The sequence below is a fragment of the Heteronotia binoei genome, chromosome 8 (genome assembly GCF_032191835.1).
Source record: "Heteronotia binoei isolate CCM8104 ecotype False Entrance Well chromosome 8, APGP_CSIRO_Hbin_v1, whole genome shotgun sequence".
NCBI lineage: Eukaryota > Metazoa > Chordata > Lepidosauria > Squamata > Gekkonidae > Heteronotia > Heteronotia binoei.
The window spans coordinates 76,177,614-76,249,483 of NC_083230.1; the positions used below are offsets into that span (position 1 = coordinate 76,177,614).

General features: G+C 44.9%; 2 protein-coding genes across 3 annotated transcripts in view; both read left to right on the plus strand.

Moving 5' to 3' along the window:
* Positions 1-403: 403 nt before the first annotated feature.
* On the plus strand, positions 404-13,407 carry DDX47 (DEAD-box helicase 47). Its single transcript, XM_060245298.1, has 12 exons — positions 404-534; positions 1,636-1,729; positions 3,612-3,800; positions 5,034-5,105; positions 6,485-6,603; positions 7,166-7,237; positions 7,362-7,478; positions 7,627-7,773; positions 8,015-8,152; positions 9,915-9,985; positions 10,406-10,535; positions 11,825-13,407. Exons 1-12 carry the CDS (start codon positions 472-474, stop codon positions 11,951-11,953), a joined length of 1,341 nt encoding a protein of 446 aa, XP_060101281.1. The 5' UTR covers positions 404-471; the 3' UTR covers positions 11,954-13,407.
* A 57,083-nt stretch (positions 13,408-70,490) lies between these two features.
* Positions 70,491-71,870, plus strand: part of LOC132576287 (retinoic acid-induced protein 3-like) — a 16,468-nt gene continuing 15,088 nt past the window's right edge. The window contains exons 1-2 of one of the 2 annotated variants that reach the window (XM_060245299.1): positions 70,491-70,737; positions 71,845-71,870. The exon at positions 71,845-71,870 is cut by the window's right edge and continues 141 nt beyond it. The gene's annotated coding sequence lies outside the window, so the exon portion shown is untranslated. Of the gene's footprint in view, positions 70,738-71,655 lie in introns of those variants that run through there. The other variant, XM_060245300.1, reaches the window with a different exon arrangement.

Genomic DNA, 71,870 nt, shown 5'->3' on the forward strand with positions numbered 1-71,870 from the left:
ACTTTTGGAGAACTCCAGGGCCTACCTGGAGATTGGCAATCCTAAATGGCACTTCACTGTTTTCTTTCACGACCTGAGAAAACCCAACCCATTGAAAAATGCTATCACGTTTCACGTGATTTCTGAGACTAGTTTTCAGTCTCACGAAACAACAAGCAAACTTTAGAGCTCACCAAAACTGAAGAATTCTGCTACACTCTAAGGCTTGTTCACTGCTTCTGTTAATTGGCATTAACGAAAGCCAATTATGACTTGATTTTCCCTGACGATCCAACACCGCTAGCTGCTGTTTTGCATCATTTCCTCTCCTGTCCTTTCCCACGCAAACACACACTCGCTCAGCAATCCCTCAATGCTAAGTCCCAGTATCCTCCGCGAGAAGCCAGAGTGACGAATTGGGGAGCGGTTAGTGTCGGCACTTGGACTACTATTCCCAGGGTACACCGAGCGGGGTCAAAGAGGAAATCGAAGATGGCGGCCGATGTGGAGCATGAGGAAGCGGCTAAAGAAACCGTGAAAACCTTCAAAGAATTGGTGAGGGGACAGTCTGTTATGCCTCTCGGTTCCCGGCTCTTTTTCAACCACTCTTTCCCTAGTTCTGTATTTTTGGTAGCGGACCTGTCCCAGGGTTTTCCTCATTCCATTCTGCACACACGTGGGAAGTCCCATCAGAATTCTGTATCTGTTCCTTGGAGCTATCAATGGCCGTCATTATAGTGTATAATGTGTAATATATATTATAGCGTATAGATAGCCTTCCTTCTCCCTGTTGTTAATTTTTGCTGATGGTAAGTTTATGCTACTAAGATGGGATTTATGATGCCAGCCTACTGTTGTTTTACAGTACGAGGTATTAATTATTTAGTACTTCTGTCATACCCGTTTTGCTCTCCTAAGTGGAGATAGATACTCCCCAGCTGTTTGCTTGCTTGTTTTCTCTGCTGGGAAAGTAACTGTGGGGGTCATAGAAACCAACTGTGTAGGAGAAGAGGATGATGTTCCTTGAATCCAAACATTTTGTAGCTAAAATTACAGTGATGCTAGTCTTCCTTGTAAAGAGTACTGATGTGATTTCTGTATCCTGTTGAAACTAACTATATATTATGCCATAGTTGTGGACAAAATAAAAGTAGTAAAGAAAGATATGCAGATCCAGTGACTTCCTGCAAAGAAAGACTTTCAAAATCAATTACATGTTTATCTTGTCTTTTTTCTGAGGAATTCTGCTGTGTAGTACTTTCACATATTAACCGTTGTAGCATGCAGGCTAAACTGAAAGAGAGAATGATTTGCACAAGATCCCCAGTGCAGTTAATGATTGGTTGGAATCTGAACGCAGTTCTTTTTGGTTTGAGTCCACAACCTTACCTCCATGCCACACTGTTCTTCTTAACAGGAAATCAGTAAGAGCTACTTTTGTGGTGTTGTTGATTCATTCATTTGTATGCTGCCTCACTAGAACCTGCTCAAAGTGGTTGAATTCTATGAAGTTAGTGTATTTTTATCCCATAGTTTCATGTTACCAAAGTTTCCAAAGGGCATCTGATTCTCAAATGGTGAAGAAGAGTTTGTTGCTGGTCATACTGGATTGTTAGGCTATGCTGATGACTAACATTTTTTTCATTGGAATAAAAGGGAGTGACAGATGTGCTGTGTGAGGCCTGTGATCAACTGGGATGGAAGACACCAACAAAGATACAAGTGGAGGCAATTCCAGTTGCACTCCAAGGTGAGGCTGATTTTGAGAGCAAGAATTAACGGAGAGGAAACACTCTCAGAATTAAAAGCAAAATCAGGATATTTCAAGTATAGGTATTCTAGCACTTTATGGACATGTTGCTTACTTAAGATCAGAATGTGTGCCTCCTTGCTGACATTACATTGGGAGAAAGAATTTAGTTCTGGTTAGAGCTGTAGGAACCACCCTACCTTTTTCTAATATATTGGAAAGGGTGTGTTGCCCTTAAGAGGAAAGATAAACGGTTTGTAAATGTGAATTGGGAAACCCTGGTTTTTGACGTTAATAAAATATATTCAAATTCAGGGGTACAAGTGTTGACCTCTTGATTGTTATGTTAAATAGAAAATTCCCAACAGTTCCCTCTGCGTGCGGATACTTATTTTCACAAACAGGGGGCACACTCTCCCCAACAGGTTTTTCTACAGCCCCAGAGGAATCCGTAAATCTGCAGAAGAATCCAAAAAGTTTAAAAAAATACATTGGGGGGGGGGGTTTAAATTCCACCCCAAACAAAAAGTGTCTATACATGTGCATACAATGCAACTTACCATTGAGGAATTGGCTGCAGACTCAGATCTCTGGAGAACCCGAGCATAGCAAAACTATCTCACTACAGTTTCCACTAAAGCACATCTGACAAGAAGCAAGGCCTGAGAAGGCACACCAGGGTGCCGAAATTGGACAGCTTGGAGAAACCCGTCAGCAAGCAGCCATTGGAGTTGTCTCTGCCCCACTGAGAAATGAGGGTGGTGGCAATATTGATACCAAGCCATTGTCTTCATTGGACTCCCTGATCAACTTTGATGGGAACACCCTACAGAGAGACAGGGCCTCCTGAAAAAGCTGGGTCTTGCTGGAGGAACAGAAGCAAAAGAGAAAGGGGGATTGGTTCAGTGGGGAGAGAAACAGAAAGAAGGGGGCATTGTCTGAGATGGGAAAAAGAGAAGGAAAAAGAATGGGAGATTGGAGGGGGAGAGAAAGAGAAAGAAGGGGGATTTTCAGGGGAGAGAAAGAGAGGCAGACTGAATAGAGGTGGGGGAAAGAGGTCATTGTCTGAGAATGGCTGGGGTAAGAGAGAGGTGAGACATACAAGAGGTGAGAAGAGAAAGGAAGTAAGAAAGGATTCCTAGAGAAGAGGGTAGGGAGGAAAGCTGATACAGAAGAGGTGAGGGAAGACTGATAAGGGACGAGTGCAGAAAGAGGAGGAAACTTTGACAGAGAAAGGGGGAGAGGGAAGCACAAGTTTCTTGCAGGTCTCCCATTGTTCTTTTAGACTCATGTAGATGAAGTGCCACAAGTGTTCTCTCCTGTAAAATGTTATTCTCTTTTAAACAGTGACTTTCTAGATTCATTGTAAGGTTGTACTCCTGTACATAAACAGTACAACTTATCCATACATAACTGATGCATCCAAAATACTTTTTAAGATTACTCATACCCTAAGTCTACGTTAATTTCGTTGAGCTCCTTGAATTGATCAATGTACAGCAAGGGAAATATATTCTGAAAGCCCTAACTAAAATTGTCTCTCTGGTGGACATTTATTGCTCTTTTCATTATCCCCAGGGACAGAAGGGGGATGACTTTTTATCCATGCTGTGCCTCCAGTATTGGATGGAGGAAGCAGGGTGGGGATAGAGGGACAGAGGAATTATTAGAATAGCTTACTGTAAGATCCATACTTTGTACTCATTATTGTCAGATACCACATCATTATGTGACAGATGTGTGTTTAAAGTTACTATCAGTAGTGGAGGGGTTTTTCCCCCCATTTCTTTTTTTGATATTATTTACAACAGTTAGATTCTCCCAGACTGCTTGGAATGTGATCCATCATATGTCAAATGTGACAGTATTTTCTTTCTTGTAGGTCGAGATGTCATTGGTTTGGCAGAGACAGGATCTGGAAAAACGGGGGCTTTTGCTTTGCCCATCCTTCAAGCACTGCTAGAGACCCCTCAACGTTTCTTTGCTTTGGTACTTACACCCACCCGGGAACTTGCCTTTCAGATCTCGGAACAGTTTGAGGCCCTTGGATCTTCCATTGGTGTCCAGAGCAGTAAGTGGCCTTTGTGAAATTTTTTATGTTAAGCAGAAAACATAATGATGTTTACAAGGAGCAGAGAAGAGATGGGACAATTGTGTGAGGGGTGTATGATAGCCTTTATCTTTTGCAAAGTAGGGGTCCTTGCATGCCTCCATTCCCATGATTGTAAAAAGTAACACTGAAAGTTTATTGGCAGCTTTCTGTAAAAACCTAGAAACAGATTTCAGTTGGTAGAACTTTTTCTAGTTTCACAGCAAGGTTACTAGGCTACCCTGGTGTAGTAGTGTAGATTGTGTGAACTACGCAAATAAAATTCAATTTGTCAAATTTATTTCATTTAACCAGACGTTCTCTTTAAAACTATTTATTTTTTTTCCCTTTGGACACAATATTGACAACCCGTCTTTCAGCTTCTCCTATAATAGGTGGCAACTGGATGTTTTGCTTCATGCTACTTGAAGACAACATTTTAGTCTCTTTTATAATGTTCATTTGCTGTAATCAGCAAAATCATCTCTTGTCTAAAGAAATAGTTTTTGGCACCTAACTGTAGTGATCTAGTTCCTAAGCTGTTTTGAGGTCTGGGCCAAGGTCATGCTTGAAAGCCAAATAACAAGCACAGCTCCTTTTGTGTAGATAGGGATTTTGTGGAGAAATGAATAGGCACTAGGATACCAACAATGCAACCTTAAGTAGTTTCACCCTTCTAAGTCCATTGAAATTGGTGAGCTAATTGGAGTGTAACTGGTTAGGATTTCACTGAGCACAGCTTTGCTGGGAGGTAGATTCAGGACAAATAAAGGAAATCTTCTCTGCTCAACAAGTGATAAAAATGTGGAATTCTCTGCCAGAAGATGCAATGGTGGCCAGAAGCACAGACAGCTTTAAAAAGGGATTAGACAGATTCATGAAGGATAGGTTTATCAGTGTCTATTAGCCACAGGGCCTAAAGGGAGCCTTCATATTTAGCAGTAGGCAGCCTCCGAATACCAGTGCCAAGAGGAAGCATCAGGGGAAGACTTCTGTCTCTATACTCTGTCGTTGGCCATAGAGGAACTGGTTGGCCACTGTGTGAGACAGGATGCTGGATTAGATGGATCACTGGTCTGATCTAGCACTGCTCTTCTTATGTTCTTTCCTGTAAATGAATTGTGGGCAGGGTGTGCAGAGAGTATTGAGGGAGGTAGCCAGCTGTTTGTGTTTCAAAGGACTTTATTTGGCTTTTCTTTTCTTTTCTTTCCCTAGCTGTAATTGTTGGAGGAATTGACATGATGGCTCAGTCTCTGGCCCTAGCCAAGAAGCCACATATAATAATTGGTAAGTAGGTATAATTACCCAAGTGACAATAATGAGATCTAAAGAGTATGTGTCATCTGGAAGGCAAAATTTTTCTACCTCTAAAGTGAGGCAATGAGAAGCACTCAAAATCTTCGGGGCTGAAAGGCAGAATAGAAGACTTTCAAGTAAATCTCTTAAGTACTGGTGATATGAATTACCGTATTTTTCGGACTATAAGACGCACTTCCCCCCCCCCCCCCAAAAAAAGTGGGGGGGAAAGTGTGTGCGTCTTATAGTCCGAAGGTACGTACCTTCGGGGGGGGGGGCGATCTGCTGCCTCTTCCTCCGATCCGGCGCTTCCCCGCGCCTGCCTGCCTGGCTCCATCTTCTTCAGGCAAGCGCTGGGATCACTCCACGTGGCCCCAGCGCTTTGCAAGCGCCGGCTGCGGAGGGGGCAGCGTGCTTCCTACTTGCCTGTGTCCCTGCCTTCAGCTGTGATGTTTAAAGCAAGCGCTGGGATCACTCCCTCCCCCCTCCGATCCCAGCGCTTGCTTTAAACATCACAGCTGAAGGCAGGCACACAGGGAAGTAGGAAGCACGCTGCCCCCTCCGCAGCCAGCACTTGCGAAGCGCTGGGGCCACGTGGAGCGATCCCAGTGCTTGCCTGAAGAAGATGGAGCCAGGCAAGCAGGCGTGGGGGAAGCGCTGGATCGGAGGAAGAGGCAGCGGATCACCCCCCAGGAGGAAGGTGCGTCCTATCCTCCGGAGCCGCCTTATGGTGCGAAAAATACGGTACTTCTCTCTCCCTGCCTTTCCTGTTCAATGCTTCCTGAGTCCAGCTAGCTGGAAAGCTAGCCAGCACCTGTCACTGTTGCTCTTCAGTTCTAAAATAATGGCAGTTGTAGGAACACAGCCTTGCACCACCATTCCTGGCTTCATCTAGCAGCACTTCTGCCTGGGACCCTCCAGTTGCCATTCCCGAGCATAGAATCTTGTTTGCTCTTTTCTACTAAATGAGGGCCTAATCATGTTAAATGATATAGTTTGAATGGGAGTGTTCAGACTCTTTTTCTTAAAATCTAGTTTGAGAATGCCTAAAAGGTTGGCCAAGCTTATACTATAACTTCATGGCGTTAAAACCTATTCTTAGTTTAGGCCAGGATCATCTTTTTTCATGGACTAGTTTTTTTTCTCAACCAACCCTGCCAATTCTGGCCTGTGCAAGGGTTTGACTCAATCCGTACTCTTGTGTCTATGGTTACAGAGCCTTATTGAAGAAGGAAAGAATGGTAATCTGAAAAGTGTGCTAAAACGTGTGGGGTGGTCACGTCTTGTATTTTCAGTCACATACCCTACTGGGCAAAATTCTGCAACATTCTCCTCTTGATGATCTCACATAGTTCCCTGTCCCCTGGCAGCTACCCCTGGTCGTCTGATTGATCATCTTGAGAACACCAAAGGCTTTAATTTGAGAGCTCTGAAGTACCTTGTTATGGATGAAGCAGACCGGATCCTCAACATGGACTTTGAGACAGAGGTGAGCTCTGCAAATCCCTGGCTCTTCTGAGTAATTTTAATGATGCTGTCTAGAGCTGCAGTGCCAAATGTTGCAACGTGTACTTGATGGGCACTGACTCCTACCAGCATTACACTTGTGGACATGAAAAACACACCACTCTTAGCCAAGAGGCCTGCTTTCTCCATCATTTACAGCTAAGTTGCTGGAATGCTCATTGTGTTGCTCTGGACTGCCTCTTTCCCACTATGTGGATCCCTATTAAGTGTTCTTTGGTTGGCACAGTGGCATTATTGGTAATGGTTCTGTGCCACTTAAGAAATAACAAGATTTCTTGGAAGGCTTGTAATGTTATTAAGTGCTATCCAGATGCGTTTCCAGGGCTCTGCTGGGTTTCATTGATGCTATATTCTAGCCTCACCATGTGACTACTTGTGACAGTGGTAGCAGGAGGGGACTTCCTTAGTTTATTCCATTTGCACCAAGATTGATTGGTACTCCATAGTGATATTTTGTGTGTATGCACACATGTGTATGTAATATCTTGCTGTGACTTTGCTTCATTTGCTTGTTTTCTTCACAGGTAGACAAGATCCTGAAAGTGATTCCCAGAGACAGGAAGACATTTCTCTTTTCTGCTACAATGACTAAAAAGGTACAAGAGAAGCTTGCATTAGTTAACCTTCTGACTGAGTTAGGAAAGAAGAGAAAAGGGGGTATTTAAAAGTGGTATTTAAAGTTGTGTCTGACAATTAAATTCAAGTCCCTTTTTTGTTCAGGTGCAAAAACTCCAGCGTGCAGCACTTAAGGATCCTGTTAAATGCGCAGTTTCAACTAAGTACCAGACTGTTGAAAAACTGCAGCAATATTATATTTTCATCCCTTCCAAGTTTAAGGTAACTTTATTTCCTTTCTGTGTTCCACACTGCAGCAACACTCCTCATTACCCTTTTTAAAAATTATTTTCCTTCATCTAATCTGCATTATTTCTTTCCCATTCTGATCTGATCTCCACGCTCACCCCACTCTTGGCTTCTCTCCTAGGACAGTTACCTGGTCTATATTCTGAATGAACTTGCTGGGAATTCTTTCATGATATTCTGCAGCACTTGCAACAATACTCAGAGGACTGCCCTCTTGCTTCGGAATCTGGGCTTCACTGCTATCCCCCTCCACGGACAGATGAGTCAGGTATTGGCTGGCCCAAGTGCAAGGATGTTTCAGGAGTGCTGTACTAAAATCATAAGCATTTTGATGACAAATGCAATTTATGTGCAGTGTTAAATTTGTTTGCTATTTACTAAAAACAACACAAAAACCTCTAGACTTGTGGAATAAATGAAAAGTGAATCTCAAAAATTTTACTTTTTTAAAATGCTTTTTTCCTTGTTGGAAATTTTTTGAAAGCAGCTTATTGTGTCTTCTTCTTCAGAGTAAACGATTAGGATCCTTGAATAAGTTTAAGGCCAAAGCACGATCTATTCTGTTGGCTACGGATGTTGCTAGTAGAGGTCTTGACATCCCGCATGTCGATGTAGTGATAAACTTTGACATTCCTACCCATTCCAAGGTGAGTTGACTGGAAAGCTGCTGACTGAGGACTCTGCCTCTCAGAATTTGAGATGTTTCAATGCATTTGCAGGGAAAGATAAGAAATACCTGGCTTTTTTCTTCCATAGTTGTGGGTAGTTCACAGTGGTGTAACAGCTACACTTTTTCTATGAACCCTCATTGAGAGATAAAAGGTTGGGGAGAGGAGTGAGTGTTCCAGCAAGGGATTCGGTTGCCAAGGTGAGAATTACAAAGAACCATTGTTTGTACAGTAGAGGTCAAGGTGATAAGTGAAGTGTTCACCTTGGTTAGGTGAGGATTTCCTGAAGGAGCCGGTGTGCAGATTAGGTGAGGCTTCTCTGAAGGTTAGGCTTCACCCAGTTAGGTGAGGCTTCCCTGAAGGAGCCGGTTGTTCCTGAACCAGGCTTTGTTGCTTGATTCTCAAGTGGTTTATAGTGCTCTTTTCTCCATCTTTGTTTCATCTACTATCTTTCTAATGCATCAAGATCATGCTTCTGTAAGCCATGTCTCATATTCTGGCTAGTTTAATGATGGTTTGAAAGACTATTCAGAAACATCAGCAGATCCAAAATTTTAAGATGGAATCATTCTTGGGGTATCATGTAACACCAGTCCTAGAAGATTTCCACTGGGTATCAGTTGGTTTTCAGACTCAATTCAAGATGCTGTTTTTTGTTCTTGAAATTCTGACATAAACAAGACTGCAATTACTTGAAGGAATACCCCCTCTTGTGTATATCTCTCCACATGCACTGATAACTTATGAGGGGGCTTTCTTGTTGGAGATATGAAAGGTGGCTACAAAGTTTTAGAGCCATGTTAGTGGTGGGACCCCATTCTCAAGCCTGGGAATTTGGATTTCTCACTCTTCTGTTGGCTTTTAGAAAACAGGTGAAGGCCATTGTATTTCATAAAGTTCTGGTTATTACAATGGTTTGGAAAATTGCTGTTTTAATTTTTCTTGTGGTATTTTATGTGTTGATTTTATGGCTCATTTTATGGATTTTATGGTATATTATAAACTGCTCAGGGAGGCAGTATAGTATAGTGCTTTGAATGTAGTATACCAGTCATGAAGCAGGCTGGTTGATCATGGACTAACCATACACTTTCAGCCCAGCCTATCTATCAGGACTGTTGTGTGGACAAATGGGAAAACAGAAATGGGAAAATCCTAAGTTCCTTGGAGGAAGGATGTGATAAAATGGGTCAGTAGGTGGCATAGTGTTTGAGGTAGCTGACTATATTATCAGTTTCTACAGTCTGTTAGTATCAGATGTCTTTCAGTCTTCAATGCGCAACCCTAACAGATATGCCTTTATTTTCCTCATCAGAGTTATTTGCTTGCTGTTGATTAGCTGAGACTAGCTATTGCATAGAAATCTATATGGAATTATCATTTCTACACACTATACAGCCTGTATTTTTAAGATAGATAGTTCAAAAGACTCTGATTGGAATCAAATGAAGAATTCCACATAGTACTTTGTAAACAAATTTATCATGCAGCCACTTTAACTGCACAGTGAGGTGGCTGGTTGCAGCTACTTATCACCTATTTAAGCCCAGCTGCTCAGTCCCTTGACTACCTCGGTGAAAGTAGAAAGCCTTGAAATACACCAAATGCATATCCCGATGAAGCAAGATGAAACATGCATCACAGTGCCTCCTTCTGCATAGCCTGATCCAGGTTCCACTCTTTTTAGTACTTTCTCTTGTCTTATCTGTATTCTCTGATGGGCTCTCTGGATCTGTTTCAGGATTACATTCATCGTGTAGGAAGAACTGCTCGTGCTGGGCGCTCTGGAAAATCAGTCACCTTTGTCACACAGTAAGTAGTGCTGTACAGCATGATCAACAGCTCTACATCTTACCTGAATGGGTGGGAAAGTATGTTTTTGATGTGGAGCAACAACAGCATGAGGATCCTGTGATGGGGGGTGGGGAGAATAGGGTGGGTCTTGACCAGTGTTCCCTCTAAGCTGAGTTAGCATGAGCTAGCTCACAGATTTTTACCCTCCAGCTCGCACATTTTTGTCCTAGCTCAGGAAAAATGGCCCCAGAGCACACTAATTTATGCAGTAGCTGACAACTTTAATGCCAGTAGCTCACAGCTTTAATGGCGGTAGCTCACAAAGTAGAATTTTTGCTCACAAGACTCTGCAGCTTAGAGGGAACATTGGTCTTGACTAGTTTATGGGGTGCTGATCAAAATGAATGAGGGACAGAGACATTGACTACTTTCCCACAGGTATGATGTAGAGCTCTTCCAGCGCATTGAACACCTGATTGGCAAGAAGCTGCCTGCTTTCCCCACTCAGGAGGATGAGGTCATGATGCTGACAGAGCGGGTGGCAGAAGCACAAAGATTTGCTCGGATGGTAGGTCTTTCTGCCTATTGGTAGTTGTCAGGCTGTGGCTGTCCATCCACAGATCCATGGGTTTGTTTCATGTTGGGAGGGCTGCCAGTGGTTAACAAACCCATCTGAGCTGCTTTGTCTGAAGGGTGCATTTGGAGCATTAATCTGTGCAATGCCAGGAACATTGTTAGTGCAAAGTAGCCCCATCCAAGGCCATTCCTGATTTAAGAGGTACAGCATGTCTTGCTTCTTTCCAAGTTGGGTGTGAGCAAGTATTTTTTAAAAACTTATCTGTTGCATTCCATCTAATGCTTCACAGTTGAAAATGGGTATGTTTCTTTGTATGGGCGGGATGGGCTTGGAGCAGGAAGAAATGTAGCCTCCCCCTCAAAAACAAGTCATTTGGAAGGGCAAGTTGTTCCCAAAGCTGTGAAAAATGTGCCTTTTCCTGGCTGAATTAGAGCAATTGGAAGGATGTTCTCAAATCCAAAAATGCAAATTTTTCATAAAGTGCCCACTCCAATATTTAGAAAATTGCTTGCTGGGAAAAGGTGTTTGGGGTATGTTTTGAGTTAAAATAGATTCTTTTTTTTGTGCACTTGCAGACATGTGAAAAGCACATACTTTCTGCTTCCCTCCTCCCCCAGAATAGCAATGAACAGTAATTAAAGTGTTCACCTATTCGGAGTGAGAGCAGAAAAGCATTCACCCTCAGTGCCAAGCTAGATAATGCGTGTGTGTGTGGGGGGTAACTGCTGCCATTTTACACTGGAATTCTTTCACTTTACAAACACCATGGGGGTCAGGTTCTGTTCAGGATGGGGGGAAAGAGCTTCTCTCTCCCCCACCCCCCAATGTTATACCGAAGAGGCCAAGCATCCAGGTGAGCTAGCAGTAAAATGACATCCCCAAGTACACCATTTCTAGGTTTGTCCCCCACTCTGAATTGGTCTTGTGTTGCTGTCACATAGTCAAATCTGATTGGCCTTGTGACACTGTGACTTGACACTAAGATCACAGCTCCCAGCAAAAAGGACACTGTTTTAAAAAGTGATGCCAAAACTTAAGAGAGGAAGTGAATAGATGTGAAAAAGTAGCATTTAAGTGGGGCTGATGGGAGAGTTTTCCCTTCCCACTGAAAATGCTTGTGAATATTTGGCACATTCTTAATTTAGAATCCACTTCCATATCTACTTGTTAAACCTGTGATGCTGATTGAGTGTTTAATGCTTTCAGTCCTCTTCATCTTCATGATTCTTCTCTCTAACTGCTGAGAAGCTCAAGTAATTGCCATTCTATTTTCACCACAGGAACTGCAGCAGCAAGGACACAAGAAGAAACGCTCTCGAGATGAGGCAGATGATGGTGATGACACTGAGGGAACAATGGGCGTCAGGAACAAAGTGGCTGGTGGGAAAAAGAAGAAGTGGAAAGCGTGACATTTCTTCGTGCTGTTTGGTTCCTCAGATTCTGGGAAGCTCTGGTCCAGCGCCATTATCAGAGTGGCTCTCCATCACAAGAACTCTTCTGCTTGACTAGTCACTTTGCTAGTGGGACACAATCCAGCAGCCTGGATATAATGCTGATTTATTTTATGAAAGAAGCATGGGAAACATGCCTCAGTGTAGTGGACTGCTTATTACTTCTTCTAGGGTGTGTGTTTTTTTTGTCCACCACTAGGGAGCAGAAGAGAACGTTTGATTATCTGCTTCTGGGCAGTGAATCTTTTCAGTCAATAATCACCAAGTTATGGAGAGAGACTTCCGCATCCCATAATTTAAAAAATGACAGCAGCAGGGCGGAGGAGATAGCCCATTATGTTGGTTCCAAGATATGCAGACAAAGAAGATGAAACTCTGAAATGAGTTTCTTGCCTTGGAAGCAAGAATAATAATAAAAATATATGCATATTTAAACCAAAGCTAGACTGGTTGCCATTCCATGTCTACATGATATAGTGGCAGTGCTGTGCTTTTCCTTCTTGTTTCAAGACTTTGCACTGATCAGATTGGTGGTAGTACTCATCAGTGCCTGATGCGTTTATGGTCTATGCCTCCTTTACCTGAAAAAGAAGTCCTTCCACAAGACAGCAGATACTCATGCATGTTGTCTTTCTCCCTCCTTACTGTAGTTTGGCCCAAGAACAACACTAAGAGGCAGTGTGTGTTCAGGCAAGATGTCTGACAGACTGCATGGAGAACAGCTGGTTGATCGCAGCTTTCCTCCCTCTGTGCTGCTCTGTTTAACAGAATGAGAGCACTTTAATAAAACTGGGAGGGCTTTTGACGTGTGTCCTCTTGCTGAAAGACCTTGGGTTCTGTTTCTGTTGCAGCTCGCTGGCTGTATGTGAACAGTGAAGGTTAAGGTGATTTCACTATAAACAGGCCACCCACTCATATAACTGAATGATTATCTGGTGACTACAGTGTTTCTATACTGAGTACATAGAGCTGTGACAGCAAAACTGTGTCCTACCTGGTACTGATGCATGTTTAATTTTCTGTCTGGTTTTTCAATCACAAATGAGAACAAGCCTAACAATGCAGGACCTACTTCTTAACTTCAGTTAAGTCTGTTTTGATGGGGAGTGGGGTGCTGTATAGCATGGACCTTTGTATACCAAGTGCCCCCATGAAGCAGCAGCACTTGCCAAGTTTTGCATAGGGATAGAGATGTACATTTCTGGAAATTTTAAAGCTTGTGTGGGGGGAGGAAATTCTGGGTTTGGTCTAGAAAAACAACAGATTTTGGGGAAAAATGTAGTATGTGTAATACATATTGTCCTACCAAATCTAATGTTACTGATTTAACAACATAAAATGTATCATTTATGATGTACTGACATCATTTATAATGTTATTTAACATATTTATAAATGCCTCAGTTTCCTATACGCAAAATTGTCAGTATAGCCAGTATTTGAGAGAGAAGACTGCAAGCTGATGCACCCTATGCTGTCTTAAAGGTAAAGGTAAAGGTAGTCTCCTGTGCAAGCACCAGTCGTTTTCGACTTTGGGGTGACGTTGCTTTGACAACTTTTTCACGGCAAACTTTTTTACGGGGTGGTTTGCCATTGCCTTCCCCAGTCATCTACACTTTCCCCCCAGCAAGCTGGGTACTCATTTTACCGACCTCGGAAGGATGGAAGGCTGAGTCAACCTGGAGCTGGCTACCTGAACCAGCTTCTGCTGGGATCGAACTCACGTCGTGAGTGGAGGGCTCCGACTGCAGTACTGCAGCTTTACCACTCTGCGGCATGGGGTTCTATGCTGCCTTAGCGCATGTTCTTTATTTTTTGCTATCTGTTTTAGAGAGAGCTCAGTTCTCAGTGGAACTTCCAGAGTTTTCCTCTGAGGCTTTGGTGCATTTTCTGCCCTGCATCTTTCTGATCTTTTTCTCCCTCCAGCAAGGTAGGGCAGTAAGCTAACCCATCTGTGGGTATATGTGTTACTGTGGGTTGAAGGAGAGGAGAAAAGGTCAACCACCTCAGGTCAAAATGACAACAGAAGACATGCAACTGTTGAAAAACAATGAAAGTCCTGCATGCTCCTCATAAGATTAGGTATCCTGTAGATGCAAAAATGCCCCTTGGATTTAAGAGCTTTACATGGCTACAACATGCCTGGTCTTTGAAAGCTTTAATACATTCTAAAAGGGAAAATATAGGAATTTTTTTTCATTGTTCTCAATTTCTAATTTTTTCTATTGGAAAAACAAGGAAAAGGGCCTTAGAGAAAAAACTGGGCTTTTTGTTCTGAATTTTTCCATCCTCCCCTCCCTCCCACCCAGGCCCTCACATCTCTTCATAGATGTCAGCCCTTCGCTTAAGAGCATAAGAAGAGCCCTGTTGCATCAGACCAATGGTCTGCCTAGTCCTGCATCCTGTTTTACACAGTATGGAGATATTTGCCCTGAAAGACGAATGAACAGGCACAGAGACCAAGGCCTTTCCCTTAATTTTGTCTTGTAGCACTGGCTTTCAGAAGTTAACTCTCTGAATATGCAGGTTCCCTTTACTCATAGCTAGTAGCCACTGATGGACCTATCCTCCATGAATCTGTCTAACTGTCCTTTTAAAGCTGTCCTCATCACTACATTCACTGGCAGTAAATTCCACAATTTAATTATTCATTGAAAGTAATTATTTTCATCCTGTACCTGTTGTCTGTCAACTTCATTGGGGGCCTCCTGAGTTCTAGTATAAGGGAAGGAGGAGAAAAAGTTCTCTATCCACATGTAATTTTATAAACGGGAGGGAAAGTTTCCTCTTCTCTGTATCATAATGTGAGTATTAGAGAGAAGGGCAAGGTGGCCTGAGAGGTCAAAGGGAGGGAGACCTTCCCTCTCTGGGGCTGCAGTGTCGTTATTATGTGGATGATACAAGCTCTATCTTTTCTACCTAATTCTGAGGACTCATGTTGACATTCTAAAGTGGCGCTTGGAGACTGTAATCAGCTGGTTGAGGGTGAACAAGCTGAAACATAATCCTAACAGAGGTGGCACAGTAGAGAGGCTTGTTCAGAGGCTTGTTCTCCCTTGGGTTATAAAGTAAAAGATAAAGGTAGCCCCCTGTGCAAGCACCAGTCGTTTTTGACTCTGGGGTGACGTTGCTTTCACAATGTATCATTTATGATGTACCATACTGACATCATTTATAATGTTATTTAACATTTAAATGGGGGGGAGCCTGGGGCTTTTTCTGCTGTCTCCCTGCTAGGTAGCAAGGCAGCAGAAGGCCATTCTGCCTCCCCCTCCCATTTAAAGACCCCCACCAATCATCTGAGTGAGGCTGTGTTGCCTCTTTCGTCTGCCTGGGTCCTGGGCAGGTGGGGGTAGTGCAGTGCCTCTGCCTCACTCTGCAGCCTGGTTGCTAGCAGGCCATGAACTGGTACTGGTCTGCTGCCCGATGGTTGGGGACCCCGGTTCAGAAGACCAGGTGGCTGTGGTGGCTCAGAGTGGGTTTTGCCCACCTCTGGCTGGTGGTTCTACTGCTTTTATTCCTGGCTCAGTCCGATCTAGCCACAGGTGATCCGTGCCTTAGTTACATCTAGCCTGGAGTATTGCAATGTGTTCTACTTGAGACAACCCTTGTAGAGTGGAGGCTGCTGCTAATACAGAATGCTGGGGTTAGGTCAAGGCAAGTTATTGGAACCATGCAACCCCAATATTACAGCAATTATATTGACTTCCAGTCTGTTTGTGAGCCCAATTGAAGGTGTTCATTTTGACCTTTAAAGTCCTACATAGCTTGAAGCCAGGGTATTTGACGAACCATCTACTCCCATACATTTCTGCCTGGGAACTAAAATCACAGGGAGAAGTCCTCTTGAGTGTCTCATCAACCAAAGGAGCTCCTTGGGTAACTACATGAGAGAGGACCTTTGCACTGGCAGCCCCATGGCTATGGGACAACCTCCCCACATAGCTGCACCTAGTCTCCTCAGTCTAGATACTGAGGAGGCAGTTGAAGGCAGTTTTATTCTTGACAGTATTTGCTTACTTTTTCTGCCTACCTGCAGAAATGGATTTTATTATTATCTACACTGTAAGCTGCCTTGAGTTCCTCTAATAAATGTTTAAATAAATACATGTGGTAGGTAGAGACTGTAATGGCCAAAGCTTTATGAGTACTTTTTTGTACCTAAGGTGCCTGTAAACTTTAAAAAATGAACCACCCTCTTCTTTGAGAGCTGATGAGTCATTCAAGAAACAGCCAGTATGTCGGGCTGGGTTGGGGCCCCCTCACCCATTTAGTTTGCCAATAACTATACCTATCCTCCCAGCTTCATAAATGTTCTGTTCAGGGTCATGTAGTCAATACTCCACTTGAGCCAATTTCAAAGCATCTTGCATGTTGCCTGGTCCTTTGACTAAGGCTTGCTTGGCCAGGAGTCCTAAAGGAAAATTTGGCTTTTGAAAATGTCCTTCTGGGGAAGAAGCTTTTCCTACAAGTATGTTGGGTTGTAGTCAGAAATCACTCATCCAGGGATAATGCTGTTCTTGTCATTCCAGTCCCACAAAGATTATGCTGTCTTCTAGCCTAGCAATTAAATGTTAGGGCTGGCTTTATGTACCTACCAGCAATATGAGTCACAGCAAAGAATTTTTTCTCCTACATTCCCTATTATGTTAAGCCCTCTGCCTACCCATGTTTTACTACCAAACATACACCTTTTGCTTAAGTGAATGGAGGAGTAGTGTAATACTCCCATTACCTAGATAACTCATAATGCTTCAGACAGCCCTAACTTTTGGCCCATAGGATTACTGACATCTGTGTTCTGACCCAATTATAGGGCCACATATAGGATTTTTTCCCCCATGTCGCCATCCTGGTATTTTAATTAATTTTATGTGATGTTTTAACTTGTAATGGACTGTATTTCTTGACGGCAAGTTTTATATGTTGTTACCTGCCCTGAGCCCATTCTTTGGGAGGGCAGGTTATAAATAAAAAAATAACAAATAAATAAATAAAAATCTTGGTTTGAAAAGGAATGGGAAGTTGGAAATCTATGTTACCAAACAGTGAGAGCCGCAGACCTACTATTTATTCTCTGACGGTATCCCTCAGGGATCACTTGTTACCTTAGGAGGAGCAACAATGTGCAGGAAGGTTGTGGCAGCACAAGTGCATGGAAAAGCTCAGAGGAAGAATTTGTGTGTCTGAGTGCTCATAATGCTGTGTAGGAGAGGATGATTGGAATCTCCTAGTCAAGAACATGTTGTGGCATTGGTGAAAGGAATGACAACAAGCTTCCAGCTATTACAAGTGAAGAGATGACATTTCATTGAATAGGGCAATCACTATTTTTTCTATAGGTTTACTAACAGATCATGAGCTGTATACCTCAGATATTCAGTAAACATGGATGTGGTTGGTAGTGAGATTAGAAGATCTTTGGGGGATGGTATTGTACTGACCTTTGCCATGGATACCCTATTGCAAGGGGTCTCTCTACTTTTGAGTCTAAATGACAAACAATACAGAAAAGAGAGCTGAAATCACACTGGGCTGCCTATCTTAGAAGGCCCAGTTCTCTTCCTGGGGAGGATCCTGGCATGCACATGATTTTTTTTAATAGTATAGGAGGAGCAAAATATGTGGAAGAATACTCTCACCTTGTGTAAGATTAGCATATCTGAACACCCCCCCCCCCCACTTTATAGTTAAACATGTCATCTTTGGCTGATGTGCAACTGAAAACCTAGTGGTAGAAAATCCAGTGTGGCTGTTACACCCACATTCTTACCTGTGGCCTCACCTGCCAAAGGTATGTACATTCATGTGTGCTAAAACGCACTCCCACCCCAGTTTCAGTACTCAGAAATAGTTTCTATATTTGATCATGCTATCAGCAAGAATGGCACTTCTATCAACGAAGAAGAGATGCTGGAGATCACATCCAAGATTTTGCCCTAGCTCTGCTGTGCTCTGTTCTATTCATAGTCCTGCCTAGTGCCTCTGCTTCAGATGTCTCCTGCCTACTGCCACAGGGAATAATAAAACTGATTGACTCTCTTACAGGATGATAACCAGGAAATAATGTAAACACTATTCAGCAGAGATAAGATTCAAAGTATGGGTTTCCCTACAGGTAGCTCAGTCTTTTAGCTAGGCCAGCTCTCTAGTAGATAAAGATGACACCTGTGTGGTTGTGGAAGTTAAGCACTGAAATTATGTGACGGGGTCTTGGAAAATGTACACTGGACATACACAGCAGGCGCTCTATATATCAACCCATTTCCTGTACAGGTTTTCTGACACCAATAAAACCAGAAATGCAGAATCTTGAGCATTCATTTTGAGCATTCAAAATGGTTTCATTTTATTCTTTTAATACTGGACAAACAGATCACTGAAGCAACTAACTGCTAATGCCTCCAGATTGCTTTGCCGATACTTACTTGACAGGGCTGGCTGCAAGTTTTTGGGTACAAGGATGTAAGTCTATTGACCCTTTGTCTTTCACAGTCACAGCCATCTTGCCCCACAATCTCAGATCCCCCTCCTCCTCCATCATAGCTATGCTTGAGAGAGTTGATGGTTACATTCTTTTACTCATTTTTATTCTCATCATTGCCAGCAGGTCTATAAGGAACAAGGAAGAGTCTTTACAACTTTGCAGGGGCCGATTGGGAGGGTGCCTGGAGGAAACAACAGAGCAGAAATCTGCCTTCAGTCACTTCTACTTGGAAATGGGAGCCTCATATCTACCACTGGAGCTGGGCCCTTGGTTGTGGGCCTCAGCAGCTGCACAGCTGTGCTGACCATACCAGGCCTTGGACATCAGCCTTGGACATCAGGTTTCTGGTGCCACAACAAAATATGGCACCCAAATCTACTCAGGCATCTTTATGATTCTTGCAAACTCACTGACACTGTCCCTTGAAATCACTGAGACTAGTCATTCAGTTGTAATACTTTTCTATCCTTTTGCTGATTCTCACCACAAAATCAGCAATCAAAATTCACTGCTCCACAATTATCTGTTTGGTTCCCCCCCCACACACACTGTGATTTGTCTTCTTCCTCATCTCATGCCAAAGAAGGAAGGTAATTAATAGAGTAAGCTTCAATATTTTTTCCTGGAAAGGCCAAAGAAGTGAGGAAGGTGAACAAAGTTTTCTGACCACGGGGTGTGTAAAAACTGCTCACTAGGAAAATTCTGGGAAGCAACAATTATAAAGAATTTTTGATTTGGTGATAACTATACATCCACAGACTACACGAATAAATAAATACAAGGGTGTTCAACTGCATCACTAAATGAGAATTTATTTGAGTTTGAGCTCCAAAATATTGCCTGGGGAGAAGAAAACTTGTACTTTGAGCGAATCTGATTAGTTTTAAGCCCCGCTTCCCAGCTTTGGCTTGAAAGTACTTTCTATAATAACACTTTCAAACAATTGAAAGCATTTTAGAATGTGTTGAAGAAAGGCAAGAGAAAAAGAAAAGAAGAAATCCCTCTTGAAGGAACAAATGTATATCTCTTTGATCTTTAATTCTACTTAAATTGGTCTTGGATTCAGCTCCCTAAACAAGTCCCCAAGGAGAGTTGTGTTTAGTTTTATGTCCCTTGCAACTTGGACAAAGACAAAATTGGAGCAATCCAGATCAAATTAGGCATGCTGAAATTCCACTGAATCCAAAGTGGAGTTAAATGGCACAATTTATGGCAATCCTATGCATAATTACTTCCAAGTAAATCCCATTGAATTTCTTGGAGTCAACATGTGTGCAAGCTATAAATCTTGTCAACTTGAATACGATTTAGATGTGTCTAATTTTTGCTGAATTCATTACTACCATTCGATGGCATTGCCCTCTGTGACGTAGCTGACGCTTTATTAATGTTTTCAAACAATTCCACCCCCTTCTCCCCCCTTGAACAACTCAGTTTACAATAACAGATGGTAGTACAGCTTATAATATGGCATTAAAAGAGTAATGTCAGTTTTAAATACATCAGAATAAAGGGAGTGATGGTCTGTGTTCATTAGTGAGCTGTTTCTCTGTTCCTGCAGTTTGAGAATGTTGGTCTTCAAGATGTATTTTCTGTCTCAGGAAAGCAACTTGCTATCATTAGATATATGTCTGAGGCACTGCTGGGAGAGATCTTACAAGCTGTATCTACTAAAAATCAGTTGAGATAAGTTGATATAACACAATTATTTTGAAGAATGATATACAAATAGGGCATGGATCTACAAGTATCCTAACAGTCTATGGCTGTTCTGAAAAGTATAAGATCTTTCTATGGTAGATTTTTTGCATAATGATGACTTTAAGGGGTGCTCATCTTTCACCGTTTAGGGGACTGGGGAAGGCAATGGCAAACCATCCCGTAAATAGTCTGCCATAAAAATGTTGTGAAAGTGTTACAAAAGCAACGTCACCCCAGAGTCGGAAAGTTGCTACAAAAGCAACGTCACCCCAGAGTCAGAAATGACTGGTGCTTGCACAGGGGACTACCTTTTACATCTTTCACTAGTGTGCAACATGGAGTCTTACCACATCTATACATGCTCTGCTTATAAACATCTTTGTGAAACTACTGTTACATGTAGCATAGAAATACCCCCTGAGAACCCCCACCCCAAAGCTGTGTCTCTGAACCCCAAGATTCTCTGGTCTAGTACAGTCAGAGGCTAGGGGAAATCCATCATTGAATCTGGGTCTCTCTATTAAGATGTGTATCACTGCAGGAACTTGTCCTGGTTGCCATGAGAACTCTGGGGAACATTAATCAAACTTATTTTGTGTGATTCTCTAGGTATCCTCATGCCCTGGCAATGAGTAACACTCCCTGTTTTCAGGACAATAATATGCCTTCTTAGGATCTCCCTTAACACAGCTTTTGTTGGGAAGGATCACCCATTTCCTGATGGATTGTGCATAGGCATTAGCTTTGCTTACTACTGCTTTTATTCCCTTTCCTTCACATCACCAACTAGTACTCCTCACAAAATAATTTTTAAATTGCTGTATAGCAGCTTTGATTCTGGTTTATCTCCAATGAGAATGCAGATCCTGGAATTACATCAACTTTAGCCACCAGTGCTACTTCCCCTACCTGTGCTCAGGTAAAGTTACATAACAGGGGTTTCAAGCCTCTCCAAAACTGAACTCAATTCTGCACCTGAGCTTTTTCCTACTTCTGACATAAGACATGAGTTTTTGGTCCCTTTCTGGGCAGTCCTATACCTGTCTCTACTCCCTAGATTGGTTTTTCTCTAAACTAGCCAGGTGAGAGAAGAATAATATTTTGGAACACTAGTTTAAATTAAGTGCCGTTGGGCACTATGATTTGCAAAGTGAATGATTTATTGGTTTGCCCCAAGTAAATTGTTTCTGTATTGATGATTTGAGTGGTTCTGTTTTATTTTCTTGTATTACTGCTTACTTTCTTTGCTACTCTGTACAATTAAGTTATTTTTTCATGAATAATTTATCTCTTTTTCCTCTTGTCTTCTTTGGGAGATTTATTCCACTAAAGCCAGTGGAATAGAGTAGTGTGTACAACTTTATACTTTAAAGTTTATACTTTAAAGTTGTATACAACTAAAGTTGTATACAACACTGTTGTATACAACTAAAGTAGTGTATACAACAGACTCAAAAGATCCCGAGATTTGTTTCTGGTTTTACATATGTAGAGGAGCCTCACACGTGTGTGTCCTGATACAGGGACAAACTGGGTAGTACAGGAATATTGCAATGACCATGTAATCCCCATATGACAAGATCTGCATTGGCTTGCAGAAAGGAAGGTGGCATGATGTAACCTAGTTTCATCAGATCTTGAAAGAGAAGCAGGTCAGTATTTGGATGGGAGACAAGACAACCAATGGAGAAGGCAATGGCAAACCACCTGTGCTTCTTTTTTACTCTGACAGCCCCTTACAGGAGTCACCATAAATTGGCTGTGACTTGATGGCATATATGTATGTACATTGACTTACAGTTTGTTTCTGAGCATAATTCAAACTGTTGTTCTGGGCCAGAAAGCTGTAAATGACTCACCTTCTTCCACAGTAACTTGTCCAGGCTTCCAGGCTTCAGTATTGAGTGCCATATCTTTTGAGACATGCTCCCTGTCAAAGTGGCTGTGGTAGCTCAGAGTGGGTCTCCTGCAGGGGGTCCTCATACTGGGCCAGTAGGGCCACTAAAAGATGGTACGTGAGTTTGTACGAGGCCATGAGCCCGGAACTGGACAAAGTGGCCACTTTCTTACAGGCCCTACTGGCCCAGTATGAGGACCCCCTGCAGGAGACCCGCGCGTTGGCCGCCCTGAGAGACTCTAACAAGGCTCTAAGTCAATACAACAAGGCTCTAAGTCGATCCGTAAGTATGCGGCCGAGTTCTGCACCAACGCGGCCAAAGTGAGGGGGTGGAGTGAGCTGATGAAGATGGAGCATTTCACCCGCGGGCTGAACGCTAGTGTCCTGGACCGAGCCCTGCAGCAAGCAAGATCAACCACCCTGGTGGGGTGGATACAGCTGGCAGGGGAAGTGGAAACCAACATGAAGAGAGTGGTCATGCAATGCCAGCAACAGAGCGGCAAGTTGGACCGTGACCCGAAACCAGGGGCGAAGATGGAGGTGAAGAAAACCCAGGTGGGGGAAGCAGCCGGGAAGCCCCCGGCAACCCGCAAATGCTTTTGGTGTGGGGACCTGAACCACCTGGTCAGCAGCTGCCCGAACCCCCCTAGACTACTATCCAGCACCTCCAAGACAAGCACTCCGACTCCAAAGAAGCAGACCAGCCGCTCTAAGGATGCGGTGAAGAGCAGCGCAGCCGCGAGATCGATGCCTGACGAGGACACCATTGTCATCGATGAGCTGAGTGAGATGTCCTGGGAGGATGAGCTGGTGGGAAACGAGGACGACCTGCTCTAATGGTGCCAGTCAGCAGGTCACCGATGAACCGGCACCACTCAGGGTGAGAGTAACGGGGTCGCTATATTTTGTGCCAGTAATTCTGCTAAACAGCAGACCCAAGAGGTTCGTGCAGGTGAAAGCTTTGATTGACTCGGGGTGCACGAGAGACATAATCACCCCTAAGCTGGTGGACGCATTGGGGCTTCCCACGACAGCTTTGCCGCATCCCATCCAGTTTGAGCAGATGGATGGGTCAGTGATGAGGGGGGAGCCATACATATTAGAGACTCAATTAGTACCGGTGGGCATTAAAGACCACTGGGACCAGGAGGCTTTTGTAATAGCCCCGTCATCCTCTTATGATGTGGTTTTGAGAGTAGGGTGGCTAGCCAAGCATGAGCCAGACATTCGATGGGGAGACCAGACGATAGAATTCAATGATCCGAGGTGTCGAGCCCATCATTGGAATAAGGAGTGGGGCCCCAGTCCGCCGCCTCAAAATGAAAAGGTTTGCTTGACAATGGAAGAAGTCCAGATGATCCCTAAGGCTTATTGAGACTTAAGAGGGGTGTTCAGTGAACAGGGAGCCAATGAACTTCTTCCCCATAGGGATACGGACTGTGACATTGAACTGATCCCGGGGCAGACACTGCTTAAGGCCAAGCTGTACTCGATGCGGTGGGCTGAGAAGGTGGAACTGAGGAAGTTCCTAGATAAGAACTTGAAAAGAGGCTTTATCCGACCCGCCACAGCCCCCCACGCAGCCCCCGTCCTCTTTAGGAAAAAGGACGGCTCGCTCAGACTTTGTACTGATTTTTGGGAGATTAATGGGATTTCCACCTCTAATGCTTATCCAATACCCCTCATCAAGGACTTACTCAGTAGTGTGTCGGAGGGGAAGATCTTTACTAAGCTGGACTTGAGGGATGTGTACTTCAGGGTGCGGATCAAAGAGGGGGATGAATGGAAAACGGCGTCCAATACACCAATGGGACAGTTTGAGTACCTAATAATGCCATTTGGGTTACAAGGAGCGCCGGGAGTGTTCATGAACTTTATCAATGAAGTGCTGAGAGAATATTTGTTTAAGGGGTGGTGGTGTACCTGGATGACATAATTATTTATTCACAAGATCTCCAATCACATGTGAAACTGGTGAGGGAGGTCCTCAGTACACTGTTGAAGCATAAGTTGTATGCTAAGTTGTCAAAATGTGAGTTCCACAAGGCCGAACTCGACTATTTGAGTTTCAGAGTATCAGGGCAGGGGTTGGCTATGGACCCAAGTAAAGTTCAAGCGGTATTAGATTGGTCTCCCCTGAGGACACGTAGACAGCTCCAATCATTTCTCGGGTTCGCAAATTTCTACCGAACCTTCATACCGGGGTCTGCCCAAATAATGTTGCCCTTCACTGAGTTACTGAAAACAAAGGGGAAGGGTCCAGACTCCAAAAAAACTGGGAGCGAAGTTAAATTGGATGCCGAAATGTCAGGAGGCATTCAATAGGCTCAAAAGGCTGTTCACAAGTGAGCCAATCTTAAGCCACCCCAATGAATTGAAGCCTTCATTGTGCAATGTGACGCTTCCGATGTCGCTGTCGGAGCCATCCTCATGCAAGATGAGGAGGGAAGGCTAAAGCCCTGTGCCTATATTTCTAAAAAGTTGTCCCAGGAGCAAAGAAATTGGTTGGTGTGGGATAAAGAGGCTTTTGCTGTGACTTATGCCTTAAAAACATGGAGGTCATGGCTGGAAGGTGCCAAATTTCCATTTGAAATCTGGAGGCGCTCACCGGTTGTCGTAAACTCAATGAAAAGCAAATTAGGTGGGCGGGGTTCTTTTCCAAGTTCGGTTTCGTACTCAGGCACATCCCGGGGACAAAAAATTTCTTGGCAGATGCCCTTTCACGCCTCCCTCAGCACCATAGCCAAAAGGAGGAGGTGGTGGACTCCTTGATCTCCCCTTCTCAAATAGCCGCCATGGTAACCACCCGATCCAAAACAAGGTGGAATCTGCAAATGGAGAAGTGGGGGGGAGAATGCCTGGCCACAGAGACCGAAAAGGAAGGGGAAGACCAAGCAGGTGACGTGCAAAAGGGGGAGGATGGGTTCTGGTATAAAGATGGCAAGCTTTATGTTCCTAAGAGCCTCCGCTCAGAGGTCCTGCAATTCTGCTATTCCAACAAGCTAGCCGGGCACTTTCGGTATGTGAAGACACTGCATCTGATTAATAGGCAATTCTGGTGGCCCTCTATGAAAAAGGATGTTTCTGAATTTGTGGCCTCCTGCCCTATTTGCTTAATGGCTAAGAAAAGGGAAGGAAAGCCCCCCGGGCTATTAAAACCTTTAGAAACAGCCACACATCCTTGGTCTGTAGTGTCAATGGATTTCATAGTCGAACTACCAGCCTTGCAAGGAAAGACCGTAATTCTGGTAGTAGTGGACACCTTTTCCAAACAGGTGCACTTCATTCCTTGTGCGCAACTGCCAACCGCTAAGAGACTAGCTTATTTGTTTTTCCACTATATTGTGAAACTCCACTCATTCCCCGATAAGATCATTAGTGACAGAGGCCCACAGTTCATTGTCAACTTCTGGCGGGAGTTTTGCAAACTGATGGGTATAGAACAGGGGTTGAGCTCAGCTTACCATCCACAGATGGACGGACAGACGGAACGGATGAGCACGCTTTTAGAACAGTACTTACGGTGTTATGTGAACCACCAACAGTCTAATTGGGTGGACCTCTTGCCGTTTGCTGAGTATGGTTACAACAACAGTGTGCATAGCTCAACCAAGGCTTCCCCATTTCAAATTGTAAATGGGTATGAAGGCAAGCCTGTTCCATTGTTGCCGGGGGGAGAGCGAACCCGAGACCCCACCTCTTTCGAGCAATGGTGGGGCAAATTAGAGAGCAGCTGGAAGGGGATCCAAGAGAACTTGGAATTGGCCAAGGAAGCTTATAAAAAACAGTATGATAAATCCCATGTGCCCATTTGGGATTTCCAAGTGGGGGATTCTGTGTTTGTGTCAACAAAAAATCTTCCATTGAATCAGCCTTCAAAGAAGCTGGCTTATAGATTTTTGGGTCCTTTTAAGATCAAGAAATCAATAAAGTGACAGTAGACTTGGAGTTGCCCAAGATGTTTAGTAAAATACACCCTGCCTTTCATTGCAGTCTTTTGCGAAGAGACCCGGGTGGTACTCCTTGGCACCCTCGACTGCCAGCTCCACAACCTATCCAGATTGTGAATCAGAGTCATCATGAAGTGCAAGAAATTTTAGATGCTAAAATAAAACGTGGAGTGTTGTATTATTTGATTAAATGGAAACATTTCCCGGCCAGTGAAAATGAATGGGTAGCAGAACAAGATGTTTTAGCCCCTGATTTGATAAACAAGTTTTATAAAGCATTCCCTCAAAAACCCTGATGCTGATGTTAAGGGGGGCTTACTTCAAAAGGATGGTGTCAAGCATGGTGAAATTCCATTGATAATTGATTGTTATAGGGTCCTTCATAACACTGGCCTGTGAAGTATCAGGGAGGACCAAGCTTTGCTAGCTCTGTTATTCTTTCCCCTCCCCCTTCTTGCTTTATTGCTTGCATAGTAGAAGTAGTGAGAAACGAAACTAACTTGAGAAGAAGTAATCAGCACCTTCCCATACATTCCTGGTAGGGAGTGCGACACATCTGGAGAAAGCAAGGACAGAGTCCTGATAACACTATGAGAATGTAGACATTTATGATAGTTTATGTGTGAGAGCTACCCCTCGCCCCCACCCTTTGGAATCCTTTTGAAGTAAGCCTTAAAAGTAGTGTATCAATGTATTTGCAGAATCACTCCCAAAAATCTGTTACACTGAAAGTATCGGTTTATCAATAAGCGTAGTTTTGTATCAACTTCGACGTCATTGAAACCGCATGCTTGACACTCCCCAGAGACATCTGCCTGCTAATCCTAACTACATAATTATCACTTAGATCAGGGGTCCACAAGCTTTTTGAGTCTGTGGGCACCTGCCATAGGAGGTGGAGCCAACGAAAAATGTCAGGGAGAGAGGTCATGTATAATTCTGACAGTAACTCTTCAACATTTCAGGAAGATGCTCTGTTTAATAGAATGCCTTATAGATCTTTGCACTGTTGCTTTTCAAAAGCAACTTTAAAAAAAATACAGCCTGTCAGAAACCCTATTGGGGCAAACTTGGCATCATCCACTTTCTAAAAACATTTGGCAGGTGCCAAGGAAGATAATCCTACCACCTCAAAGACTGTTTTGCTCCAGTTTGTTTGACAACTGCAACATACCTTCACAATGGTTGCCAATCCCCAGGTGGGGGCAGGGGATCCCCTAGTGTGGAGGCCCTCCCTCTGCTTCAGGGTCATCAAAAACCGGGAGAAGGGCATTCCATTATACCCCATGGAGACCAATTTCCATAGGATGTAATAGAGAATTGATCCATGGGTAACTGGGGCTCGGAGGGGGTGGTTTGAGGCAGAGGCACCAAATTTTCAGTATGGCATTTGGTGCCTCTCTTCAAGCACCCCCCAAAGTTTCAAAAAGATTGGACCAGTTAAGGAATGCTCCTATCCTGCATTATTTCCAAATGGAGGAAGGCATTTAAAAGGTGCATGGTCCCTTTAAATGTGATTGCCAGAACTCTCTTTGGAGTTCAATTGTGCTTGTCACAACCTTGCTTCTGGCTCCACCTCCAAAATCTCCTGGCTCCACCTCCAAAGCCCCCAGATATTTCTTCAGTTGGACCTGGCAACCCTAAACTTCACTCAGTCAGATAATAGGAATTATTTGTATTTATCCTAAAATGCAACTGAAGATGGGGCAAACCAGGAACACCAATAAAGCTGCCCTCTACAGAGTCAGATTACTGTATTATCTTTTCTGACTGGCAGCAGCTGTCTAAAGACCCAGGCCGAGAAGAAGTCTTTCCTAACACCTGCTACATAAGATCATTTAACTCAATTTTCCAGGGATTGCTTGTGGGACATTCTGCATTCAAGGCAGATGTACTTGCACTGATTTATATAGTCCATCTCTGGGGAATATTCTTTAAATTCAAAGAAAGAAAGTTAATGTTTTCACATAGTTTATGCTTGGGACTGTGTGTGGAGGGGGGTGTCTCTTCAAATGAGGAGGGGGGGCAGGTAAAGATGCATTCCTTAACTCATTTCAGTGAAGTGGAGTCTTTTCAAAGCACTGTAATGGAAGCCCAGTCCCGCTAAGAAAATATGAAACAATTTTCATGGAGAGATTTTAGAAGAACAACAATTGCTGTGGGAAATTTTGTCACTGTTAAATCAAGTTTTCATAGAATCATAGAGCTGGAAGGGACCTCTAGGGTCATCTAGTCCAACCCCCTGCACAATGCAGGAAACTCACAAACACCTCCCCCTAAATTCACAGGATCTTCATTGCTGTCACATGGCCATTTAGCCTCTGTTTAAAACCTCCAAGAAAGGAACGCCCACCACCTCCCAAGAAAGCCAATTCCACTGAGGAATTGCTCTAACGGTCAGGAAGTTCTTCCTAACGTTGAGTTGGAAACTCTTTTGATTTAATTTCAATCCATTGGTTCTGGTCCTATCTTCCGAGGCCACAGAAAACAATTCCACACCATCCTCTATATGACAGCCCTTCAAGTACTTGCAGATGGTGATCATACCACCTCTCAGCCGCCTCTTCTTCAGGCTAAACATTCCCAGCTCCTTCAACCTTTCCTCATAGGACTTGGTCTCCGGACTCCTCACCATCTTTGTCGCCCTCCTCTGGACCCGTTCCAGCTTGTCTATATCCTTCTTAAATTGTGGTGCCCAAAACTGAACACAGTACTCTAGAGGAGGTCTTACCAGAGCAGAGTAAAGTGATACCATCACATCACATGATCTGGACACTATACTTCTGTTGATACAGCCCAAAATTGCATTTGCCTTTTTAGCCACCGCATCATTATACAAGAACACTTTTTTGTGGTAGTTTTTATATGTCCCAAGAATTCCCATAGGGAAGCTCATAGGCTCTGCGTTCTTGACATTATTCCAGTTATGGGATTGACCAAGTTTTGTCACACTCTGGCTCTAAATAACATCCATATTCTGAGAGACCTAGTGCAGTTCCACAGGGCTTGTGATGCAGAGATGCTCTGCCAGACTTTTGGTTGAGGACAGTGATGGGGATCAGCTTGTCTGGCACTTCCTCCCCCCTCCATCCTGCTTCACTCCCATGAGACAGTGACAGTGACATAATTTGGAACTAGCTTAGAGCCATCTAGGAATTTTTAAAAAGCTATTTATTGCTGAAATTGTTTTTATCAATGTAGTAAGATTTTACTGTTATTCACCAGCCTGTGCTCTGTGTTTTCAGATATGGGTGGTATATAAATTATTATAAAATAAATATTGTTATGCCCATGTGACAGTTTGCAAAGATGTAATGAAGATGCAGGAACACCACCGTAATATTGCATTGTATAATGTTGTAACACACACTCATGTTCAGATACTGCATCCTAAGCAGTAATTTGCCAGTGTAACAAATCTTATTCATGTCCAGATATACCCTTTTCTGTGTTATCTGTAGTGCCAAACTTTGGTGTATGTGTATGTGTACATGGATTTTTTTTTTTATTTAAAAATGACAGTAGTCAAACAGCAAGGAGGTGTGAAGTTCCAAATAACAATTGTGCCATGTGTAATCACAGCTGTTCTGCAAATCCTCTTTAGGAACTTGTGGTAAAGTGATTTGTTAGCCAGTTTCTACCATATTTGATGCTCATCATGTTCTCACTTTATTTTTGACCTTGTTTGTATTGCTGAAGCAGGTTCATTTAGCATCACTTGTGCCTATTTCAACAATAATATGTAAACAGACCCAATCTGTGGATTCCTTGGAGCTGTATTATATGAAGCATATACTCCCCTCCCCCTGCTGGATCAAGGGAATACTATAAACATAGTTTATCTTGGTTTCAGGCTTTTGATAAGGTTCCAAAAGTTGGCAAAATGTGGATTGGAACCCAGGGCTTTTTTTGTAGAAAAAGTCCAGCAGAAACTCATTTGCATATAAGGTCACACCCCCTGACATCACCATTGTTTCACCATTGTTCCAGCAGGAACTCATTTGAATATTAGGCCACATACCCCAACACCAAGCCAGCTGGAACTTCATTCCTGTGCGTTCCTGCTCAAAGAAAGCCCTGTTAGACCCTATTAGTATTAAGTGGATCTGTAACAGGTTGAAAGATCGTACCCAAAGAGTGCTTGTGAATGGTTCCTCATCCTCTTGACAAGTGGAGTGCCTCAAGGATCTGTCCTGGGACCTGTTTTATTTAATATATTTATAAATGTTTTGGATGAAGGAATAGAGGGAATGCTTATTAAATTTGCAGACAGGGCTGGCACTACCCAGTAAGCTAGGTAGGCTGCTGCCGAGGGTGCCATCTGGCCACAGGGGCTCCCCATGGCTGTCTGCCCTCCTCTGCCTTGCCATCCAGCCTGGCAGCCTACCAAGAGTGTTATGGGCAGGTGGTGGTGGGTGCATTCCTCCTCCCAGTGTGCCATCTGAGGGTAGAGGTGGGCAGGCATACCCTCAGCTCAAACCCACTGCTGCTGTGCTTGCCCTCACCGCTGCCCACCTCTCTGCTGCCCTCCTCTGCCTCGCTGTCCAGCCTGGCAGTCTACCAAGAGAGCTGCAGGCAGGCAGCGGCAGGAGTGGGGAAGGGGCTGAGTGGGGGCAGCACAGTGGCAGCAGGTGCACTCAGAGGCACAAGTAAATCCCCTGCCCACCCCAGGCAGGAGAAAGACTTCAAGGGCCAGCCAGCACACTAACCTGCCTGTGTCCATCCCTCCCCCTTCCCAACGCACACTGGGGTTGGAAAGGCCTGACTTTGCCTGTGGGTGGGTGGGAGGTCATGGGTAGTGGGGCTGGAAGTCAGGGGTGGGGGGCCTTGCATAGGATGCAAAAAAACCCCTGGCACCAGCCCTGTTTCCAGAAGATACTAACTTGGGAGGGGTAGCAAATACAGTAGAAGAGAGTCAGGATACAGGGTGATCTTGACAGGCTACAAAACTTAGCTAATACAAAAAAATAATTTTAACTTGGATAAATGTAAAATTCTGCATTCAGGTAGGAAAAATCAAATACATTATTATAGGATGGGGGAGACTTATCTTGACAGCAGTATGTGCAAAAACCATCTAGGGGTCTTAGTGGACCATACACTGAACATGAGTCAGCAGTATGATGCGGTAACTAAAAAACTAAATGCGATTTTGGGCTGTGTCAGCAGAAGTATAGTGTCCAGATCACGTGAAGTGATGGTATCTCTTTACTCTACCCTGGTTAGACCTCACCTAGAGTATTGTGTTCAGTTTTGGGCACCACAATTTAAGGATATAGATAAACTGGAATATGTCCAGAGGAGGGCAACAAAGATGGTGAGTGGTCTGGAGACCAAATCCTGTGAGGAAAGACTGAAGTATAGCCACCTTCAAGAGGGGTTTAGATAAAAATATGGAGCACAGGTCCATCAGTGGCTATTAGCCACAGTGTGTGTGTATATATAAAATTTTTTGCCACTGTGTGACACAGAGTGTTGGACTGGATGGGCCGTTGGCCTGATCCAACATGGCTTCTCTTATGTTCTTATGAAGGAGTTGGGCACATTTAGTCTGGAGAGGCAGGGCCGGATTAAACCCTGTGGAGGCCTTTAGGCTGTCAAAACCTTGGGACCACCCTTGCAAATTATCTCAGAGCCGGAGTACCCACCCTGCTGCCCCTGCAGCAGGGACCTTCTCAAAAGTCCCTTTGACAATGCTGCGGGGGATAGGCAGAGAGATGCAAACTTGGCAACCATGCCAGGAGCAGCTGCACCAGGCAAGTCAGGCAAAGAGCGACTCAGTTGCTGGCTGTGCTGTGCAGGCTGGAAGCTTGGGGCGGGGGAGCTGGCCTGGGGCCCATAGGCCAGTGCCTAGTTGGCCTACCGTAATTGTTAATCCGGCCCTGTGGAGAGGAGATGACTGAGACATGATATGATCACTATCTTCAGGTTCTTGAAGGGCTGTCATATAGAGGATGGTGTGTTGCCCAAGAAGGTTGGACCAGAACCATTGTGCTGCAATTAAATCAGAAGAGTTTTCAGCTAAACATCAGGAAGAACTTCCTGACAGAGCAGTTCTGCAGTGGAATAGGCTTGGTGGTGGGCTCTCCTTCTTTGGAGGTTTTTAAACAGAGGCTAGATGGCCATCTGACAGCAATGCTGATTCTGTGAATCAGGCAGATCATGAGAAGGAGGGCAGGAAGGCTTGCATCAGTGTTTAGTTCTTGTGGCCTTTTCTTATGTGCCAAGGGAATGCTGTTTAGCACTTTGGGGTCAAGCAGCAGTTTTTCTGCAGACCAGTCTGTCTGGCCAGGGATCCTGGAGGGTTTTTTTTTTTGTCACCTTCAGGGCGTGGAGCAGGTGTCACTGAGTATTTGTGGGAGAGGTATTTGTGATTTTCCTGCATTGTGCAGGGGGTTGGATGACCCTGGAGGTCCCTTCCAACTCTATGATTCTATTATTCTCTCTCTCTCTCACACACACACACAGTGCCAAGATGTAACACTGCAAGTTACTGCTCCAACATGTGTTTCTGGTAATTCTCAGAGTGAAATGAAATAAATTCTAATGAGTATATAATCCTGATATGTAATATAACAATGCAGATTATGGCTATTAGAACTACAGGACATGGGGTCCTCAATGTTTTTGTGCCTGAGTTCATTTTTGGAATTCTGACTCAGTGGGGTGGGTACAGCCATAAAATGCATGTGCAAAATGGCTCCTGCAGGAGGCAGAGCCAGCCACAAAATGTCTGCTAGGTTTGCCAAGTCTGGGATGGGAAATATCTGGAGATTTGCAGGGTGGAGTCTGGAAAAGGTAGGGTTTGTGAAGGGAAGGACCTCGGCAGGATATATTGCCATAGAATTAGGGTTGCCACCAGGTCCAGTTACTATTGCAGAGGGGGGATTTTGGGGGCGTTCTGGTGGGTGAGTGGAACATTGCACATAATGCTCTGGTTTTGGGGCAAAACTAGAGTTTACCCAAAAACTAAAGCATCACTTTGTGACATTGCCGGCACGAGGACATCTCTCAGAAGTGCCATTATCACATCAGGGACATTGATGGAGGTGGGGTTTCCCCCATTGACCATCTTCCCGGAGGCCGATTGTAGCCCCAAAAAGTAAGGAAACTCATCCTGGGACCTGGCACCCCTGCATAGAATCCATCCTCCAAAGCAGCTATTTTCTCCAGGGAAACTGATCTTGTCTGGAAATCAACTGTAATAGCAGTTGATTTCCAGGTGCCACCTGGAGATTGACAACTCTAGGTAGGACCCAATTTATGCTCCCCACAGGGGTGAGTTGGGATGTTAAAGAGCCCTGGGAATAAACTTGTGCTCAGTGGTCCCTTTGGTTCTGGCACACCTACAGGGGCAACTCTCCATGATGGTGCAGGAAGTGGTTGCAGGGGTGCCTAATGCCTATTGTGGCTACTGCTGGCTGAGTCCCAGCCAAGTTCTTGGGAGCCTGTGCCAATATTACAGCAGCTAATCAGGAATGATAAACTAAAATGCCAGTCAGTGGCCATTCCCTTCTCTTGTGTCTAATCCGTGATACACAAATTAAGACTTCTTCAGTTTCTTTAGTCCTTTTGTTTCTTGCTTTATTTTTTCATGCCTTAATGTCAATAACGATGGCAGTCACAACATGGCATTCACAAAAGAAGCCATAAATATGCATCATTTTTACAAGAACAAGGAGAAATCTTTTCCAGCCCTATGGAACATTGTGGAACAATTCTAGAAGTAAAATGTGTGTTTGTATTGATAAGGTGAAATTAATGGAGAAATAGCAAGTGAAATGGATTCTTGAATCTGCGATTCAGTTTCTCACACAGACTTTCCTCCCTAGCAGTTATAACTTGCTGGTGTTTAATCTTGTCATGTTTCATCCAAGTTCCATTGAATCCTTGTCAGCTGAAGAACACATGAGGCAAAGCAAAGCGACCATTAGAACATGCCACAAAGCAGCAAGTGTCCTGTTTTCTAATGTTTCCTTCTCAGAGGAAGCCCCATCTCACAGTTTGTGTGGCTTAGATAACACTCCTGTGTGTTTATTCCTCTCTCAGTAAATGGCCCTTTAGAAAAATAGAATCCAGATATAAGAACATAAGAGAAGCCATGTTGGATCAGACCAATGGCCCATCCAGTCCAACATTCTGTGTCACACAGTGGCCAAAAAACCAGGTGCCATCAGGAGATCCACCAGTGGGACCAGGGCACTAAAAGCCCTCCCACTGTGCCCCTCTCCCAAGCACCAAGAATGCAGAGCATCACTGACCCAGACAGAGAGTTCCATCAATATACTGTGGCTAATAGCCACTGATGGACCTCTGCTCCATATGTTTATCTAATCCCCTCTTGAAGCTGTCTATGCTGGCAGCCATCACCACTTCCTGTGGCAGTGAATTCCATGTGTTAATCACTCTTTGGGTGAAGAAGTACTTCCTTTTATCCGTTCTAACCCGACTGCTCAGCAATTTCATTGAATGTCCACGAGTTCTCGTATTGTGAGAAAGGGAGAAAAGTACTTCTTTCTCTACCTTCTCTATCCCATGCATAATCTTGTAAACCTCTATCATGTCATCCCTCAGTCCATGTTTCTCCAAGCTAAAGAGCACCAAACGTTTTAATCTTTCTTTATAGGGAAAGTGTTCCAACCCTTTAATCATTCTACTTGCCCTTTTCTGGACTTTTTCCAAAGCTATAATACCTTTTTTGAGGTGCGGTGACCAGAACTGGACACAGTACTTCAAATGAGGCGGCACCATTCATTTATACAGGGGCATTATGATACTGGCTGATTTGTTTTCAGTTCTCTTCCTAATAATTCTCAGCATGGCTTTGGCCTTTTTTATTGCAGTCGCACACTGTCTCGACATTTTCTGTGAGTTATCTGGCATGACCCCAAGATCTCTCTCTCTCCACCAGATCACACTCCATCAACTTGTATTTATAGTTAGGATTTTTGGCCCCAATGTGCATTACTTTGCACTTGGCCACATTAAACATCATTTGCCATGCCTGCATGCAATCATGATATTTGCATTCATTTTGGTTTTGTGTATAATAGACAAAACAATGTATTTTTATTGCACCCTTAAAACATTTTAAAGCATTCAGTGAGTGCAATACAAGTTGTTCTTTTTCTTTATTGTGAGGTATGGCTCATGTGGTAACTCCTTATAGTCTTGGGTTGGGACTTCTCTTCATTGCTAAAGTAGCCAGAAGAGTGTCATGAGGAGCCATAGTTCAGTGGCAGAACACTCATTTGCATTTGTATCGTCCCAGCCTCTATTCCCAGAAGAACCCTCCACATGACAGAATGGGCCATATCACTTCCATCTGCAGATTATGCTGTTTTTATTATACCCTTTATAAAAGCTGACCTGCAATTAAAACATGCACACACACACACACACATGCCCGCAAACACACATCCTAAAATGGAGACTCTAGCCCAGCCTGCTTCTTGCTCTTCTATCTTCCAGCTTGGAGGATTTGTTTTCCTCTGGAGAGTAGTGAAAAATTTCATTTGAGACCATACATGGCCTCCAAATTCTACTACCTCATTCTATAACAAGGGTAAATTCTGCCTGAGTTGGAGCTGCTTCTTTGGATTGACAGTCCAGGGCCATGGTCACACTCACCATTAAATCCATCCCTAACCCGTTGCTATTATACCCCGCAGCTTTTTTACAACAAATTTCCTGATCAGACATCCCTCCATCCTTCAGTTCAAAGCAGCGCTGGTCCCATCGTTGGTTGATCAGAGCTCTCAACCGGACCTCATTTTTTGAGATGGATTTCACACTCGCGCAAGCACAGTACCGTGGGATATCGTGCTTGGCTTTTTTTTTTAAAGGTGCCAGAAAAGGTGGACGATCTGCACCCCGCCCATTTAAACACCTGGACAGGAAGGGGAAGCCCAGGAGTTCTCTTTGCTGTCTCTCCGTGTGGCGGGGAGACAGCAAAGGTGGATGATCTTCCTTCCCCTCCCATTTAAACACCCCACCGTGGTGTTTAAATGGGGGGGGGGGGAGCACGGCAGCTCTCTTTGCTGTCTCTCCGCCTGGTAGTGTTTAAATGGGGGGGGGAGCACATCAACTCTCTTTGCTGTCTCTCCACCTGGCAGGGAGACAGTAAAGGTGGGTGATCTTCCTCCTCCCCCCCATTTAAACACCCCAATGTGGTGTTTAAATGCGGGGGGGAGCACGGCAACTCTCTTTGCTGTCCCTCCACCTGGCGGGGGGACAGCAAAGGTGGGGGATCTTCCTTCCCTCCATTTAAACACCTCGCCGTGGTGTTTAAATGGGGGGGGGGAGCATGGCAACTCTCTTTGCTCTCTCTCCGCCTGGCGGGGAGATGGAAAAGGTGGGTCATCTTCCTCCCCTGGCAGGGAGACAGCAAAGGTGGGCGATCTGCCTCCCCCCCCCATTTAGGAAAGGTCCCCTGTGCAAGCACCAGTCGTTTTTGACTCTGGGGGGACACTGCTTTCACAAAGTTTTCATGGCAGACCTTTTACGGGGTGGTTTGCCATTGCCTTCCCCGGTCATTACACTCCCCCCCCCCCAGGAAGCTGGGTACATATTTTACTGACCTTGGAAGGTTGGAAGGCTGAGTCAACAATTGCTGGCGCAATGATATCATTTGGAGTGGGCTCTCGCAGGGAAGCAGATGCGCGCTTGCGACGAGTTGGCTACAATGGAGCGTTCAAACATAGAAAGTATGTGCGGGAGTCATCGGAAGCATTCTTATTCCAGATTTAATGTACTATCAAAAAAGTCTGCATCTCAGTCATGGCAGTTCAGGACATGAACGAGCCAATGACCCTTGCTAGATGCTGATGTTTGGACAACCGCATAAAATTCAACATGCATCTGGCTTTCATCCATGCCCATATCATCAGTTTATGTGTGTCTGACCTCGGCCCAGGACTAACACTGCTCTACTCAATGTAATCCTGGTTTCTTGTATGCCTTAGCTGCCCTTTCCTACAAGAAGTCCTGAGTTGGTAACAAGAAGGTTGGGGCATACAAGTTGCTACCCATTGTGTGTATTGGAGGGGGCAGGGGAGGAAACAACAGTGCAGGCAGAAGGTCTTTTGTTGTAGCCCACAGTGTGTTTCATTCTAAAGTACCCATGTAGCTACAGAACTTCTAATCCCCCATGTCTGCAACAATCAAACTACCAGGTAAGCATTTCAGACACCTCCACACTGTCTTTTTATTAATGGGTATCCAGGTCTGTTGACTGGAACAACAGTAACATTGTCATTGAAAACAAACTGCGCAAAGCAGAAAGAAATATTGGGAAAATATATTCTCTGTACCAGGTAGGGTTTAATTGAGTGTTGGCCATTGTTGTCAACAGCAGGAAGCTTCCTGTGCTTTCATATATCTGAGCCTTTTAGCAACCATTTCTATTTCTGCTTGAAGAAACTCAGTATCTGCCTGCTGAAAATTTTGTCTCATTTCTTCTCAGATACCATATTGTTGGAAGAGAGGAGTGTGGGATGAAAACCTTTAGCACTTCTGATGAAATCATATGCAGGTTGTAGAACAAGAAAGAAGAGTGTCACATTCTCAGGGTGCAGGCAGGCAGGAGTCCAAAGCCAGTCTAAGGTCAAAGTCCAGGAAGTCAAGCAGGAGCCAAGTCACCAATGCAGAATCACAAACTGGAACCAGAAGCCAATGTCCAAAAGCCAAAAGGTCAGGGTGCCAAGGAAATCAAGCAGGTCAGGATCAGGAAGGAGCGTGGATGCAAGCCAGAGAATAGACTTGTTGCTTCCACAAGATTACCAGGTCCTGGGTGGAAGCTATATTGGAGTCTCAATCAGCCTGCTCCATGGGTGGCAGTGACTCTGCTAGAACTCAGGGCTGAGAGATCTGAAGCATCGGCATGCCTCATGTCTTTGCTCTGAAAGTTCTTTCTGCAGCCTGCTTCAAACTCTTGAGATGGGAGAAGGAGAGATTGAAGGAGATTGATCGTCAACAGCTGACACTGGTGCCTGGAGAGTGATTGATGGGCCAGCTGCTGTTTGTTCAGCTGAAGAACTGGCTGGCAACTCTTCCAGGTCTGTTAACCCTTCCAGCTCCTCCTCGTCAGGGCTCATGACAAAGAGAGAGGTTTTGATCTCCTAAATAATTTGTTTTAAATGAATCCCCATACTTGAAGGGTCTCCTTGAAGCAATCCCCATATGACCACTATTCCAACAGACCTTGTGATCAAAGCAACAAATGGATTACCAAAGCCCCATTGCAAGGATAGTTTTTCAGCCTAATAGAGACTTTGTAGTGAGTTCTTTTGGAAACTCTCCATGGAATGGTAATGAACCATAGAATTGGAAGGGCCCTGCAGGGTCATCTTGTCCAACCTCCACCCAATGCAGGAAATTCACAAATACCGCCCGCCCACCCCCAGTGACCTCTGCTACATGCCCAGAAGATGGGGGAAAAAATAAAACAACCTCTGGGATCCCTGGCTGAACAGAGTGGACTGGAGAAAAATTACTGCCTGACCCCAAAGCAGCGATCAGCATTTCCCTGGACATGGAAGAAAGGACCACAGATTCATCCCTTCCTGTCCTCTTTCTTCTCATGATCTGCCTGTCAGATGACCATCTAGCCTCTGTTTAAAAACCTCCAAAGGAGGAGGTTGATGAGCCTCTTTCTACAGGTCCACACAGTTGTTGTTTAAGTCCAAACAGCTCTTGTGAGAGGGTGTTTTTTTTAAAAACAAAGTAGAATTACATCTGTGGTGGAATAGGATGTAAGCCTTCATGCCTTGTAAGGCTGCTTCTTACAAGCTTCAACACATTTTTAACAGTGATTATCCAGCTAAGAATGTTACTTTGTGTGTTTTGTTCTTCAGAATCTCTTTACACAAGTTTGCTTTATACAGCTACTTATATTAGTGTTAGCAGCTGTTGGTCACTAGGCCAGATTCACCTCCAGAATAGCATCTTCCAGTCCCTGAGAGGCAAAAGAGGGGTGCAATGCATACCATGTATAGCAATGGCTCATTTGGGATGTAGTAATGGGACCAATACTCCCTCTAAGCTGTGGAGTCTTGTGAGCAAAAATTCTACTTTGTGAGCTACTGGCATCAAAGTTGTGAGCTGCTGCATAAAAGTTTGCTCTGGGGCCATTTTTCCTGAGCTGAGACCGGCTGGAGTTGTATCTCTTCAGGTGGCAGATTTTTCCCCCCTCTCTGCCAGAGGCTAAAAAATGGTGAGCTAGCTCACATTAACTCAGCTTAGAGGGAACACTGCATGGGACCCAGGACTGCCATTCCCTGGTCCCTCAGCCAGAGAGGACTTCCATTAAAACTGGTTGCTGATCAGGGACTTGTTTTGTATCTCTTTCTCTGGGTCTTCTTTTGTTTTGCATGCTGCCTAACAATGCTGCATTGTGATAGGCACAAGTGTCACAAGTCCCAATTCAACCAGAAACCTTGTCTGGGGTATAACCGCTATTACTGCAAAAATTCTTTATACAGAAGATATTTTAGGAACCTGAGGTAGACAATGGAGTGCTGCTGACTTATTTGTGTGTGCGTGAGATCTGTTTCGTAAGCCACTTTTAATGGCATGAGAGGAAGCGGATAAATAAGAATATTCTTTCAGGCATGGGTTTTTCTGAAATCCTAAACTCTGCATCTGTCAGCCTGAAAGCTACTCACATTCCACATTCTTTCTCAATGGCACAATGGGAGTGACTGTCAGCCATGGAGGAACATCATTAGAAGAAGCAGGCTGGAGTGTATCTCTTCAGGTGGCAGATTCCCCCTCCCCTTCTCTGCCAGACCAGCTTGGTTTTGTCAAATATTCCTTAAGTACTCCTCATCGGATCCTGCACAATTCTGTTAAGGAATGACTGGTACTATTTGACACATAAAGAAAAATACCATTTTACTATATTTTCTAGGAGGCAATTAGGAAGATGTGTGATCAGAGCCAGGCTGGAAACTTCAAGAATAATATTCACCTTTCTGAGCTTCTGGTGTCTGTCATCTCTTTGACCTGTCACATCTTATCGTTCCTCCCTCAGCCACTTGTCAAAAGAAACCCAGCAATTAGAGATGAGAGATACACAGGAGAGATCATATATCATTTCTCCCAGTCATTTCTCATCAATTTTAACCAATGTTTAATAGCTCTCTTGGTGATAGTCATCGCTGCAAATAGAGGTTGACCTAATTGTCGGGAAACTGAGAAATTTCATTGTTGGCATATGGGGAAAAATGATGCCACTTCCACAGTGATAAGGTACTGCATTAACTATTACCGTTCCAGAAAAAGACACTGGAATCAGTGAGGTATTCATTTCAGTCTGCTTAAGCCATCAGAAAGGCAAACAGAATCTTAGGTTCTTCTTCATTAGGATGGGAATAAAAGAACAATGAAACTATGTCTCCCTCTCTATTAATGACATATCTGCTATTTATTTATTTCATCCTTCCATCAAGGACTCAGGACAGGATTCTCATTCCTTGCTTTTGTATTAAAGCAACCGTGCCAAGTAAGCTAGAAAGAAAGATAAAGACTGTTCCAAAATCAGTACAGGGATTTTTTTTTAAAAAAATCTTTGTTTATAGGCCACCTTTCTCATTGTGACTCAAGATGAATTATGAAATATAAAACAGTATAGACAAAATGTATGACAACCAGTGGACAGTGCAAAAGGACTAGAATTGCAGAATTAAAGAACAGTTCAACAACAAATGATCTAACCTAGGGTGTATGTCCGGGGTCAGAGCTCCCGCCCCTCCCAGACCTCTTGCCAACAACCACCGAAGGGCCAGAGGCTTCGACAAAGCATCAGCTGTCCCATGTTGACTTCCTTGGCCCTCCCATCTGGATGCCTCATGAGAAACGCTCCAGAGTCAGCCACACTGACATAAGCCTTGCAGGGATTGGGAGGAGGTGAGGGTTGAGGAAGTGGGGCAGGGGATTTAGCTTTATTAGAAGAAGATGATATTGGATTTATATCCCGCCCTATACTCTGAATCTCAGAGTCTCAAAGTGGTCACAATCTCCTCTATCTCCCCCCCCCCCCCCACACACACATACAACAGACTATGAGGTAAGTGGAGCGGAGAGAGCTTTTTACAGCAGCTGCCCTTTCAAGGACAACTCCTGTGAAAGCTATGGCTGACCCAAGGCCACTCCAGCAGGTGCAAGTGAAGGAGTGGAGAATCAAACCCGGTTCTCCCACATAACAGTCTGTGCACTTACCCAGTACACCAGACTAGCAATTGCACGTGGAAGAGCCCATGACTTACCCGGAGGACCACCCAGAGAGAAGGGAGAATAAGCATGGGGAGGACCAGAGAGGGAAAAGAGGTGACTGCAGCCTCCCTTCTGCAGCCCACCATAATGTTAATTTTAATATAACCTGTAATCTATTTTTAATCATGATTTTATAAGTATAATTGTCGATGTATAATGTATTTTGTGTTTTGAGCCGCCCTGAGCCTGCCTCGGCGGGGAGGGCGGGATATAAATAAAAGGTATTATTATTATTATTATTATTATTATTATCCTTTCTGGCCCCATTCTGAGGTGAAGTGCACCACCCTAGGAGCAAAATCACACCCTGGAGCTGGTACCCTCACCTCCTCCAGCTGAGAGTCAGTTTGATGTAGTGGTTAAATGTGTGGACTCTTATCTGGGAAAACCGGGTTTGAATCCCCACTCCTCCACACGAACCTGCTGGAATGGCCTTGGGTCAGCCTTGCTCTGGCAGAGGTTGTCCTTGAAAGGGCAGCTGCTGTGAGAGTCCTCTCAGCTCCACCCACCTCACAGGGTGTCTGTTGTGGAGAAGGAAGATAAAGGAGATTGTAAACTGTTCTGAGTCTCTGATTCAGAGAGAAGGGTGGGGTATAAATCTGCACTCTTCTTCTTCTTCTGATTCCCAGGAACCGGACAGTATAAGACAATGCAGTAAAAGCAGGTGATAACCTGCAACAATCATCACAGTTCCATTATAAAAGTGCCTTCCTAGGCTATGCTATTTCCCTGCAGTTCTAATAGCTATTTTAAAATGCCATCTTGAACATTCAATATGTTCTTGTGCATTCTATGCATTCTGTTTCGTGCATTCTGTGAGATGACAGAAATGTTGAGAGCCTTCCTGATCTCATCAGGCAGGCCATTCCACAAGATGTGAGATACCATGGACTGGACAGCTCTAATGTATGCAGTTTGCAGGGTGGCACTTTTAAAAACTTTGTTCAGATAAGTAAAACTGTAGCAGCAGAGGTGTGTGGATCCAAGGCCATTAAAGGCTTTGTAGGTGACAACCAGAATCTTGAACTGAATTTGGTAACTGATCAGTAACCAATGGAGCATCTGCAGAACTGGCAGAATCCATGTTCTGCCTGGTGCCTAATAGTAACCAGTTCTGTAATGACGGCAGATTTTGAGTGCTCTTTAAGGGCAAGCCCATTGTAGATTTCATTACAGTAGTCTAGCCTTGAGGCCTGTCCAATCCCATCAGATCTCGAAGCCAAGTGGGGTCAGCCCTGGTTATTATTTGGATGGGAGACCACCAAGGAAGTTCAGAGTTGCTACATAGACTCAGGCAATGGCAAACCACCTCTGAACATCTCTGGCCTTGAAAACTCTATGAGGTCACCATAATTCAGCTGCAACTTGATGACACTTTCCACCATCACCAGCCTTGAGGTAATCATAGTAGAGATCCAAGTGATCAGATTAGGGAGTTAAGTAATGGCACCATCTTCTGAACTAAAAGAATGCCTTTATTGTTTGCATCTGTATTAACTTGCTTCTCCAGTAATAGCGCTGGATCAAATATAACAAGATAACTGAGTCAGTAAATGCCACTGGACCCCATCAATGGTTGGGAGCACAATGCTCCAAGACCTCAGCCTTTCCAACCAGTATGAATTCCATCTTGTCAGGATTCAGTTTCAGCTTATTCACCTTTAATCAGGGCTTTTTTTGTAGAAAAAGTCCAGCAAGAACTCATTTGCATATTAGGCCACACACCCCTGATGCCAGGCCAGCCAGAACTGTGTTCCTGCTCAAAAAAAGCCCTGCCCTTAACCATTTAACCACAGCAGTAAGGCACTGGTTCGTTTCCACAGCATGATCAGAACATTTGGGTAAAGAAGAATCAAGCTGAGTGTGATCAGCATATTGATGACATCCTGTTCCAAATCCATAAACGATGTCTCCTGAAGGTTTTACATAGAGATTTAATAGCGTGGGGGATAAGATTGAATCAAAACACATTCCCTGTGGACAACAGAGCATAGGGTTGCCAGGTCCAACTCAAAAATATTTGGGGACTTTGGAACCCATTCCCTAAAATTAATAAAACACAACAGGGAAGTTCCCCTGAATAGAATCTTCATTTCCTCATTCCACCCCACCCGGTGCAACTAACTGCACTCCCTCCCTTTCTCCCCACCCCCCTCTCACACACAGAGCAGTCAAAATAAAGAGTTTGCAAGCCCACACACCTGTGATCTCACTGGGGCAATTTACTCACAGGAATTGGCGTCTGTTGAATTTCCACAACTTCTCCAGAGTAACAGGAAAACAGAGAGCAGCCTGTGTGTGTGTGTGGAATTTTACTCCAAACAAACACTTTTCTTCCTTTCTCACTCATGCTTCACAGAGCCCTGTTGCTCTGCCTGCTCACTAGGCCCATACAACTCTAGTCAGTGAGATTTAAAGGCACACACCCACACCTTCTAGAGACAATCTCCCTGGGCTTTTACAAGGCAAGAGGGAATCTTTTCTTCTCCCCACTTCAAAGACAAACCAGCAGAGTCAAGGTGCAAGTGAGTCTTTTTCAACCCCCAGGGCTTTTACAAGGAAACAGACTGTCTGATCTCCCTGGGCTTTTGCAAGGTAAGGCACTCTGATTTCCTTGGGCTTCTCCCCACAGCCCTGGAGAAGCAAACTAGCCTGTGGCCCCTAAAGTCATGGGGGCCCATAGGTCAGTGCCTATGTTGTTAATCCACTTAATTGTTAATCCAGCCCTGATTCATTCTGCTTCTACTAGTCACGGGGAGGGGGCAAAGAGGAGGGAACTCTGTATACTAATGATCACCGAAAACCCTTCCTTTAGGCTTAACAAATTTTACCAGGCATCATGCATATATTGACAGCCCTAACTTTGTATCCTGGCTGAAAAGCTTTAGAACATATTCATTCTTTTGCAGGAAAGGAAAACTGAGATTCTGAGAATGATGAAATTTGTACATAAAGCCAGTTTCCGCAGTTGCCATTGTGGGATCCTGAAATGCACCACTTCCTTCCTTCCTTCCTTCCTTCCTTCCTTCCTTCCTTCCTTCCTTCCTTCCTTCCTTCCTTCCTTCCTTCCTTCCTTCCTTCCTTTGCTGCACCTGCCAGCAGCCCCTGTCCAACCACATCTGTGTTGAACTAGTTCGAGATGGTGAATTTACTGTTCACATTTCCATGAAAGCCAACTGCCAGTTGAACATTCATTAAATCCTTCCCTGGGGCACGGCTCTTGACATGCATGTTTTGCTTCTGTTTACCAAACAAGTGGAGGCATGCGCCCTGAAGCTGTCACCTCCCAGAGAGTGGGCAGGAAGCCCACAGCATTGATCAGAACACTGATAGGGAGCAAGTCGGAAAGAAAGTGATAGCTTTTATTGGTCCAGGTTAGGTATGCTTTCCAGCTTCATAGTAAAACAATATAGCTCTCTATAAATAGAATCCTGCTGGTAAAAGAGCCCAGCCTTGGGGGTCAGAGGAGAGGTTGCTGGGGCAAAGAGAGGTCCCTGGCAGTACTGAAGCAATATGGAACAGGGAGAGAAAGTCTAATCTAAGCTCTTGGTGGACAGAAATTCACCAGAAGCAGGCAACTTACCAAGTGCAGTGGCATGGCCAGGGCTTTTTCTGAGCAGGAACACAGTTCCAGCTGACTTGGTGCCAAGGGGGTGTGGCCTAATATGCAAATGAGGTCTTCCTGGGCTTTTTCTACCAAAAAAAGCCCTGGGCATGGCAGAAGCTGAATTGCTGCAGCACAGTTCTCTGAGTTTACAAGTTGTGGGAGTACAAGCAGGGCTACCACTGGCATGAAGCAGTCCCCTAAAGCATTAGTTATTTTTGCCTCCCCTTGAGAACAGGGCGAGGGTAACAAGAGGGCGCATCATGGAGACAAGCAGTCAGTCTCAGAATTGTAACACAAATAAACCAGATGCTGTATACTAGATAAGGATGCATAGTGGAAATGGCCTATATTGCCTGCATTCTTACATTTGCTCAAATTATCCTAACCAGCTAATTCTCTTCTACAGCCTCAGCTACTGTCCCCTCATTAGACAGAGTCTGTCTTGCTGGGATGCATGTCTGGCAACCAGCAGAAGGTTCAGGGGGCAGGAACATGTGGGGGGTGCATAATGGCTGAAAGTGACATAGGGTAAATCACCAATAACTCTATGATTTTGTTACCAAGTCTGGAGCCATTCCTAGAGCTAGCATTGCCATCCTCCAGTTGAAGCCTGGAGATCTCCTGGAATTACAACTGATCTCCAGACTACAGAGATCAGTTCCCCTGGAGAAAATAGCTGCTGTGGAGGATGGACTTTATGGCATGAGACCCTGCTGAGGTTCCCCTTCCCCGAACCCAACCTTCTCTAGGATCCACTTCCAATCTCCAGGAATTTCCCAACCTGGAGCTGGCATTCCTAAGCTTTTCTGTGTCACCTCCAGCACTTTTCTAGAAGTAATGGAGCAGCACACATGACACTGATGATTAATTCTTTTTCTCCTGCTGCTGTTATAAGCAGCAGAGGGCAAGGACAGCTGCCAGCAGCTCTAAGTCAAATAGAAATCCTATCTCCATTTTTTGTTTGGGGAAATGATCTTGTAAGACCTTTTCCTGCCCAGGTGGAGGCTTGGGAATCCCCCCCCCACCCCCCGGCAGTCTCTGTGGCTTAGGTGTGACTTTCTATCTCCTGTTCTTCCTGGCTAGATTATCTACATATCTATTGAGCTGGATGGCCCTCCTACCAGGGAGATGAATAGATTTACCAAGGCCCCACTGGTGGTGGGACATTTATTTTATTTATTTATTTATATCCCGCCCTCCCCTCCAAAGGAAGGCTCAGGGCGGCTCAGAAATTTAAGGTCACACAGTCACATTAGTGTGACCAAATAAGTAAAACAACACATCACTATGGCACTCCGCTCTACATTCTGCAGGGCCTGTAAGACCAAATTGTTCCGACAGGCCTTCAACATTTAACCGAGAGAGAGCTGCCACTGGACATCATATAGAGCTCCATGCAGAGTACTGATGGTCACCATCGAACTTTCAGAACCGCTATACTGTACTTTATTAATAGAGCACCATGAAATGTTTTAAATAATTTAAATATGTAATTATGTTTTATATGTTTTATTGGTTTTTAATGGAAGTAATGTGATGTTGTGAGCTGCCCTTAGTCTGCTTGCGGAGATGGCGGGATAGAAGCTTAACGTAATAAATAAATAAACAAACCCCATAAAAACAATTGCTAAAACATCTATGTGTGCTAGTATCATGGTTTCAGATAGCGATCAAGTTCTAATGGTTGTTAACCATTCTAAGAGGTCCTAGGATCACTATGGCATGATGAGGTAGACCGTTGGTAATGTTTTTATGGACTGATCCCATTGCTGCAGGTTAGGGTTGCCAAGTCCAATTTCGGAAATATCTGGGGACTTTGGGGGTGGAGCCAGGAGACTTTGGGGGTGGAGCCAGGAGACACTGGGGTGGAGCTAGGGGGAGGGGGGGACGGCTGCCGCCGCCGCCTATTCTCCGCTCACCGTAGCTGCTCCTCCGAGATGGGCTTAGGCTGAGCCCATCTCGGAGGAGCAGCTAAAATGAAGCCGAGAAGAGGCGGCCCTGCTCTTCCGGCAGTTTCTGCAGGAAACACCGCTGGGCAACTGGGCCTCCGAGGAGGGTGTGGGGCCGCAGAAGCCGCCCGCCCCGTCTCGGGGAAGCCGCGAAGGCAGCAGAGAAGGGAGGGTGGCAAGGACAACCCACCGGGCCTCGGCAGCTCCATCCCCCCCGGCCTCCCTCCCTCCCGTGCCGCGGCGGGGCAGGGCAGGGCGCTTACTCACCTGGGGTTGCTGGGACTTGGGGGGGGGGGGCGGCGGCGGCTGTGCTGCTAGAGGCAGCTGACCACGCGGTCGGTGTAAAGGACGGGCTTGAGGGTGCGCGAGCGCTACGGGTGCAACGGGCGGGGCGTGGAGACCTTCTGCTATGGCTGGCCGCAGTGCTCGCGCACCCTCAAGCCCGTCCTTTACACCGACTGCGTGGTCAGCCGCCTCCAGCAGCACAGCAGCCGATGAGGAGCACATGGAGTGCGAGTGCAGGCGGCCCCCTCAACCCCCGCTGGTGATGCTGTTCACCCCCAGCATCCTCCCCGGCAGCCCCCAATGCCGCCAGCAGCAGCAGGAGGACGCCGCTTCTCCCCCCGCTTCCATTTTTTGGGGGAGCGGGGGAAGAGGCTCGGAAACCTGGGGTCCCCCGCTAGAGCGGGAGGGTTGGGACCCCTACTGCAGGTGTTGTCATCATTAAAATGCATGGCAGAAGAGTGCTGTTTTGCAGGAACTGTGGAAGCTCTCGCAGGGCCCTGACCTCTTCCGGCAACTCATTCCACCAGCTAGGGACAGCAACAGAAAAGGCCCTGGCTCACGTTGATTTGAGCCTCACTTCTCTGATGCTGGGAACTGTCAACAGATTTTGAGACCTGGACCGAAGTTCTCGCTGGGGCATATGCAGGGAAAGGTGGTCCCTAATGTATGCAGGATCCTGGCCATATAGGGCTTTAATGGTAATAACCAGCACCTTGAAGCGAATCCGGTACACTATCGGTAGCCAGTGCAGCAATTTCAGCACAGGCTGAATGTGTTCCCATAGAGGAACTCCAATTAACAGCCTAGCTGCAGCATTCTGCACTAGCTGGAGTTGCCAGATTTGGGACAAGGGCAGCTGTATGTAGAGGGCATTACAGTAATCCAATCTCAAGGTGACCATGGCATGCATCACTGTTGCCAAGTCATCACGTTCAAGAAAGGGGACCAACTGTCTTGCCATCTGCAGATGGTAAAAGGCTGACTTGGCAGTGGCAGCTACTTGGGCCTCCATTGTTAAAGAGGGATCCAAGAGCACCCCTAAGCTTTTAACCTTGGCACCAGTGTGAGCTGCGCTCCATCGAAGGTCAGTAAGTGGACCTCCTGTCCCGAACCACAGCGACTCAGATACAGGACCTCCATCTTCATCAGATTTAATTTCAGTTTACTCAGCCTGAGCCACCTTGCCACAGCTTGCAATGCTGCAGACAGATCTTCTGGCATGGAATTGGACTGGCCTCCCATCAACAGATAGAGCTGGGTGTCATCTGCATACTAGTGACAACCCAGCTCATACCTTTAAGCAATCTGGGCGAGGGGGCGCATGTAGATGTTGAATAACATCGGAGACAGAACTGTTCCCTGTGGCACACCACAGATAAGTGACTGTCATTGGGACAGTTTGTCTCCTAGCACCACCCTCTGTCCCCAACCCTGGAGAAAGGAGGAAAGCCACTTCAAGGCCAGCCCCTGGATCCCAGCGTCAGCGAGGCGACAGGTCAGTAGCTGATGGTCGACCGTGTCAAATGCTGCGAACAGGTCTAGCAACATCAGCACTACTGAGCCATCCATGTCCAGGTGCCTCTGGAGGTCGTCTGTGAGGGCAACCAGAACTGTCTCTGTCCCATGACTCGGACAAAAACTGGATTGATGTGGGTTAAGCATGGAAGCATCATCCAGAAAACTCTGAAGCTGCACTGCCACAGCCCTTTCAATAATCTTGCCTAAAAATGGCAAGTTAGACACCGGCTGGTAGTTTGCCAATTCAGCCGGATCTAAAGATGGCTTTTTTAGAAGAGGGTGAACCACGGCCTCTTTAAGAGGCTGAGGGAAGGTTCCTTCAAGAAGGGACCTGTTGACAATTTCCCTTAGGGAAACCCATAGCTCCTCTCGGCCAACTTTTATTAGCTAAGAGGGGCATGGGTTCGACCTATAGGTGGTTGGGCGCACAGTGGAGAGAATTCTGTCAACTTTCTCAAGGCTGAGTGATGTGAAAGAATCCAAAACTTGACTAGAAGATGTGCTCGGAGTCTCGAGTTCACTTACTGTTTCCAAAGTGGCAAGGAGGTCATGGCGGAGTGACAGGACTTTATCTGCGCAAAAAGCTCGCAAATGACTCACAGTCAATATCCAATTCCCTAGCATTTGGAATAACCTGTGGTAGGGTAGTTAAAGACTGAATTGTCCTAAATAATTGCGTTGGGCACAAGTTCGCAGATGCAATCATGGTCATAAGATATATTTTCTTAGTGGCCCTGACTGCCACCCCTAGGTTCTCATATATGACCTTAAAGCTGTTCTTGTCACTTTGTTGTGGGCTTGCCACCACTGCCTCTCTAACTGTGAGTCTCCATTTCATCTGCTGTAATCCCGATGTATACCAGGGTGCCAGCTTTGTACAGGGGCACAGAGGGTGCCTGGGAGCGATCTCATCGATGGCCGTGGTGAGTCTGTTATGCCAGGTCTCCACTAGCTCATCTAGAGAATCACCAGGGGGCCAAGGATCCTGAAGAGCTGTCTGGTACTGCATAAGATCCATTTGGCTGTGTGGGTGGGTTAAAATACACCCACTGCCCAAACAAAGTTGGAGCGGGATGTTCAAACTGGCCTTCAGGGCATAGTGGTCCAACCATGACACTGCATCAGCAGTAATATGGTCCACTATCATTCCCGCTGCAAAGATCAAATCCAGAATGTGTCCAGACTGATGGGTGGGAGTTGTTACATATTGAGAGAGTCCCAGAGTCGCCATGTATGACAGCAGGTCTTACGCCAATGTGGAGCCCATGTCATCAGCATGGACATTGAAATCACTCATGACCAGAAGTCTTGGGTGCTCCAATGCCCAGCCTGCTATGGCCTCTACAAGGGCCAGAAGGGCATTGGCCAGTGCAGAGGGCGATTGGTACACAGCCAAATAGCCAAACTCTCTTGCACCTCAGCCACCAGACTGGTACATTCAACACCGGTGATCCTTGGGGCCAGGAGTGCCCAGAAGGAGTAAGCCTCCCAGATGAACATTGCTACTCCCCCCCCCACCATCTGCTAGTCCGTGATTGGTGAAGGACTGAGAACCCAGGAGGAGCTACTTGGGAAAGAGCAACTGTCTCCTCATATTGCACCCAGGTCTCAGTCACGCAAGCCAGGCCCATATTCTGTTCTAGCAGGAAATCCCTCAAGACAGAGGACCAAGCATTGCACAGCACCAATGTCGGAGGTGAATGTTTCAACTTGGTCCCACTGCTTGCAACCGTTAGGATGGGACGCAGGCTGGAAGGGGGCTGAGCATTCTGGCATCTCGGCCTCCTTCCCTTATATAAATGCCTGTTCCCACCACTGTACTTTCCCCTCCCCAGGAGCACCGGGATCCCCAGCTCAGTCATCACATGCTAATGGTCTCTGCAGGATCCTCAGACCAGTCAGGATGTAACACTGATGCTAACCACAGTACTAAACCACCAAACAATACCCGATATGCTTCAACTTGGCAATAGAATAGGATAAACCACTAATCTCATCTGTCCTGTTCCTAAAAGCCTAACTAAATACCAATTAATTAACTCCTACCCACTAAATTAACTAAAACCCTACTACCTGCTCAGTTAGTAAGTGTGGGGGGAAAACAGTGGAGAACCGATGGGGGGGGGGCAATGGTGGTGTCCAGATGTGCTGATGTCTCTCCTGGTGCACCTGGAAGTGATGTAACATCACCAGAGGGAACCAGGGACGTTCTGGCATTTGAAATGTCACAATCAATGCATTGATGTTGCTTCAGGGCATGCAAGGAGTAATGTCAGCAGGTCACCAATAACTATTACATTGCCAGGGTGGACCCCCCAGCAAGATAAGTCTGCCAGTTGTCTGGGGGGACCTGGCAACCCTAGCAGATGAGACATGCCTGCTTAGGCTTGCCAGACCTTCTGCTTTGGAGGAAAAATAAAATAAAAAACAATTATGCTGCTGGTCACTACATCACTTCTAGATCAAACCCAGAAGTGACATTGGGTAGCTCTAGGAAACTCCAGAAGCTCTCTAATTTTATCTGGAAGTGATGTAGTGATGTTGGCACCATTGCCAATGTTACACATACTCCTCTGCCCCTGCTCTCAGCAAGTTGCCAGGCTCAGCTCAGTATGACAACCCTGTGTACACTCTGCTTTTCCACTGTGTATCTTTTAATCCTCTGAAAAGCATTTAGCACTCTCTGAGCGTATATGGAATACAGACCAATATTATAACTTTGGCATAAATTCTGGTGGAGAGGGTAAGGCATTTCACCACAATTTGCTTGAAATTTCGACACCTTATTTGCCTTTACAAATGTCTAATATATAGAGCTCTCTACCAATCTGATAGGATAAGCTTTTAAAAACAGTGGAATTGGGATATGTGAAATCTCTAAGGATTCTCTTGGCAGACAGAAAGGCCGCGGTCAGACGCACCATCAAATCCGTCAGCAAGGCGTTCCTGGTTTTGCCGAGTGCCTGTCCCGTCCTCCACCTTGCCGAGTGCCTGTCCCATCGTTGGCTGATCAGATGGCCCGGCCTTTGCGGATGTGCATAAACAATGCCACTGATTGGCTCAGCCTACGGACTAAACAATGATCGTATCACAAAATTCAATCCCACAAAATTTAAAAGAAACATTTGCAGTTGCTCGGAATTCATCTTTTGTGGTGCTTAAAGCACCCAGGAGCCCTTCGCCTTTTGCTGATCCTTTGTATCGCTAAGATTTAAAAAAAAAATGGCGCTGATCTGGGATGCAAGTTGAGACGACTCACTAACGCTGGCATGATCAGACAGGGGAAATCCGTTTTTGACCCGTTGTCAAGCATTTAGAACCGGATTTTATCCGCTATCAAAAAAGTCCGACAGTAAGTCGCAGCATGACGGGATACTCACAACTCACCGACTACTCCCAGATGTTGTCGTATGGACGTGCACTTTTAATCCAATGAGCATGCGCTGCTGTGTCGGATAAAAATGTACATCTGACCGCGGCCAAAGAGATGTCTTTGGGTAGGCTCTGCTCCTGATAATGTGTTGGTGCTACTGATGGCTTCCTAAAGTCTCTGGAATCTCTATTATAAATGGTTGACTCCATTTTAGAAGGCTTTAAATGGACTTAGAATAAAAGCGTCCTGAAACTACTCAAGTTTTGAGGGAACCTTGTGAAGCAAAAGGGCTTGAACCATGAGGTGTCAGAAATCTCAGAGATCTTGTATTTTTCTGCTTTTTTGATAGAAGTCTTTTCTTCCTTTTGTATACAAACACCATGAAAATTCTGATATCCCTAAAATGACTTAAATTTTACTTTTGAGTGTGTGTACTGGTTTTTCCTTCACCCAGCTCTCCATCATTGCTATGGCTCATTTGTATTAGTGGCTGGCCACTGATATTATATCTAAATATACATTTTCTTGCCCCAGACACCCCAGTTCTTTAAATGAAAGCTTCCATGTCACAAATCAAAACACTTTTTTTTAAACCCACATTCTTGAATGGGGTGAACCAGACAGGGTGGTGGATTCAAGCCCTACCCTACAGCTATGACGAACAACTTTATGATCCTGAACATCTTTATTTGCTGATGCCCCTTGCTGTCCCTGTGCTTTATGAGCTTTGCATGCTTCATCTTGTTTACTAGGGCTGTTCTTTCTGGTTTGCTTCTGAAAAGCAAGGAGGATTTGTGTCATTTTAACCTGCATAGTGATTATTTTTATTGTTATTCAAACCCAGCTTGCACCGTCCTGCTGTTTAACATCTACATGAAATGGCTGGGAAAGATCCTCTAGGGGTTTGGGGGCTTGCCACCAGTATGCAGATGGGAGAAGCTCTACTTGTCCTGCGTTGGGTTGAAGTCCTCCTGAACAGGTGCCTGGAGAAGGTAATGGAATCAAGGCTGAGGAGCTGGTGGTCAATGAAAAAGCTATTCGGAGACTGAGGAGTCACCCTGTCCTGGAGGGAGTTGTATTCCTCTGAAGGAGTAGAGTTTTAGCTTGGTGGGGCTGCTGGATTGTGGCCGATGGCTGGAGGCTCAAGTCTCCACCATGGCATGTAGAAACTTTAGTCAGCTTCAGCTGAGACGACATCAATGGGCCTTCTTGAAAAGTGTGATTGGCCACTGTGACCCATGTGCTGATCACATCCAGGTTAGTGAACTGTATGTAATGCATTCCGCATGGTGCTGCCTTTGAAAAATTGTTCAAAAACTTCCATTTGTTCTAAATGTGGCAACCATTTATACTGCCTTTCTCTCTAAGAGCTCAGGTGATGTGTATGATTCCTCCATCGTTCCCTTTATAAAGCAGGTTAGGCTGAGGGAGTGATTGGTCACCCAAACTGATTCATGAGAAGGAATTTGAACAGGTCTTTCTCTAATTCTAGTTTACTGGCACCATTAAGGCCAACAAAGATTTATTCTGGGCACACATGTGTATACACAGTTCTTCAGAAGTGTACTTGCACATGAAAGATTATTATACCCAGATAAAACTGTGATGTTCTTGAAGGTGCTAGATAAAGGATATAGAGGAAGAAAATGACATCTCTTCACTGTAGAATAGGTATTTGCAGGAAGCATTTAGAACTGACCCAAATAAGCATTTGACAAAAGACTGCTGGGAAAAACTCTACATCATTAGATTTATGATTACAATGATTATACAGGTCTCCTCTGTCTCAACTAGCTTCTTTCCTTTGACATCTGCCTCTTCCAGGCAACCTTACATGCTTGATTAATTATGCTAATAAAGACCATTCCTACCTGATCCTTCATATTGTTTGATTCCTGAAGGCCCTGCTTTCGGAGTGCTTAACACATTCAAAGAGCAGTGGCTGCTAGGTAGGTAAGGGCACAAATTACATTTTTGTAGTTCAGTTTGGGGTTTGTGACTGAACAATGAACCAAATCACAAATCAATGCATCAGTTTGTGACCCAAACCAGTTTGTGTCAGTTTGTAAGCATTTAAACCCCTGCTTTCTGCTCCCTGCAGCTTTTGGCAGGAAGAAGAAAGCAGTGGTTTAAATGGCTCTGAGCCCAAACAGCTGAGCTGCAGGGAGCTCTCCACCACTCAGCTGTTTTTTGTGAGGAACAGAAAGCAGTTAAACCCCTGATTTTTACTTTTCACAAACTGTCACAAACTGCTTCAAGATTCATGGCCTTTCTTCAGTTCACTAACATTGCTTTGCAAACCACGAACCATCCAAAATTTTGATGAACTTTAGTTTGTGAGCCAGTTTGTGCCCATCCCTACTGCTAGGACTCTTAGATCACTGCTTTTATGCAAGTCAGCCTCACTCCCCAGCAGTATGGCATTGTACAAATCACACAGAGAAAACATATGTATATATGGCTTTGGGCAGACATCAGCTGTTGCATCCACATGGCAAGAATTCCCTGTTTCAAATTCACTGTTGCTGCAAATGCAGAGGTGTGCACATTGGCAATAAAGCTTCCATCTGGGAGTTTTGTGGTCACTTTCCTCCATCAACTGACATTCCTCCCTGCATTTTTCTTCTGTGTGCCCCCAGAGGGTTTAATAAACCCCAGTAATTGCTATAGCACTGTAGTGTTATAGCCCTGCAGTGTGTGTGGGGGGGAGCTAGAAGGGGGAAATGATGCTGATGTGGGCAAGACCTTTGAAAATACATACTTTCCCATCCAAACAGCATAATGTGCTCAGAGTGTGCTCTTTCTTTAACATCAGGAGAAAACAGATTTGGGAAAGAGCATATTAAGTGTAGTGATTGTTGAGCGCAATTAGAGCATGATGTCATGTGGATGCTTCCCCAAAAGTATTCCTGTTTGAAAGCCAAAGTCTGATAGACAAAGAAGGAATTGTTTGGGTCATGTTGACATTGGTGGAGATTTATCCTTCCTAGTTGAAATGATACAGTTTTGTGAGAAATGATACAGATTTGTGAGAAATAGATTTTTCAGCAAGAATAAAATGTCAAAAGGAACCCCGCACCACTATCACTTGTGTTGGTGCACACTCTTTCTCCCAATCCCACAATGAATTTCAACAATTGTGCAGACAGAAACAAGTTAGGCACAAAACATGATACAGGAAGGTTCATATGAACCCTGGACTAGAAACATAATAACCTAGGGTTTGAAGGGGAGCAGCATTATTGTCTATGCTGTGAACAGAAATCTCAGTTCTCCCTCTATCACAGGAGCTTGCTGTGTCTTCTAAACTAGCAAGTCTGGGTATGGTATCATGCTAAACCAGAAAGTCTTTCACATAAGAGGGACAGACTTCAAGGTGTGGCTTCTGGGAATGTATCACACCAGATTTCTGACACACAACATATAATTAAGTAATATATGCAATACATCACTACAAGAGTTAGTGATGATGGCTTTTGAAAAAGGTTTTGAAAAGGGTTAGATTGAGCCATGGAGCATCTATGGAGCATCAATCCATGGAGCATGCCATTATTAGCTGCCGAATGGGTCTTTCATGTTCAGAGGCATGCTGGCAGCAGATGCTGAGGATATGGCAGACCATTGCCTTGATGCCCTGCTTCTGAGTGCCATAGAAACTTCTGGCTGGTAACTTTCATTCTGATGCCACACCCATTTTGTATACATCTTTGAAAGTGAAAAGAGAAACAGAAATACTCTGTGCTTGGAATTGTACTTTTTGCCTTTGGGCAATCACATGAGATGATTTGGTCTGTTATTCAGTTGGGCTTCAGCCAGGTGTTATTAAAGCTGTAGACCTTGGAGCAGGCAGAGAAAAAACTTGGATAGAATGACGAGGTGGAGGAAGTGGATTCAGTATTTCAGGAAGCTGGAAATGCATTTTAAGGGCATAAGTATGGGTGAAAGTGAAAGAGCTGTTAGAACTGGGAAAGGACTACAGTGTAGGGATGGAAAGAAAGCACCAGAAATGAACCATTGACTGAAAGAGGCCATTTGTGGTTCTTTGAGTGTGAATTCCACTTTGTTCTTTTCTTGCCTGGTGCCAACGAAAGTGCTCCCAAGGCACCAAAATTCAAGGGGGAGCATAACAGCCTCACCTTCTGTTTAGTCACAGATTCGTAAGTTCTGGAGTTTACATTCTGGTTCCCCACGTTGCAGCTGACTTGTGGCCACACATCCCAGTTCACTCTGCATTGTCCCAACCTGAATCAGGATCCACACAACTGAGTCATTTATTTATTTATTTATTTATTGCACTTGTATCCCACCCTCCCCAAGTGGGCTCAGGGTGGCTTACAAAAGTCACAATTCGATGACAGATTCACATTATAACAATAAAACATTATTAAAACATTAAAATATTAAAACAGTTTAAATACAGTTCAGATGGCGTTCTGTCTGTTTTGAATTAATTTGTGATGATAATGTGGGGTAGATAGTACACACCCCCGTAGATGTTAAAAGTACCTCCATTTAGTATTAAAAGCCTGCCTGAACAGATATGTCTTACAGGCCTTGCGGAATTGTGATAAACACCTGATCCGACAGACACATGATCTGACCACTTGACATTTTCACAGGTAGTGGAAAATGCTGTCAAATCACAGCTGGCATTGTCACTGGATATGGGAAAGGTGGGGATAAATGTTTTCAGGGGACTGAGGAACAGTTGTTCCACTGCTGTGAGCTTGTGAAAAACAGGAAACACAAGTGGCAAGTTGCAAGGACTTGGAGGGGCATCTAATTTCCCCCTCCTCCACTATTTCCTCTTTCTCTTCCCTGAAAGCCCATCCAAACCTCTCCCCTTTTCCTGCCTCAGTCTTCCTTCTGAGCTAGTCACCATCCTCTCTTTTATCACCCTTCCATTTTTAGCTTCATTTATTTACTTACTTAATTTATATCCTGCCCTCCCCACCGAAGGTAGGCTCAGGCCGGCTCACAGGTTAGGGTCAAACAATGACCAAGCAAGATAAAACAGCAATAAAATAAGACATAAATCAATTATTAAAACATCAATATCAATAGGTGCTAGTGCAATAATTCATGCAGACAATTAGAATTTCAGTGATAGCAGTTGGCGAGTTGGTCAGTATTAGGTGTTCCAAAGAGGACCCAGGGATACCACAGTGTGGTAAGAGAAATCCAGAGTAGTGTTTAAGTTTATGGGCCTGATCTGTTGCTATAGATGTTGCTGTTATGAGAAAGAATGGTGGAAGAGTGCCGTTTTACAGGTCCTGCGGAACTGTAGAAGCTCTTGCAGGGCCCTAACCTCCTCTGGCAGCTCATTCCACCAGCTAGGTGCAGCAACGGAAAAGGCTCCAGTTGACTTAAGCCTGGCTTCTCTGACACTGGGAACTGTCAACAGGTTTTGAGACCCAGACCAAAGTGCTCACTGGGGCATATGTGGGGAAAGGCGGTCCCTAAGATATGCAGGACCCTGGCCATATAGGGCTTGATTTATTGATCTATTTGATTGAAATATTGATCTATTTCATTTATTCCCCACCTGTCTCCATAGTGGGAACCCATAGTGGAAATCCAAGGCAGCTCACATAATTTTCTTCTCCTTCTCTTTATCCTCACAACAACCTTGTGTGATAGGATAGGCTGGCAGTATGTGATTGGTCCTATATCACCTAGGGAAGCCCGATGGCAGATTGGTGATTTGAACTCTGGTCTCCCAGGCGCTACTCTGATGCTCTAATATCTAACTGCTACATCACATTGATTTTCATGGGAAGTCACAAGTATTCGGGTCTTGAGTCAGGTGGTATCAAGCCACCTAGTGGTTGCTGCCAGGTCTGACCCTGCTGAGTCCTCCCTCAAAGGCCAAAACAGCCATGGGAAAGGGCCTTGCTTGCTCCTCCTGCCTTTTACTGACAGAAGCCAGGCCTTGAGTGCTGCAGTTTCTGTAACTACCACTGAATGCTTCTGTTTCTTAAAGCCACACTCTTCTTTTATCACTTTTGTGTTTTTGTAAAAAAACCTCTGATGTATTTTTTAGATCTGATATTTTTCTTCAAATCTGAGGTGCTTCTCAGGTTTGTAGAAAGATCTGTCTTGTCTGTTCATGACTCCAGTCACCAGGTTCAAGTATCCTCAGATTTGGCCACAGGGTCACTGGGTCCGCTTACCTGGCTGGCTGGGGGCGGGGTGCCATCCCCACCATGAAGATATCATCCAGAATTGATTTCATCATGTTGGGGGCAGCAGGGGTGATGCTCTGATTTTTGGGTAAAATACTATGGTAAAATTGCCCTCAAACCATGGAGTTTTTGCCTCAAAACCAGAACATCACCTCCCTGACATGATGATGTCACTTGCTGGTGATGTCATCATATCAGGTGACAGCACTTCCAGTTTCACCAGAAGACACCCAAAAATGTCAGTTGGGGGCAGGATTTCCCCCCACCAGCCATCTGGCTAGCAGTGGGCAAGAGCCTACCAAAGTGGGGGATCCCCTGCCCCCGGTAGGCGACTGGGAACCCTATTTGGGTAACTGGCTATTAAAATATAGAAGTGGAGGGCATGTGAGGATTCATGGGTGTGTGCAGGAAGGGTCTGATTGCCCCAGTTTTCTCCATCTTAATATTTTTCTTTTCTCCTCTATTCTTTGCTAGCAGTCTCTTGCCTTTTTGTTTTCTCCCACCCACTTGCACACCTACATACCTGCCTTTTTCCTTTTCCCCAGGCAGCCTCTGTATGCACTCACTCACCTCTTCTTGTTTCCCCACTCTACCCTTTCTGTTTTCCTTTTTCACTTTTTTTGCTCCTCCTCGTAAAGAAGAGGACTGCCTCTTTAAACATCCCCCCACCCGAAATTTGCATTCTTCTACTCACAACCTGCCTGTGGTACTGGCCATAGGGACATTTGCCTGGCATCTACCAGGATGAGGGCATTCTTTGCAGTGGCTCTGTTTCAGTGGAAGATAAAAAAGGGGGAGGGACATTTTGTGTTTCCTGTCCTGGTGGAACCAGCTGGTAGATGACATGTGGGCCCTGTTGGACTTAGATCTAAATTCTGCAGGCCATGCAAACTGGAGCTCTTCCTCATAGCTTTTAGTTCGTTGGGTTTGTTTGTGGGCTGCTCTTTAGTTTATTTGTATTATGTTTTAAATTGAGCTTTGTTAATGTTTTAAGTGTTGCTAGCCACTGTGAGATAGCCTGGCAATGAGAGGTGGCATATAAATTTAATAATAAATAAACAGAATAGCTCTATCTTCTTTCAGTTCTATTTTTTATTTAGGCTGTCTGCTTGCCTTCTCCCCATTAACAGCATTCTGCTCACCTCCCCCCATCTTCAGTGCTCTACTTGCCTCCACTCACCTGGTTATCAGTGCTCTGCTTGCCTGGCCCCCATTGTTGGTGCAGCACTCACCCACCTGCTTTCCCAGACCTTGGCACGGTGTTCATCCAGCCATTCCTCCCCCCCCCCCCACACCATCCTCAGTATAATGTCAGCTTGCCCACTGCCACTGGCTTTCCAGTGCACAGTGCCTAAAGCCCAGAGGTGGCTGAGGTGTCTGTGCTTGTAAAAAAAAAACCCTGTCATGTTTGGAGGGGGGGATTTAACTCCCTATTTATTTTTAAAGGTTTTCAGATTTTTCTACAAACCTTGGGGAGGGATCCCCCAAGTTTGCCCCAAAATCTGCCTTCTGTCATTTAGAGATCTGCAGACGAGGTCATACTTCACTATTAAAATAATATCCATAATCAGATGTGTAAAGTAAGAGAAGTTTCCTGGACTGCCATAGCAGAAAAAATCCAAGTGAAACTTAATAGAAAGGGTGTTACCTTGTTATCTTGAAGACATGTTTTGCAACAAGCTAAGTGGCAGGAGTGAAGCAGGCATATTTGGTAACCTGCCAATTGTTAAAGGCTCAAGTAGCACATTATCCAGATGAATTCCAGAGCTGCGAGGATCACTTCTCACTGTATCTTTTCCAGCCATGCTTGCACAACATATGACCTGTCAAGCTGAGTGCAGCCTAAAACCCATATATTGTGGCCTGACAAGTGCCTGGCACACACACTTCTTGTCTGCAACGAAAGCAAAAGACCAGTGAGCCGTGTGGTGCAGTGGCTAGTGTTAGACAACAAATAAGGAGATACTGAATCAGAACGCTCTTTAGCCATGAAATTCACCGCATAACCTTAGGCCTATCACTGTCCCTCAGCTACTTCACAAGGTTGCAGTGAGGGTAACTAGGGTTGCCAAGTCCAATTCAAGAAATATCTGGGGACTTTAGGGGTGGGGCCAGGAGCAAGGTTGTGACAAACATAACTGAATTTCAAAGGGAGTGCTGGCCATCACATTTGAAGGGACTGCTAGGGTTGCCAAGTCCAATTCAAGAAATATCTGGGGACTTTGGGGATGGAGCCAGGAGACTTTGGGGGTGGGGCCAGGAGACATTGGGGGTGGAGCCAAGAGCAAGGATGTGACAAGCTTAATTGAACTCCAAGGGAGTTCTGGCCATCACATTTAAAGGGACAGCACACCTTTTTAAATGCCTTCCTTCCATAGGAAATAATGAAAGACAGGGGCACCTTCTCTTGGGGCTGATAGAATTGGACCCCCTGGTCCAATCATTTTGAAACTTGGGGGGTGTATTTTGAGGAGAGTCACTAGATGCTATACTGAAAATTTGGTGCCTCTACCTTAAAACACAGCTCCTCCCCAGAGCCCCAGATACCCGCGGATCAATTCCCCATTATTCCCTATGGGAATCGTTCTCCATAAGGAATAATTGCCCAGTAGACATTTCCCTCCCCCCCTTTCTGATGACCCTAAAGTGGGGGGAGGACCTCCAATCCTGGGGATTGGCAACCCCTTCTCTCTCTCACATGCACACTTACTGGGTCTGGTTCTGCCACAAGCACATCTGAAAAGAACAGGAGCAACGCTGCTCTCTCTCTCTCTCTCTCTCTCTCTCTCTCTCTCTCTCTCTCACACACACACACACACACAGTTGCTCTGAAACAAAAGCAAAACAAACCGAGGGACTGCATTGCTGACCCTTCCCATGAAGTACTTCCTGCTCAACTTTAAAGGCACATACACACACACACATTTTGAAACGGACCTGTTTGCAGGTTTCTAAACCTGTCTGAGATCTAGAGCTGCATGGTGGCTGTGGGGGCAGGGCTTCCCCCACTGGCCAGCTGGCTGGAGGCTGGGGGAGGCCTATAAAGCTGGGGGATCCCCCGCTGGGACCTGGGGATTGGGAAGCCTAGGGACTGCACACCTTTTAAATGCCTTCCCTCCACTGGAAATAATGAAGGATAGGGGCACCTTCTTTTTGGGCTCATAGAATTGGACCCCGTCCAATCTTTTTGAAACTTGGAGGGTCTTTTGGGGAGAGGCACTGGATGCTATGCTGAAAATTTGGTGCATCTAACTCAAAAAACAGAGTTTCAGATACCCACAGATCAATTCTCCATTATACCTTCAGCAGGGTACAATGCCATAAAGTCCACCAAGGCAGCCATTTTCTCCAAGGGAGCTGATCTCTGTCTGCTGGAGATCAGTTGTAAATGCAGGAGATCTCCAGGCCCCACCTGGAGGCTCAATTGTTACAGTGACAAATTATTGTGTAATAAAGTGCATATACAAAATACAAAACATAATTCATGAAATTTCCCCCACAAGGAGTCCTGATGTGCAGGCCGTCGACCTTCAAAAGTCCTGCTTCGACTGTCACTCCTCCAGCAAAGGGATCTCCACAGATTTTCAAAAAAGACGTCCCCATTCAATGCCGCTCACTGTTGATCTTTCCAGTGCATTACTTGCTGCTAAATGTTTTTTAAGATAGTGTGCGGATGTAACTTCTCCAGGAGGATTCCAAATTGGCATAATGCTCTAAGGCGGCTCAAGGCTTTTTAAGGTCTACGGCCTGCACATCGGGACTCCTTGTGGGGGAAATTTCATGAATTATGTTTTGTATTTTGTATATACACTTTATTACATAGTAATTTGTCACTATAACTATTGAGTTGTGTATATTGTCCCACCTGGAGGGTGGCAACCCTAGCTGAGTTTTACTGGTGAGCTATGCAGGCCTGTTTTAAACTCTTACATGTATATTTTGCTCTTGATCTCACACTTCCATTAATATGCAGTTCTGTGTAAAAATTTACTCTTCCTTAATGATTCACTACACATCAAACTTACTGTTTCTGTGGCTTTGATTTCCACAAGCCTTTTAAGGCAGGCATTTTTTGAGTCTGTCAGATGTTCATTGAATTATTAATAATTTCTCTTGCCTTCTGGGAAATGCCATTGAAGGTCCATTGCTTTGCCACTCCTTGATAAAATGTGACAGCACAGTTTTGGTAAGGCTGATGACTTTGTTAGTAGTTTACTTTCAACATATAAGACAATGACGGCCATACATACCCAGGAGTCATGGCCAATGAACTTTTAACATATTTTCATGTGGATAAAACCATCATTTCCGGTTTGAAAAGTTTTGGCCAGCAACTAACTTAGGGTTGCCAAGTCCAATTCAAGAAATATCTGGGGACTTTGGGGGTGGAGCCAGGAAACATTGGGGCAGAGCCAGGAGAAAGGGTGTGACAAGCATAATTGAACTCCAAGGGAGCTCTGGCCATCACAGCTAAAGGGATCGCACACCTTTTTAAATGCCTTCCTTCCATAGGAAATAATGAAGGATAGGGGCACCTTCTTTTGGGGCTCATAGAATTGGACCCCTTGGTCTAATCTTTTTGAAACTTGGGGGGTATTTTGGGGAGAGGCATTGGATGCTATGCTGCAAATTTGATGTCTTTACCTCAAAACACAGCCCCCCCCCCAGAGCCCTAGATACCCGTGGATCAATTCTCCATTATTACCTATGGGAATAAGTCTCCATAGGGAATAATAGAGTTCCCAGTAGCCATTTCCCTCCCCCCTCCCCATTTTCTGATGATCCTGAAGTGGGTAGAAGGCCTCCAAATTGGGGGATTCCCTGCCCCCACCTGGGGATTGGCAACCCTACGTAAACATGTTCCTATACAAAGACTCTGAAAACAATGCAACACAAGCAGGGACACACATCCTCTTATTGGCTCTACAAAGACTTCTGTTCTTTCTTTCTTTCTTTCTTTCTTTCTTTCTTTCTTTCTTTCTTTCTTTCTTTCTTTCTTTCTTTCTTTCTTTCTTTCTTTCTTTCTTTCTTTCTCTCTTTCTCTCTCTCTCTTTCTTTCTCTTTCTCTTTCTCTCTCTCTCTCTCTCTCACACACACACACACACACACACACACACACTTAACTGTCTCTGGTCTGAAAGGTACAGGGGTTATGCTGCTCTCTTTTATACAGACACTTACTTGCTCTGAAACGAAAGCAAAACAAAGCTGTGCTCTGATGATGTCTGCTGCTGACCCTTCCCCATGAATTACTTTTTGCTTCCTGCTCAACTTTAAAGGCACACAAACACACATTTTAAAACTGGATCTGTTTGCAGGTTTCTTCTAGACCTCCTGGAGATCTAGAGGTACATGGTGGTTGTGGGGGAGGGGCTTCCCCGCTGGTTTGCTTGTCTCCCCCAGTGATTGCCTGTCTGTAGGTAAACAGCATTAGAACTGCCCAGCAAAGAGGGTGGCCTATTAGTGGTGGCTTCCCTGCAGCCTTGGTGTGGCAAGGCCAATCACTTCAGGTGCCAAAATACCTTGGTCTGGCCTTGGGTGAAATACTTGTACCCCAGTATTAATGCCTAAGTTTGCAGTCCCAAAGGATACTTTTGGGGTTTGCACTCTGTGTAGGCAGAGGCTATAAGAAACTCTTTGCCAGTCAGCAGGAGTAAAGGGGGAGAGAAGCAAGTGGATATGAATCACTAAGCACACTGCCATTCAGAGCCATAGTAAATTAGCTGACCCTGGCTAGAGGAGGACAAAAGGCAGCCTGACTCACACTTAGCCATAGTCACACCTAAGATATATAGCGTTAATAAGCCAGAGTACAGAGAAGAAGAAGAAGAGGAAGACATTGGATTTCTATTCCGCCCTCCACTCAAGAGTCTCAGAGCGGCTCACAATCTCCTTTATCTCTCTTCCCCACAACAGACACCCTGCGGGGTGGGTGGGGCTGAGAGGACTCTCACAGCAGCTGCCCTTTCAAGGACAACCTCTGCCAGAGCTATGGCTAACCCTAGGCCATGCCAGCAGGTGCAAGTGGAGGAGTGGGGAATCAAACCTGGTTCTCCCAGATAAGAGTCCACACACTTAACCACTACACCAAAATGTCCAAACAGAGTGGACATTTCCTGCAGCCATGAAAAGAGAGTCTGCCAGGTCCAGGAGGGAAAGGTATACACACACACACCCTGAACAGGAGGAAAGAGGCCGTTCTTCATTTTACTGCAAGCCATTTTATAACTGGACTTCATCTTACCTTTGGTAGGCAGTCATAAACCCATGTTGCTGAGACCACCTGGAGAGACACCCAGAAGCTGAAACCAAGGTAAAGAATTTCTATTTGTTTGCTACCTCAAGCTTATCTCTTGTTACCATCTGCGAGGAAATGTAATAGGGAGGGTGTAGAGGATTGTGTTTTATCACGTTTTCTTAAATCCTTGCTCAGTCCATTATACTTGCATGTGAGGTGTGTGCTTTTTATTTTCTCGTTGAACTACCTTTCCTTTTCAGTGCAGCTAGTCTGATCTCTGACCCAAGTTAAGCCCCTATTCAGTCTATATGCACCAGCAACATAAGGGGCAGGGGGTTAACTCTACTCCCCTAGAGTGTGCAATTAAGAAAGTTTGGTCTTCTCAATAGAAAGTGCAAAAGGACAGGGAGACATAAAAGTAGAAATGAACCTTTTAGCTGAAACACCTTAGGAGGTGCACCTAAGTGCTGCTTGCTGTAGGGAAATTTGCCTGCGAAAGTCCTTTTCTGCTGTTGGTGGCAAAAGAACCTAGAGAGAGAAGTGGGGAAGCTTGGCTGGACTGAAGATCTTGGAGGACTGAGTAATTCCCTCACTTTCACAGCAAGCAGAAATGAAAGCTTGCAAGTGCTATTTCCTCAGAGATGTAGTGATTAGAATCCTCCACTTTGACTGAACAGAGCTGGATTCAAATCTTGCTTAACCACTGAGCTCACAGGGTGACCTCTGGCTAGTCACTATGATCAAAATATACGTATGCTCTTCTGAGCTCACTTGAGGAAGGGAAGGATAAATATGTGATAAGTGGTTCTGCAGGAATGCTTGGGTGACTGTTATTAGAAATAATAAAATGGACTTCTGCATTAGTCAAACATTCCAAAAGCACAAATCCTTTTGCTTTAGGGAAAGGGGAGGGGGGCTGTTTAACTATAGCATGTTTGGACAGAGATACCATTTTATTTATTTTTACAAATACTTTTTTTAAGGAAGCAGAATTTCCCAAGATTTGTGATTCGTGTTCACTATCAGATTTGGTACAGGAAACTTGAGCTTCAGTTTCTTCAGCTGTGAAATTATCAGGGTTGACCAAATCCCCATCTCTCAGGCTGAATTTCCTGTCTATGAAATACCATCCTAGAGACTGCTCAGTCACGCATCATTGTTTTGAAGACAAAGATAAAGACTGAACCAGCCTTTGCAATTATGCACGTCAGCTAAAGGATTAATAGCAATGCCAGTACTAAACTAGTCAACCACATTTATCATTGCATGAAGAAGTAAATAATTTCTCTATTCTGACAGGACCATTGACTGTTAGAAACTTGGTCATCTGTGTCCTTGGTCACACCCAATGCAAAGAGCAGAGGATGTTTGTCACTGAGCTTAATATTGTTAATGATGTTTGCTTTTAAGATCAGATCAATAGCTCTGACACAATGATTTACAAAGGCTTTGAATGGCAACTTTTCTTCCCTGACTTTGTGAACCCTAAGAAAACCCATGCCTGACAGAGAGCAGAGATAGGAAAAGGGAGCCTATTGAAGCTTACTTAAAAGAGGCCCCAGATAAGGAAGTCCCTTGAACTCATATTATGCATATGTTCCAGTTCATCTCTTTGAAATATTTGTACCTTGCCTCTTCAGCATTCAATGTTGCTTACAATAATGGTAAACAATAACATCTACAAAACAAAACAAAAATACAATGAAGCATGTAATTTATTGTATTTAAGATATCTGTATCCTATTCTTTCATTTGAAAGGTCCCTAAGGGGCACTTAACAATTGCAAAAGAGGACAAGAATCACCACAACAAAATCAATAAGATCCCTCTAAATGCCAGGGAATAAAGCCAATCATTAACCTGATTACTAAACATGAACTGTGTCAGCACCTGGAAATGTATCCATCTATAACATTTTTATTCCACTCTACCTCCAAGGAACACAGGGGTGTTGTTCTTTTTTGCAACATTTTATTCCCTCAGTGACCCTGGGAGACAGATCAGATCGAGAGAGTGACTAGCACAGGGTCACACTCACTTTGTTAACTTTGTGACTGAGGACCAAAATAGATGTGAAGGCATTCCTGGGTCTCTGAACTCAGGGTCTGCCACCATTTGAAAGCCTGACACAAGTGGTTTAAAAATGCTGTAAACTCCCAGGCCCTCAGTGCAACTGGACCACCTATTTTTGGCCCTTTTTCAAGTGCTGAAATGGTTGAGGGGAACATATTGGCTCTTGTAAAGGCATGGGAGGGAAACAACAGCACCTCACCTGGGCCCTCACAGCATTATAAAATCACCCATGTTAGGCTTTAAAATGGTGGTGGCATCCCCAAAACAGACCCGGGCACAGAGTCATGTTTAGTTTGGCTGTGAGTAGGCATTTGAATTTTGCCCCTGTACTAATCCTACCAATGTACCACACAAGCTCTGATCTGGGGAGGCAAATTCATAATCTAGGTGTTACCACAGAGAAAGCCAGTTTTGAACAGAATGAGAAATTCATTTCTCCCCTCTGCCTGTAATTAAAACAACAGTCTACAAGCTTGAGGTCATAGCACTAGCAGCAAACCAACTTCTCCCCAACACTCTTTTCAAAACTCAGCTGACAAATGCTCTTTGGAAAATATATGTTTTGCGTTCTGAGGCATTAAACAGATTAAATTGTGGAAATGATCAGGTGTCTTCTTATTTAGACCACTGTGCACAATGTTAACCTACAAATAACATAAGCTGCCTGTAGTGTCTTGGCTTAACAAAAGCACCGCGCGGCCATGCAGCAGAGGCTACCAGGGGAAGTCCCTTGGTCGCCCTGCGCAGCGCGGGAAAAGACTCCGCCAATCAAGAGCAGTGGCGGGAAGTTTGACTGGCCAGGATTGGACTGGCCAGCTGGAGGGCTGTTCCGGCCGAATATATATAAAGCGGGTCCCGGCCCGCGTTGCCCGGTTCTGTGATGTACCTTCTAATAAAGTATGTTGCCTTCTGCACGTCTCGTCACTGAGTACATTACACTGCCCCAATTGGCCTTCCATTGAACATAAATCAAAGTTGTGAGCTTCTGCATAAATTCGTTTGCTCTGGGGCCATTTTTCCTGAGCTAAGTAAAAAATGTGTGAACCAGAGACTAAAAAACTGTGAGTGAGCTCACACTATCTCATCTTAAAGGGAACAGTGGCTGAAGTTCTCATCTTTCTGCAAGATAATCTCTCAAACAGCCTGCACTTGACAATGACTATATCTTCTGTTTTATCTGGGAAGCTGCACTAAAAAGAGATTTTACTAGTTTGTTTTATTGGACATGATCCAAAAAGAAGGCTTTAGACACACCCTGTGGGTATTTTTAATTTTCTTCTTTTAAAATCAAAGCCTGAGGCCTGTCACAATCACTTTTAAAGTCTGTGTTAGGTGTTTTCCACATGTGGACCAATTTGTGTGGTTTCCCAGCTGTTAATGCAGCTGCTGATACACTGCAGAGGCAACAAGGCTTCCACATGGTGGGTTTCGCTTCACTTTCTCTGCCTCAATCCCTTGTGGCAACCATTGCTCCCAGCAGGCCCAGCATCAGCATACCCTGAAGTGGGGCAGCTTCCAGGGCTTTGGGAAGGGCCCACCAGGGCTGACCCGATGCCCTGTGGCGCCCTAGACAGACTTGTTGCCAGGCGCCCCCCTCAAAGTGCGCCCCTCCCCTCCGCACCCTCTCTCTCCCTTCCCCACGTATCAATGCCGGAACTGGCTCTAACGCCGCGTTGTGGCACCCCGCTCCTCCCACTCCTTGCCCCCCCCCCCCGATGCTCTGCTGGCCTGCCCGACATGGCTAAAAGCAGCAGCGCTCCGCTCGATCTCTCCCTTCCCTCTGCTCGTTGACGGCTAAAAGTGTTGCTGGCTATGCAGCTCGCACATGAACTGTGAGGCCAGCAAAGCTTACTTTTAGCTGGCAACGAGCAGGGGGAAGGGAGCGAGTGGGGCGCCACCACTTTTAGCTGCATTGGGCAGGCCAGCGGAGCACCGGGGGGGGCTTGTGGGGGGTGGGCGGCAGCCTGGAGGGGGCTAGCGGCGGTGGGCAGGGGGGAGGCAGGCAAACTAAGTGCTTGCCTGGGGCACCAGAGGGGGGGGCGAGAGCCCAATTTGGCGACCCCTGCCTCTTGGCGCTCTAGGCAACCACATCGTTTGCCTAGCAGGAGGGCCGGCCTTGGGGCCCACTGCCAGAACCACCCCTCCTCATTGCACCTCTCCTGCTGCCCACCTTTCCCCACTTTTGCACTGTCAGGCAAAGGGGATGCAGGCAGTGTGAGAAGCTCTGAGTGTGAGTGGTGGTGTGGCTCATGAGCAGGGGAAGAACTCGCAAGTATAGGCTTACCAATTACACACTTCCGGTTGGAAATCCCCTGCTGTGGCACCTGCATTCCTGCTGCCATTGATGCTTGCGATGAGACAGAAAAAAAGGAGGGGTCTGAACAGGAAGTGAAATAACGTTTGAGTCTTACTCTAGGAATCTCCTCAATATATATGGTTCTTACCACAGAGTTTTAGCAGATATCCTAGAGCATCATCTAGAAATGATGTCACTTCCAGGTCAGCTGGAACTGTTCCCAAGCCCCACCCTAGCAATCTCCAAGAGTAGTAAGAGGCAAGTTGAGGACACCAAAAATTGGAGGCAGAAAGGGATGTGTGAGCAGGGGCCCTGGTGGTAGGCAGAGGAGGGCCCTCTTTTTTCCAGGGCCCCCCAAACCCTGGAACTGGCCCAACCTCCCACTCTGGCACCACCAGCAGGTTTTCCCATTTAAAAAAAAAACAATTTGGCAATTTCCTGATTGCTATCATGTCATAACATTATTGAAGAAACTGTATAATTTCCAAAATGCCTAGCTTTCATTTTCAAGAAAAGGAAGTCTCTCATTACAGAGATTAAAGGGTTGGAACACTTTTCCTATGTAGAGAGGTTAAAACACTTGGGCCTCTTTAGCTTGGAGAAACGTCAACTAAGGGGTGACATGATAGAGGTTTACAAGATTATGCATGGGATATAGAAGGTATTCCTTTTTTCCCTTTCTTACAATACGAGAACCCGTGACATTCAATGAAATTGCTGAGCAGTGGGGTTAGAATGGATAAAAGGAAGTACTACTTCACCCAAAGAGTGATTAACACATGGAATTCACTGCCACAGGAGGTGGCGGCGGTTGCAAGCATAGGCAGCTTCAAGAGGGGATTGGATAAATATATGGAGCAGAGATCCATCAGTGGCTCTTAGCCACAGCTTACTGTTGGAATTCTCTGTCTGGGGCAGTGATGCTCTGTATTCTCGGTGCTTGGGGGGCACAGTGGAAGGACTTCTAGTGCCCTGGCCCCACTGATGGACCTCCTGATGGTGCCTGGGGTTTTTTTGGCCACTGTGTGACACAGAGTGTTGGACTGGATGGGCCATTGGCCTGATCCAACATGGCTTCTCTTATGTTCTCAGATACAAGGGAAAATGTATATCTCCACAATGAAAGGAGATAGAGCCCTTTTTTAAAAAATGAAAAGGGAAATTGGATTGGTTTGGAGCTTAACTGGATTGATCTGGAGTTGTGGCTCAGAACTAGGTGCAAGATGTAAGAAGTAGATTTGATATGGTGTAAGTTTCAACTGATGGAAGGGAGGATTTTTATCTGCCAGAGGCAGCATTTGTGGGGGCATAGTCGGAGTACTGGGAAGGCTGCCTGTTCTGATGGAATTCCCCTCCCCCTTATAGGATCCCATTTGCAGGGGTCCTATAACATGTACCAGCAGGTTATAGGACCCCTGCAAATGGAAATCCTGTGGTTATAGGACCCCTGCAAATGGAAATCCTGCCTTATCAAACATTTTTTGTTCCTTGAGAGTTTTAACAAGCATGTGGATAATGTTGAGTCAGTAGACATTACATACAGACTTCCAAAAAGCTTTTGAAAATGTCCCTTTCCAAAGGCTCCTAAGTAAACCTAGCAGTCATAGGATAAGAGGACACGTCTTCTTGTGAATGAATAACTGGTTAAACAATCAGAACCAGAGGGTAGGCGTAAATGGACAGTTCTTACAATGTAGGGAAGTAAGCAGTGGAGCTTCCCAGGAACTTCATTAGGATCTGTATTTAATTCATTCATAAATTATGTGGAACTGGGATTGAGCTATGAACTGGCCAAGTTGGTAGATGATACCAAATTATTCAGAATGGTGAAAATTAAAGCCAGTGTGAAGATCTTCCAGAGGATCTTTCTAGATCTGTGAATGAATAACAATCTGGCAAATGAAGATCAATGTAAGTAGGTGTAACATGAAGCTTGGGGAGGGGTGGGGGAGCAAAAATCCTAGCCTGATATATGAACTGAGGAGGGTCTGAACTGCTGGTTGCTGAACATGAAAAAACATTTTGTGGTGGCTGTGAAAAGGAAATGTCATCTCAGTTTGCGGCAGTGGTAAAAACCCCACAATTCTATGCTAGAAATTACTAGGAAAAGAACTGAAAATAAAATTGTCTGCATTGTTAATGTGTTTGTATAACTGTACAGGTGGTAACAATTGGGATATGATATACAGTTCTGGGTGCCCAGTCTCAAAAAGGATATCAAAAGGCTCAGAAAGATGCAGAATAAGGCAATCAATATGATTGAGTGGTTGAAGCACCAGCCCTATGAAGAGATACTGTGGAATTTTCCGGCTCAGGAGGGCCACAAACACAGACAAATTTAAAACAGCATTTTTTTTTACAGCATTAGATAAATTTATTTCCAAATGTCATTTGCTGAGGACAACATGGAAATTCTTTGGCTTCTGTGTCCCTGCTTTGTGGACTTTCTGGGGCATTTGGATGGCTGGTGCTGGAAGTAGGATGCCTGTCTAGATGGGGCACTGGTCTGTTCCAGCAGGGCTCTTGTGTTTCCAGAAGATTTGGTGAGGGAGACAAGGAGAAAATTCCTAAGAAGCTGTTGGCGTGGATGACACTTCTATAAAGAGTAGTGAAAGTGGGAGGCTTAAGAAACTGTTAATCATAGTTACACGTGTGTGTCTCAAAACGTTGGTTTGACTGAATAGTAGCCAACAGCATAAAGGTATGATGAGGAGGAGTAGTGTAGTGTTATTTTTGCCCTGGGGTCTCCCACACCCTCTCCATTCTGCAACTCCCAGGGAGGGGCAGTTTATCGGCTGAGTTGATTAATGGTAATGGATTCAGTTCTGGGGCTGGTACAGACAAAGTTTCCGTCCCCACCCAACTTTAGGGGTGACTGTCCAGTTGACGTCAGACATTTTTTTACTTCATCTTCTGGCAGCAGGACATTATTTTTATAACAGCACCAAGAGTAGTGGAACTGGAATAGGCGTGCCCAACTCCTTCATCACCCTTTCCTCCCCTTTCTTGCTTTTAAAGCTGCCCTTAGAGTTTATGAGGACATT

Bases quoted from the DNA above. Each gene is read 5' to 3' on its own strand.
- DDX47 (XM_060245298.1), top strand. From the start codon at position 472: ATGGCGGCCGATGTGGAGCATGAGGAAGCGGCTAAAGAAACCGTGAAA. The intron at 7,479-7,626 runs GTAACTTTATTT...CTTCTCTCCTAG, and splicing joins TCATCCCTTCCAAGTTTAAG to GACAGTTACCTGGTCTATAT. The intron at 7,774-8,014 runs GTATTGGCTGGC...CTTCTTCTTCAG, and splicing joins TCCACGGACAGATGAGTCAG to AGTAAACGATTAGGATCCTT.